This window comes from Euprymna scolopes, chromosome 46, assembly GCF_053919585.1.
Source record: "Euprymna scolopes isolate OS-2025 chromosome 46, ASM5391958v1, whole genome shotgun sequence".
Classification (NCBI taxonomy): domain Eukaryota; kingdom Metazoa; phylum Mollusca; class Cephalopoda; order Sepiida; family Sepiolidae; genus Euprymna; species Euprymna scolopes.
Window position 1 is genome coordinate 211,215,984 of NC_136527.1, and position 72,089 is coordinate 211,288,072.

The window sequence follows — 72,089 nt, forward strand, 5'->3', positions numbered from 1 at the left end:
TGTTATCAAACGTTATGAAATTACTTTAATTTATATTAACTTGTTTGGTGTTTCGTCCTCATCTGAGAGACATCCCTGGCCAAAATGCTTGGCCAGCTGGGTGACTGATGTTGTTCTGCTGGCTCATGTCTCTTGATGTTCATATACTATTGAGAGGGTGTCATTCTGGGAGCTTCTCAGATACTGACCGGTGCTCACAATAGTTGCCCTATGTTGATGATTGATCTCTGAGAGTCTCAAACCTCCTTCTCCTCTGGGCAAATACAGCCTTGGTAGACACTGACTTCTATATATTATTTTATGAAGCGTTAGTAGTTTCTGTGTCTTTACTTTATTTTTATTGGTGAGCTGGGTTTTGCATATTTTCCTCACCCGGCGTACATATTCTTTACTAATCTTCTCCCTCATTTTGGCATGTTGTATGTTCTCATTTTCCTCAATGCCAAGGTACTTGTAAGGCTCGTGCTCTTCTAGATCCCTGATGTCGATGTTTTCATGAAGCTGCATATTTTCTGTGTGGGTCTTCTTTCCAGCTCTGAGTGTACATTTGGCACATTTATCCAGGCCAAACTTCATTCCGATGTAAATGGAGAATGTGTGTACTACCTGCAGAAGGTGGTGCAGATCGGTGTCAGAGCTAGCATACAGCTTAAGATCATCCATGAAGAGCAGAAGAGTAAGGGAGATAAGCTATCACCTTGGAATATTCCCCTTTTGATTTTTACTACGTTTTGTCCCCACATCCTTTACCTTATGGTAGTCTTCTTCTGCGGTCTTCAGAGCCTCATGTTTAATGATATTTACTTCTGCTTGTGGGATATATCTCCCCATCTCTGAGATGAGGCATCGCAGGTTGTGTAACGATGTGTCCTTTTTTTCTGCTGGGAGATCCGAGGCTTTTACTCTCTTGGTGAGTATCTCTCCTGCACTGCGTCCCCATTTCTCCAACCTTCAGTAGTGGTAGCAGTGCAGAAGGACCTTCTGTTCAACAGACCATGACTGGGTTTTTATCCCCCTTCTGTTTCTTTTGGGGTCTGTCAAGCGAGATGTAGGAAGGACGCTTGGTCCATCTTTGTCATGGACTGGTTGATGTCATTGTGTAACCTCTGAGATGATTGGTGTACCACTTTTTGGGGCAAGAAGGTTCACACCATTTCCTTCCTCTTCCTTCCTGGTGAGGAGCCCTTTTTATCCTGGGCGTTCAGTTTGAATTCCATTTATTTGACATTTTTCATAGTTGTTCCTCATTGTCTATGGCTTCTTATTTCTTATTCAAAGCTTCTCTCTACCTAATTTACATAAGCTGAGGGGGTGCCTGCATCCACAACCACGGGGACGCACTGGATGGTCGGAGGAAGGCGGCACACCAGTGTGAGTTCTCATATGTCTGACTAAGTCTGATTTTCGACAAAAAGAAGCTCCACACACTTTGCAAGTATGTAGCTTTTTCCTTTTTTTTTACTTTTGTTAGTTTGGAGAGATCAAGGGGCTCCTTCCTGGGGCTAACACTTGATTCTATTATAATTTAAATTTATATCCGAGGGCTCTTTTAAGAATAGACACTGTTCCCTTTATGGCTGCAATCTGTATTTCCTTGTAGTTTCTCCAGTGTGAGTTATCTTATGGCTGACTAAGACATATTTTGAGTAAAGGTAGATCTACACACTTCACAAGTATGGGGCTCTTCCCCAGGGTGAGTTCTTAAATGTGATACTAAATCTAGTTTTTCAATACTAGAATATCCACAGTCTTTGCAAGTATGTAGCTTCTCCATTTCTTTTTTTTTATTTTACTTCAGTAATATATCAAGGGGCTTCCTCCTGGAGCTAACACTTGATTCTCTTATGATTTAAATTTATATCCGAGGGCTCTTTTAAGTATAGATGCTGTTCCCTTTATGGCTGCTTTTTGTATCTCGTTACAGCTTGGTCTTCCAGGGATTGCTTCTAAGTATTTGTGAAGGTTATTTTGTATTAAACCAGTTGCTCCTATCACAACCAGTATAATGTTTATTTCTTTCAGAGGCCATGTGGTTTTTAGATCATTTTTTAGGTCCTGATATTTTGTTATCTTTTCCCATTCAGCCCTATTAAGGCCAAAATCATTTGGGACTGTGATAATGAGCGCAGTTCTTTCGGGCTTGTCCTATATTACAATATCTGGTTTGATAGGTTTGTCTTTTATCTAGCTGCCTGTATGTCTTTGTCATAGAACACAATCACTTTTCCGTTTGATGTTATCGGTGGTGGTTCATGTTCCCAGATGTTCCTTGCTCTGTCAAGTTACATCTCTCCACAGATCTTACAATGGAGGTTCTTACATACTATATGGTGACGGACAGTGTAAAGGCCATCTGCCAATAAGATTGGGCATGTGGAAATTAGATGGTTTGGGCTCTCAATTGCTGAGTGGCAAAACCGGCATTGGCCATTTGCTTGTAGGCCCGCTAGTGTGAGTTCTAACATGTCTGACTAACCCTGATTTTTTTAGAAAAAGAAGATTCACACGCTTCAGAAGTATGTGGTTCTTCATTTTTTGTTTTATTTTACTTCAGTCGAAGTAAATCAAGGGGCCCACAACTTGGGGCTAACACTTGAAGTCTATATGAGATACATAGATATTCGAATGTTCCCTTTAAGTCTTAATCTCTCAAACACTGAGTCAGTAAAGACGTTGAGAACATAATTTTCCTCTCCCCAATTAACCAGTGTGAATTCTCATATGTCTGAATATTTCTGATTTTCTAGAAGAAGAATATCCACACACTTCACAAATATGTGGCTTTTCCCCAATGTGAGTTGCCTCATGTCTCACTAAATTTGATTTTTTAGAAAAAGAAAATTTGCACACTTTACAAGCATGTGGCTTTTCCCTTTTTTTTCATTTTTCTTAAACTTTTTCTTCTAGGAGATGGGACATCCAACCAGATGTCTGACATTTACCTCTATTTTAGTGAATCCAACCAAGCGATCTTTTCAGAATTCTAGCCGTCCCTTTCAGTGCAATCGTTTGTATTTCACTTGCACTTGGTTCACCGGGTATGCTTGCTATGTACTTTTTAAAGTAATTTTTCAAAAGCCCAGTTGCTCCTATGATGACTGGTATAATTGAAACGTCTTTTAATTTCCAATTTCGTTTCATATCATACATACGTCCTTGATTCTTTGTTATCTTTTCCCTCTCAACTCTGTTAAGCCCTGTATCATTGGGTACACTGACCTCTACTACGGTCGCTTTTTTGCTTGCTCTGTCCCAAATCACTATATTTGGTTTGAGTTCTCATATGTGTCACTAATGTTTATTTGTGAAAAAACTATATCCGCACACTTCACAAGAATGTGGCTTTTCCCCAATATGAGTTCTCATATGTATTACTAACTTTGATTTTTCAGAAAAAGAATACCCGCACACTTGCCAAGAATGTTGCTTTTCCCAAGTGTGTGTTCTCATATGTGTCACTAAATGTAAGTTTTGAGAAAAAGAATATTCACAGACTTCACAAGAATGTGACTTTTCCCCAGTATGAGTTCCTGTATGTCTCCTTAATTGTGATTTTTTAGAACAAGCATACACACACACTTCACACTTTTCCCTTTTGTTTAATTTTACTTCAGTCGAAGTTCTCAAAAATCAAGGAGCGCACGACCTGGGGCTAACACTTGAAGTCTATATGAGATACATAGATATTCGAATGTTCCATCGAATGCTCTTTATCTCTCAAGCACTGAGTTAGTAAAGAAATGTAGAACATAATTTTCCTCTCCCAATTAACCATTTTCATACGTTGTAGTATATCTTTCATTTTGGTCTCTTGGTCTTACTGGATTCGAGTGTGAGTCCTCATATGTCTCACTAAATTTGATTTATTAGTAAAAGAATATCCACATACTTCACAAGAATGTGGCTTTTCCCCAGTGTGAGTTCTCATATGTATTACTGAATTTGATTTTTGAGAACAAGAATATCCACACACTTCACAAGAATGTGGCTTTTCCCCACTGTGAGTTCTCATATGTATTACTAAACTTGATTTTTGAGAACAAGAAAATCCACACACTTCACAAGAATGTGGCTTTTCCCCAGTGTGAGTTCTCATATGTCTTACTAATGTTGACTTTTGAGAACAAGAATACCCGCACACTTTACAAGAATGTGACTTTTCCCCACTGTGAGTTCTCATATGTATTACTAAACTTGATTTTTTAGAACAAGAATATCCACACACTTCACAAGAATGTGGCTTTTCCCCAGTGTGAGTTCTCATATGTGTAACTAATGTGTATTTTGCAGAACAACAATATCCAAACACTTCACAAGAATGTTGCTTTTCCCCAGTGTGAGTTCTCATATGTATTACTAACTTTTATTTTTGAGAACAAGAATATCGACACACTTCACAAAAATGTGGCTTTTCCCTTTTTGTTTTATTTTACTTCAGTCGAAGTTCTCAGAAATCAAGGGGCCCACAACCTGGGGCTAACACTTGAACTCTATATGAGATACATAGATATTCGAATGTTCCATTTAAGTTCTTTATCTCTCAAGCAGAGTGTGAGTTCTCATATGCTTTAGTAAATATGATTTTTTACGACAAGAATATCCACACACTTCGCAATAATATGGCTTTTTCCTTTATGTATATATTCCTAACTAAATTAAATGCTCAGTGACCAAGATGCTCACTACCAAGTTATAAACAATATGTCATTTTATCCAGACTTTTCAATTTTAATCTGGAGTTTTTTTATGCAAGTCAGATTTTATGCGAAATAAATTTCAATTGTGTTTAACCTTTCATATATTTGATAAAAGATATTTTGTAGTGTAAAAGTTAAAATATTCTCTTTTCTAAATATGCAGATTTGTATGAAATGTTAAATTCGATATCTCATTATTTATAAAAACATTAAACAAAAATTCACAAATTTAAATATGATGTTCGCATCACTATTTGCTAAACAATCCAGATAAAATAACCCTTCTCACATGTATGTATAATAATGTTGTGTTCAGTTTTTTTTGTCTGCCACGTAAGGAAATAATTGTATATAGAATAATAATAATACTAATAATTATGTATAGAATATTGTTTAAAGATAACGATGGTCACTTAATATTCATTAAAAACATTCAAGCAGGAACATCTGAAAATAAAAATAAATGAAATTTAATATTTATATATCATTTTTTATTTTAATCGTGCCAACAAAACAAGAAACATAACTTTTTAAAACAGTTAAAAATTACAGAAATAAACACTTAATTCACATTCATATTGTTTTAATGTTTAATACTATTCATAGTATTTTGTAATAGATAAATGAATTATGCAATTAATAAAGTAAAATAAACAATAATAGATTAATAATTTTAGGTATAATAAGCATACAACTACCATCGTTGCTACTGAACAAAAGACGTCAAATAACAGATCTTCACATGCGGACTGTTTCCAGGAGATTTAGTGTAACACCTGGGTCGGTCACACGCCAGCTGATCGTGTTATAATATTGTTTAAATGTTAATATGTAAGGAATTATTCAATAAATCGAAATAAATAATAATATAGTAAGAATTTGTAGGAACAATAATACTATTGTTAATAATAAACTAATATATTGCTAATAATATACATGCAACTACCATAGTTGCTACTGAAATTTATAAAAAATATATTGCTAACCATAGAAATATATTAAACAATAATACAATAAAAGTGAATTTAAATACTCAGTAAATTAAAGTTAATAATACAAATCAATATATAATCTAGTTACTTAGCAATGGATATGGTCTTTTAAGATAGTTTTCGTTTTAAATAAAATGTATGTAAATATAGCCGCTTATTTGTAAAGTGTTTGATATTAAACTGGATATTTTCCTACATCACATATTTGGTAATACTGATAATATCGAATTTAATACAACAGAGTTTTTTTTCATTCATAACGAACAGAGAATTAATAAAGATCAACAAGTCAAACAAGTTAATATTTGTTTCTGAATCTTGCCGATATTTAAGGTGTTTTGTGTAGACAGAGTGGCGACTGTAGTGAATTTTAACTACTTTAAGCATTTCTCTTTTTACCATTGAATGTTTTCAGGGTTGTTACACCTAATGTTTTATCGGCTGCAATCAATTTTTAATGGCGTTTATATAGTGCTGATATGTTAATCTTTGTTTCTGTATCTTGTCGATATTTAATGTGCATTAACTGTCAGCCGGGTTTTGTGTAGACAGAGCGGCAAGCACTGCTGATTGTAGTGAATTCGTCCTTATAACCATATTGTTAACGAGTTTAAAGTATTTCTCCCTTTACCGTGGAAGGTTTTAAGGATTGTTACACCTAATGTCTTATCCGCTGCAATCAATTTTGAATGTCGTTTATATAGTGCTGAGATGATATTAAGTAATAAAATTAACAGTGGATAGGTAAATGCCATATTGAAAACTATGCTAATTCAATTAACCCTGTGTATTCCTATTGCACTTAATTATACTTTACTGTTTCTATGCAAATTTTACTCAGCCATTAAATTGAGGTTATAAATAAAGGTTGTAAATAAGATGTGTTTAAATTGAATCACAAATTTTGATTATTTTTAAAACTTATGTTTTACAGAAAAATGGCACAGAAGTTTTAAACTGATATTTTGTTTCATATTATGGACCATACGTCGGTTGCAATAGAATTAGCTATTGTGCAGATTGGTGAAACTTTGTTTTAATTTTTAAGCTACCACTATCCATTTTGTTTGTAGTTTATGATGGTCAGGCTATAAACGTCCATTTTGTATATTGTTTATGATGTTCACACTAGATGGTATCACGTCATAAAATTGGTTATGGTGTAAGAGTTGTTTATAAAATAGACCAACAGTATCTTGGACAATATGTATTATGCGTAAGGAGTGTGTAACAACTCATCTGCTTAAAATATTTAGGCGTTATATCAATATATATATATATATATATATATATATATATATATATATATATATATATATATGAACAAATGATTAATAAAACATGTTAAAAGACATCTTGAAAAAGAGTTAAAACATATAATTTTAAAAAAGGAACCACAAGATAAGTGGATAGTCCTTAATCCGCGGAGTTTCGAAGAAATACTCTCCTTCTCATCAGAGGGCAGGAAATTAGCAAAATGCAGGATCGGATTTTGCATATAAAAGTATTTAATGAAACTACAAGTAAATCAAAGATCTTACTTGGTTAAAAAGGGTGAGGTAAAGGGAACAGGAGGCAAAAGAAAAATAATAAAAGGATTTCACATGAATGGATAGTCCGGTGAAGGGTGAAAATCCAAAAATGGTAAAATCCAAAACGGTCGAATTTAAAATTTCAAATGGAAAAAAGCGCAAATAGAATGAATTCCAAATCATTATAAGAAAAGCACTAGAGATAATATTTAAAACACGCCTGTCAAGGCTGGATGAATAAAAAAAATAAAGGCTTAAAAAAAACAAAAAAAAACGAAAAGCGGCGACAGTTTGAATTTGAAAAGCAAGGTCAAACTGACCCAGACAAAAAGCGCGAAAGTTACCGTTAATAATTAGGTCAGCTTAGATATGCACGTGAAAGTCCCAGAATTAAATTAAGGCAACTGATCAGAAGAACAAATAAAGGGCCAAGCTTAAGAAATGGGGTGTTATATATATATATATATATATATATATATATATATATATATATATATATATATATATAAAGTGAAAGTAAATAAATAAAAAAATAAATAAAAAATAGAAAATTATATATATACAGTCACATACATATATATATATATACCTACACATACATACATACAGACACACAAATGCACACATACATGTATATACATACACACACGCATATAAATATATATACATATATGAATACATATACAATAATACACACACATATATATACATATATATATACAAACACACGCATGCATAAAATATACACATATCCAAAAACATATACAAGTTAAACAAAAACATACATACTTACATACAGAATAAGGGGAGGGAAAGGCCGGTATCTACAAACTCCGGAATAAGGCAAATAAATGTGTATGTAAATGCATATAGTGAAATATAAGTAAACAAATACATAGAATAAAAATGAGTAGGTTGATGTATATATTTAATTAATAGGTATACTTATACCATAAAACGGAGACAGCAGATGGGAAACCGGCCAAAGAAATAAAGAAAAACAAATAAAATTAAAAATATAAAAAGCTTAGAAGGTAAGATTATAAAAAAAAATATGGGAAAATAAATATATTTGAAGGGTTAAATTAATAGCTATGTGCTTTCAAATTTACCATATTTAAACTTGGACATATGTTTGCAATAGGAGATCAGTTCGTTTTTAAAGTTTATTATATTACTACTTTGAGGGGAGGTTATAATAGTTATAGCTTCAGATGTACAGAGGTGACAAGACTTAGATCCTGGGGTGTAAGACTTAACTTTTTTTTTAGGATGGTCCATTTAATTGAAAAGTTGGTATTGGCAGAGTTAAGCTTTTTAACCAGTGTAGTTAGAGAAGTTCCCTGGTTATTATTTGAATTTTGGTTATTGAAAGAATAAGTGTGGTTTGAAATTCTTTTCTTTATTAAAGTTGAAGTAGCAACTATATATGTATATGTTTTATTAATAGCTCAGGGTCGAGAATTTATATTAATTTGTTGATTTATACTGGGAAGAGAATTAAAATTTTGTTCATTTTGATGAAGAGAGGGTAGGAGAGTAATTGTATCAGGATTGGTTTGGAGGGGATAATTAGTGTTATCAGTGTTAGGATGGCTGCTATGAAAAATATTATTATTATTATTATAGCTGGTAGTATGATTGAAAATAGAAGGGCTGGTTGATTCGTTTGTTGGATTAATAATTATATCAGAGGGACTGTCGGAGGAAGGATAATTTGGTGGCAAAATGTTATTGTCTATTATGGGAGAATTGCGTGGAAGCTCTGTAATTGTGCATGAATATATTACATCTTTATGGATGCAATCATTATTGAGTGGGCAAAGATGTTTGTTAATACAGTTGCAGTTTCTTTTTGGTTGGATTGGGAAAGGGATTTTTTTTGGCTGATTTAATTTTATTGTTATTAGATGCTAAGATTCCTGGTGCTAAATTAGGCATAGTAGAATAAGAAATTCTTATTGAGTTTTTATTAAAAATTGAACTATATCTGTGTGGGAATTTGAAAGAGTTTTCCACAATATTGAAGAATTCTTTAGGTATATTAGTTTTAATATTTAATATTTATGCTAAATGGAGGATTAAACCAAATATTTTTCTTTCTCCTAGTGCGACAGGGTGGGTTAGAAGTATTACAATTAGCATGTTGGTTCGGATTATATTTGTGGAGTGGACCATTGCTATTGATAGCAGCAGATCTTGTTATTTGAACTGATTTCTTGCGAGTCATATTGTGTGTGATTACAGATTTAAGACGGCATACAGGTGGAGCATAATGGTTATATTGAATCTTATCCTGAATTTCGTAAGGCATTATTGAAGAAAGTAGCATTTTGATTAAAGGTTTTTTATCGGCTGAGAGCGTAGAAATTCTTCTAGAGACGGATGGTACTATAGATTTTATAATTGAATTGGGGTGGTTAGAAGATTTATGGACGTATAAAAGCGTAAGGTTTGGTTTATGATAGGGGCTGTAAGTTTCAGTATTAAGATTAAGTGTAATGTCTAGAAAATCTTAAGTTTTTTATTTGGTTCAATAATTATAGAAAGGCCAACATTATTTAAAATGTTATGTAATTTTTAATTGTATTATTATACTCTCTTGGCCTTTTTTTTAACCAAGTAAGATCTTTGACTTACTTGTACTTTCATTAAATACTTTTATATGCAAAATCCGATCCTGCATTTTGCTAATTTCCTGCCCTCTGATGAGAAAGAGAGTATTTCTTCGAAACTCCGCGGATTAAGGACTATCCGCTTATCTTGTGCTTCCTTTTTTAAAATTAAATATGTTTTTAACTCTTTTTCAAGATGTCTTTTAACATGTTTTATTAATCATTTGTTCATATTATAAGCTCTATTTCCTTTTCGGTTTTATTGAGCTTTTTGCATCTGGCTGAGTTTATTTTACTTGTAAATATTAACTCTTTAATATTTATAATATATTTTAAGTTTACCATTTTGATTACCTTGGTAAACTTATTGTAACTTTTATATATATATATATATATGAGCATTGCATTAGATAGGCTTACCTAACATTTCTGAGGTCCTGGATATGACCCTAAACTATATCCGATGGTGAGGCCCCAGCTTGTAGGCTTTAGGGAGTGTGGAGCCACCCTTTAATTGCCATTGCTCCCAGGTCCACTCTTACCCGGAGTAGTAGTACCTGTTAGGGTTAAAATTTGTAGGGGGTGTATCAATACAAAATCATCTTCACATAATAATCAGACAATATATATATATATATTGTGTGGCTGTACTTCATTGTTTGGTGAGCATTGGATTAGATAGGCTTACCTAACATTTCTGAGCTGGCACTATACATTTTGTGTGTAGTTTATTAAGTGCAAACTTAAGAAGTATAAAGTCATTTAATTAAAACTAGAGCACAAATTGTTTACAGGAGAGACTTTATAGAATTTTATGATCTCCACAAAATATGTTCTTACAAAGTGCTGAAACATGTTGGATTTAAATTTACGACCCCAGTTTTTAAGAGTGTGTAGCAGTTACTATTTTTTTAAGTTGCTTTTACACAATAATTAATATATTTTTTCAAGTTTAAGAAAACTTTTGAATTATTATATTTTACGTTTGAAATTTTATATACCCACGTTTCACTAATGTTTTTTTAACAAAGAAATTGCCATTTATCAAGGCGCGGATGCCACTCGAGGATAAGGGTCGATAAGCATATAGTGGTCAATGAAACACTGTCGTCATAATTGGTAGTGAAAATTTGGTAAATTGGATTACTTAAGGGAAACGGCTCATTAAGAACACGCTTAGGTTGGACTTGAAAATGACGATATTATACTCAGCTGGAAAGCAGGCAAATCTAAGAAAGAAACTTTGTTCATGGAATCTATGTTTATGTTTAGGCACAGATAAAGAGTGGAGGAAATTATTGATAATTTTTTTCAGCTAGACGAGTGTTTCTCATGAAAGTTTGGCGAGAGGGACTATAAACTGGAGCTCAGACGAGCACTTGCCATGAAAATAATGATAAAGCAGAGACAGGCTGTGAGAAAGAATTTGCAGGGGAGAGAAAATGGCATCACCCACTAGACTATGAAGTCTACTTTTAATTTGGTTAAGGCAGGGAACATGTGTTGGAATAGATACATCGAGATCATTGCCAAGACTGCTGCGAAGAAGGTGGGCTCTCTCTACCCTGCTAGAAAGTTATCTACACTTGAAAATATTCTATACCTCTACAAAGCACACATTCGCCAATGTATGGAGTACTGATGTGACATTTGGGTTGGTGCATCTGCTACTAGTCTATCGCTCCTGGGCAGGGTTCAAAAGAGAGTGGTCAAACTGATTGATCCTGAACTTTCATCTAAGCTTCAGCTGCTGTCTCATCGACAAAATATTGTATCCCTCTGCTTGTTTTACAAGTATTTTAATGGTGGATGATCTGACGAACTACAAGCTATTGTACCCCTTAATGAAAATCCCCTGACAAACCCAACAAGCAGCAAAGTCCCACCCCTACACAGTAGAGATCCTTAGATGTATGAAAGCCTTCTACTCTAATTGTTTCTTTCCCAGAACTGATAGACTTAAAAATTATCTTCTGGCTTCCTGCTTCCCCAACTGTACTGACATGCAGAAGTTCAAGTGTAATGTGAACTGACATCTTGTTGCCCCACTCCCCATGTAGTACCCCTGTGGCTTATGTCCCTGATAGTAGCTCCCTACATCAAAGTGGCAATGTGTCGTTTGGGGTGAAAATGTAATATTTTTTTTTAATGGTAAACGCATAGTTTTCCACTCAAAATGGCTGCCGACTGTGAAGTCCACTTGCACATTCTTTATTTTAAATCGGGTACTTATGCAGAGAGTGATCCACACACACAAAAACACACACACACACACAAACCCACACACACACACACACATATATATATATATATATATATATATATATATATATATATATATATATATATATATATATATTAAATAGGTGGTGCTAGTGCACTTACTGAGCTGCGCTATTTTTAAATCGTATTGTTAAAAATGCACATATTTTACTAAAACGTGTGTTATTTCTGGGGGAAATGCTTATATCTAACATAAATACTATAATTTAATTTAAAACTTTTTTCGGTATTTAATTGTTTTAACAGGTAAATTAAAAAAATCTTAGTGCTAGTGTACTTACTGATCCGTGCTATTTTTTAAATCGTATTTCCAAGTTTAATTAAAGTTTTATGATATGTTTTTTTTTTATTCAATTGTAAGGTTAAAGTATAGAATAGGTACAAAACACGCTCACCTCTTCATGTTAAGGATAGCTTTTAAAATAATAACGTTATTATTTCAGCACGGATCAATAAGTGCACTAGTACCAAATAAAACAATTAAATACCGAAAAAAAGCAGTTTTTTGTGTTCAGTTGTTTAACAATTAAACCAACTTCAAATCAAATTATTTTGTTTATGGTAAACATAAGATTTTCGCAGAAATCACATACATTTTACTTAAATAAAGACATTTTGGTGCTAATGCAGAGAGTGATCCGCGCTATTTTTAAATCGTATTTCCAACTTTAATTAAAGTTTTATGATATGTTTGTTATTCAATTGTAAGGTTAAAGTACAGGATATCCCCCCTCCACATGTTAAGAATAGTTTTTTTAAATAATGGCTTATTTATTTCAGCACGGATCACTCCCTGCCTGAGTACCCACACTTTTATTGACGAAATCAATATTTTTATTGGATTGCAATAAAATTAAACCTTTTTATGTTTAATATTATTTTAAAAATCAATATTTTTGGAGGAGATTGCAAAAAAAAAAAAAAACTGTTTCAGATTATTTAAAAAGTTATTGAATGAGATTTTTTTTTAAAACGTAAAAAAAATAACTTACCTTTCAGATTGTAAACTTATTTTAATATTTAAATTTTACTTAAATAAACACATTTCGGTCAATGTCAAGTTTCTTTCCAACTCCTTAAAAAAATTTAAAATGACGACTTGAATAGGTTTTTCGGTGATGCTGAAAACGAATATCACATTTAAATTTGGGGCAGATAAGTAGTTTTCATGATATGAAGAAATTACTTTTTCAGTAAGTTGGGGATCACTTTCCTATATGAAATAACGTAAAACGAGAACCCACTTTTTGGTCACTTAGTAATTTCTTCATAACATAAAGCAATTTTTAAGTGATATTTGTTTTCAGCACCCCCCAAAACCGGCGCTGTTTTTTTACTAAGCGATTCGTTCATTTTTTTTTTCATGGGTGCTTTTTTACGCTAAATTTATACAAGACAGTGATCCAACACTTTTTAAAAAAGTAATTTCTTCATATCATGAAAACTACTTATCTGCCACAAATTTAAATGTGATATTCATTTTCAGCATCATTGAAAACCTAGAAAAGTCGTCATTTTAAAGTTTTTGGAGGAGTTGGAAAGAAACTTGACATTGAGTTGACCCACATGGTCACATTTCGTATTTTATTCACGAAACTAATATTTTTATTGGATTGCAATAAAAAATAAACTTATTTTAATATTTAAGATTATTTTAAAGTTGTTGAATAATATTTTTGTAAAGAGAAAAAATAAAAACTTACCTTCTATGCCAGGAATTTAATACGAAAAAAAAAACGTTTTTCTTTTGTGTCCAACGCAGAAAATTTGTTCGTTTGTTAGGATTTCTTAATATAATCTTTAGTAAATTGATACAAAATTCGTTTTGTGTGTTCAATTCATTAAGCAATTAAATATATGAAAATATAAAAGAATCCAAATTAAAAGACAAAAAACACGATGTAAACGTGAAATTATTATAAGAAGAAAAAATCAACTGCTTCAGAACAAAGAACTTATGTTCATCGTAAAACGGTGTAATCATTATTTTGTTCCTCGTGTAAAAGAGTGAACATTTCATTATGATTTGGATTAGTCGAACTACTGGTTACATCCAAGATGAGAACAGTAATCCAAATAATCCAAATATAAAAAAATAAATAGTATATATATATATATATATATATATATATATATATATATATATATATATATATATATATATATATATATATATATATATATATATATATATATATATGAACTATGTGTGGCGTACAGGAAAATATTTTTTCTAAAGAAAAAAGTGAATAAAATTTGCTTTTACAAAAATCTGTATACATGATTCTAGTGTATAAAATAATTACACATAAAAAAATTTATTTTTTTAATTTGTTTTTGAAAGTAAATTAGAATAATAAAAAGTTTGGTGTTTTTTTTTTATTTTTTTCGTAATTACATTTAAAAGTGTAGTAGCTGTTCTTCAGATGCTGCACTTCATTTTCTTGTTCTCTTACGGTGGAGGAGAAATCCTTCACGACTGAGACAATTTTAATTTTTGTACCTTTTCTCCACGTTAAAAAACGACCCTGGTGTCTAACTCTGTCCCGTGGGGAGGCATAGTAAATAGGTACATTTAAAATTGATAAACTAAACCTTTTTTTTTTCTGTCGTCACAAATATAACTTTTAAAAGTATATTTTATATCATTTACATTAATTATTTATATTTACATATATTATTGCTATATTATCGATTACCTCGACGACGACGACGACGACGACGACGACGACGACGACGACGACGACGACGCAAATTATACTATGAGATTAATATATTGAAAAAAATATATATATATATAGTATCTATTGGCATTTTTTAAATTACTGCTCCTGTACGGGAAAATAACTCTTTAGATCGTAATTTTTAATTTATTTTTGTTTCATTCGTCCTTTGAAATGATTAATGGGTGCTTGTACAGTTTAATCAAGAAATCAAAAAATAAAAATATTGAAAAAAATATATTGTATGTACTTGTTATGGATTAAAGTTTTCAGGAAAAAAGAAATCGGTCGACCTAGACAAGAGTACCCAAAATGGCCGACCAGGACTGAGATATGACACTTGACCGGATGTAATGGAAGAAATATCTCATGTATTTAATTTAAGCCGTCGTTTCGTATCTTACAACATCGTATCTTACAACATATACAACAAATACTTTATTGTAACTTTTTCTTTAATCTTTAATAATTTATAAATATTTATATAAAATTATCAGAAAAAAGCCAAATTTGAAGCCAAAATTGAAAAAGAAACCAAGCTGTCAGGCACTTGAATTTACTTTGGCAACACTGCTCTTCTCTCTACCGTATCGCTTGTAAAAAATGGCTACTTCTCCAAGAATGGAAATTCTCCTTAATTTTACCCAGGAGAAAGGATTACAGTATGCCCAAAGTAAACAGCTCGTGTCCACCCAGAAAATATGTGATTGTGGACATTCAATGTGTATCAGGCCATCTGCAGCGTTTAAACTAGACACAGTTTGTTGGAGATGCACTATGTGTGGTACAAGGATGTCGGTGCGGAAGGGCACCTTTTTCGAGAAGTCAAAGCTCCATATTCACACTATACTGCAAATTATGTTCGATTTTGTTTCACAGACACCTGTGACTACTTCCGCAAATTTCAGTGGGGTTTCTACGGGTGTCGCCATTCAATGGTTTGAGTATTGCAGAGATATATGCACGAGCAAGTTATTAAAAGATAAAAAAAAGTTGGGCGGAACGGGACACATAGTTGAAGTTGACGAAAGTTTACTTTTCAAACGCAAAAATAACGTTGGCAGAGTTAGTAGGCAAGAATGGGTAATAGGGTTTTATGACAGAACAGCGAAACTCGGTTTTTTGCGTCAAATACCCGACCGGACGGCCATCACCCTAAAAGCGGCTATTTTAGAAAATGTGGAAGAAATTTTAATCTGTTCTTAACGCACGTAATAGAAAAATACCCTGTCTAAAAATATGAACAAAAACCTTCATTCGTGATGTTTTTTTTTCCTTTTCTAAATACCCTGTCTAAAAATATGGACAAAAACCTTTTTTTTTTCCTTTTCTAAATAAATACCCTGTCTAAAAAAATATGAACAAAAACCTTCATTCGTTATGTTTTTTTCCCCTTCATCTAGAGCCGAAGATACGAAACGACGGCTTAAATTAAATACATGAGATATTTCTTCCATTACATCCGGTCACGTGTCATATCTCAGTCCTGGTCGGCCATTTTGGGTACTCTCGTCTAGGTCGACCAAGAAATCAATTGATTTGATCCAGCAGTTATTATTATTATTATTATTATTATTATTATTATTATTATTATTATTATTATTATTATTATTATTATTATTAATATTATTATTATTATTATTTATTTATTTATTTATTTTTTTTTTTTTTATCAAGAAAAATCAAATTTTAATGAGATCGATCGGGTAACGGCCACCTTTTTGTTTTTTCGCTTAGGAGAAGGGAACGCCAGGAGAAGATAACTCCAATCACCGTTTAAAGTTTTTCAAATTTTGACGAGATTATTTTGTTTTGAAACATGAGCAGAAAAAAATACTTATATAAATATTTTTCACTTATTTTAAAGAATTTCTTTGTCCTTTTTAAATCTTTTTTTCATTTTGTCCTTTGTATAAGCCACCCTTCCTCGTGTCCCTAAATAGCCAAAATGGCGATGATAGATCGATTACTATAAAATTTGTTTTCCTCTATAAGAAAAAGTACTTGATCAAATTAAGTTACTTTTTTTTCGGAGAACTTCATTCCATAACGCGTATGTACAATATAACTCTTTTTTCCATTTTTATGTCTCGATTAAACTGTACAAGTTCCAATTAATGAAATGCAAAACTGATTTAATTACATTAATATGTTTTTGGTTTAGTGCTTTGGTTTGAATTCTAAAAGTTTTCATTCGTTTGTATTTGTTCTCATTGAAAAGATTATGATTTTATGTTGTTCACATGTAAACGACCTTGATATTGAATATTACAGTTGTTATGTCCCTTGGATCGGTGGGAGTTGTCCCCCCCCTTTGTTCAATGTTTATAATATAAACTCTCGGACATAAACGTTAATAAACGAGACTTGGTCAGTCGGCCATGTTTGTCTGAACGGTCACATATTCTTGTCCTGTTATTATTAATAGAAACCTGACATAACATGGTGTCAGAACAAGGGATTTACTAACAAATGTGAGCAAAATACGGGGAAAGAGTTATACGAAATATCGAGCCTAAGAGCCGTTAAAAAAAAAAAAAAGAAATACGTGAAATTACATAATAACCCCCCAGTATGAATAGCCACGTGAGTCTACCAGAGCCCCTTCCATTCGACCAACCCGAGTCATGGGAAAAATGGATACGACGGTTCAACCATTACCGGACAGTGTCCAGCCTTGACGAAAAACCAAATGCTTGTCAAGTGGACACCCTAATATATTGTATGGGTGATAAAGCCGAAGACATTTTCGCCACATTCAAACTTGCACCCGAGGAAGCCCAGAACTTCAATATAGTGGTACGGGTGATACGAACGTAATTTATGAACGGACCAGATTCAAACGAAGGTGTCAAGAGGAAGGTGAGTCCATTGATTCATTCATCACTAACCTTCACACACCAGCTAAAAACTGCAATTTTCGAGACCTGCACGAGGAATTAATTTGTGATAGAATTGTAGTTAGGTACACAGATCCTAAGCTATCATTAAGTCTGCAAATGATTCCGGACCTCACCTTGGGTGGGGCCATCAGATGCACACGACAGAGTGAAACAATAAAATCACAACAGCATCTCCTGCGGTCCCCAGAACATGTCGTTGGTGAACATCCAGCTGACAATAATATTGCAGTCCACTACGTTAGTGACAACCGAATTCGCAGACAAGGTCAGGGTAAACACATGACAAGACCCGGACGAGAACTGTACTATGAAAATCGACAAACAAATGAGCGCACACAGCAGTATAGACCAGAGGCTGAGTGCCACCGCTGTGGTAACAAAACCCAACACCAGAGACGCACGTGTCCTGCCATCTCAGCCACCTGCACAATTGTGGTAGGGTTAGCCACTATGCTCAGTGCTGTCGCACACGAAGGCTGCATGAAATTAAACCTAGCTCAGATGACTGTAAAAGCGATCAGAATGCGTACCTTGGTGTTCTGACGATATCAGATATCAGCATAAGTAAGCCTTGGCGAACCAATATCGCCATCAATGGAGTGCCACTGAAATTCAAGCTGGACTCTGGGGCGGATGTGACCGCGATTCCAGAGCACATATATAAGTTACAGAGAGACCTACCAGACCGCTCAGATACCCACAAAATTCTTCATGGTCCAAGACGTAATCCACTCAAAGTGACTGGAGTGGTCACTGCAACTGTCTCGCATGAAGATCTTTAAGCAGAACAGAGAATATTTATTATCCCCAATCTCGAGGAGCCACTGTTCGGAAGGCCAGCCATCGAAGCACTTAAGCTCGTAACTGTCCACCCAGACTTACATACCATCATAAGCCAGAAACGCCCATTCGACCCAAAAATAGAAATTCCAGACTTATTCACAGGCCTAGGCACATTTGGAGAAGAATGTACCATACTCTTACATCCGGATGCGAGTCCATACTCAGTACCCACACAACGACGCGTACCACTACCCTTGATGGAGAAAACACGGGCTGAGCTCCAGAGAATGGAGAAACTGGGGGTCATAAGCAAGGTTGACACACCCACCGAATGGTGTTCCCCCATGGTTGTAGTACCAAAAGCAAATGGAACGATTAGGATATGCGTAGATCTCACAAATCTCAATAAGTGCATAAAACGTGAATTCCACATGCTCCCCACGGTCGACCACCTTTTGGCTAAGTTAGGGGAAGTAAAAATCATGAGCAAGTTGGATGCCAACAGCGGGTATTGGCAGATTCCACTTTCATCAGAATCTCGTTCGCTGACGACCTTCATAACTCCATTCGGACGATACCAATTCAACCGCCTCCCGTTTGGTATTTCATCAGCGAGTGAGATCTACCAGAGACGCATGTCACAAGTACTAGAGACCGAAATTGGAGCCATATGCATGCAAGATGATGTTTTAGTATATGGAAAAAACCAACAAGAACATGATGCCCGGCTGAAGAGCACACTGAAAAAAATTCAGGCTGCTGGTATTACGCTCAATCCGGGAAAATGCGAAATATCCAAGTCGTCAGTAAAATTTCTTGGACATATACTCAGTGCTGACGGCCTGCGACCTGATCCGGAAAGGCTTACTGGTATCTCGAAATTCCAAACACCAACGAACATGCCACAGCAAAATGTCTGAAAGAGCTGGAGGAAGCCACTAAAACTGATGAAATCAGGAACTGCATATTACAATATGTAACAAATGGCTGGCCATCAAAGGAGCATGTCCCAGCATCAATTAAACCCTATTGGGCCTACCGTGGCAGCATCATGTGTGAGAATGGATTACTGATGTATGGTATACGGATCATAATCCCGTCGCTACTGAGACCGACTATTATTGCCAAAATCCACTGGTCATCAGGGAATTACCAGGTGCAGACAAAGAGCTCACCAGTCCGTATGGTGGCCAGGACTATCTGAACAAATCAAAAGAACTGTAGAAAACTGTCCAAGATGCGCCGAGCTAAGCGACCAACCGCCTGAACCCCTCATGACAACTGAGCTTCCAACAAGACCGTGGCACACTGTAGCCTCTGATCTGTTTGAGTTGAAAGGCAGCAGCTGTCATACTTGTCGACTACTTCTCTCGATATGCAGAAATCGCCATGCTTACCTCAATGACTTCCAGTGCAATCATACAGAGTTTTAAAGCTATTTTTGCCAGATATGGGGTACGTGTCATCCTAAGAACAGGCCCAGGAAGCCAGTATACTTCGAAGGACTTTGCCAAGTTCGCAAATGACTGGGGTTTTCAGCACGTTACAAACAGTCCCCGCTATTCCCAAAGCAACGGAGCTGTAGAAGCCTGTGTGAAAACAATGAACAGAATTTTAAAGAAGGCAAAAGACCCCTATCTTTCTTTGCTTGTACACAGAGCGACACCAATGGACTGTGGGTTTAGCCCCAGCGAACTCTTAATGGGCTGACGTCTGAGGACAAATGTCCCTACTCACCCGGATCTACTTAACCCCAGTTGGCCCGATCTTGAGAATGTTTTTTTACACAGTGATCACCACTTATCAAGGCCCGGAAGCCACTCAGGGATAAGGGTTATTGCAAGTACATTACGTTAGTGTGGAGATTTGATGAAGTGTTTACTTAAGGAGGCGGTTCATTAGGAATCCGTTAACGTTGGACTTGAACACATCCAAGTTGTAGTCAGGTGGGAAGCAGGCAGACGGAACAGAGTTGCACAGGCGTGCAGTTCTAAGAAAGAAGCTTTGTTCATGGAATCCGCGTTTTGATTTAGGCATAGATATAGAGTGGGGGAAATTTTTCACAGTGGATTCAGCTAGACGGGTGTTTTTCGTGAAAGATTGGCGAGGGGGGACCAGGGATTGGAGTTGAGACGAGCACTTGCCATGAAAATAATTATAAAACAAGGATAGGCTCGCAACGTCTTTTCTGTGGGAGAGGGGTTGTGATATACTGATATTGGTGAGAATTATGTGGAGTTATTTTAGCTTTTTTATTGGTGTTTGAGAAAATATATTTTTATATTGGTCAGAATAATAACTGTTTGAGAAAATATATTTTTATATTGGTCAGAATAATAAGAGTTTGAGAAAATATATTTTTTATATTGGTCAGAATAATAAGTGTTTGAGAAAATATATTTTTATATTGGTAAGAATAATAAGTGTTTGAGAAAATATATTTTTATATTGGTCAGAATTTGTTAGTATAGAAGTGTGATATAAAAACAGTGGTGGGCACATAAAACAATATACTTACCTTACGTGGGGGTAACGGTGGTCATTAAGGTCGTTCCCCCAGAGCGAGGCCCATCCATTGCACTGCGGTTGGGTTGACCTTTGCGATCGTCCCAAATGTGGACGACTCGGACGTGCTATTTCTAAGTGTGGGGTCTGCGTACGCGCTCACCCTGATAATACAATCAAAATCAGAAATCCTTCCCTACTTCTTCCAAGTACCTCTCACTCGTAGGTCTGTAATCCCTCCGCTTAATCACCCTTAATCTCTGTAATACCAAGAAATACGCCATTTCTCTCGACCAGTTTATTATCCACTTCAATTCCAACGTTCTGATTGTATCTAATTTGCATGTAAATGTAATCAACGTTTAATCGTGAGGAATTCGTCTAGCTGTCGCCTACAGCTACTGAAAGTGTCTTCTTTCGATATACAGTGTGGACATAAGCCCTGTTACAAAATTTCTGAACTATTTCTTATGATAATATTAAAATAAATTTAATATTTAATTGTTATTATATGATAATGTAATGTATGATTTCTAATTTTTTTTAGAAACAAAAGATGTTAATTTTTACGTGTACAAGAAATATTCAAGTTGGGAAAAAATCAAAATCAACAAAATGTTTATAAAAATGGACGATTACTATTTACCTGTCGAAGTGACTTATTAATGTCACCTTATAAGCTCCAAAAGCGACAGTTCTCTCTGCACCCACAATTGCAAAGAAACTCATGAGAAATCGACTCTTGTTAAACCTTACTATCAGACAAGGCACGCTCAATAACATCATCTTCACAGATGAAAAGTTATTCTCACTTCAACATCCCACAAGCATCAAAATGAAAAAGTCCTTGTGAGAATACCTGATAATACAGAAAAGATTTTCAAAATGAAGAAATCATCATCAGTGATGGTCTGAGCAGCCATTTCTGAAAGAGGGAAATCTCCATCATTTTTTTAAAAAATGCCAATAGACTATTTTTCTTGTTCTTAACACAGAACGTTACATTGAGGACATTTTTAAATGTGAACTAACCCCATGGTATAATTCTGTATTTGTTGATTGCAAGATGGTGCAAAAAGCCAAACCGCTCAAGTAACACAGACAACTTTAGTCCTGGATCAGCAAACAAGAATGGCCTCATCACGTGATCTTAACGTTCTTGATTATTCTTTGTGGTCAATCATGGAGAGTGAATCCTTCTTTATTTCTTGTCAAAACAAATACATAACAAATAAATATTATCAAAAGCAAGATAAGTTACTTTTCTACCAAACTGGATATTTTTTTGTGTTTTTATTCAATGTAACATTTTTATTCAGCTCGAAAAACATGCAGTGTTTACCGATGTGTTGGAAAATTCAAAATGGCACCCGACTGTCACTTTAACACGGTAAGTTTAGCAAAAGATGTTATAAATAATAAACTAGACAAAATACTATTAAAAAACCACCGAATATATGTCAACTTATGTCACGGTATATTGAGCGAATTTCTAAAAGTATTTTGTCTAGTTTATTATTTATAATACCTTTTCCCAAACTTACCCTCTCCGAGAGAGTCGGCCGCCATTTTGAAGTTTCCAATACATCGGTAAACACTGTCAGCTTTTCGAGCTGAATAAACATATTACCTTAAATAAAAACACGAAAAATATGTCCACTTTGGTAGAAAAATAACTTATCTTACCTTTGATAACATTTATTTGTTATATATTTGTTTTATGACAACTTTTTCGAATCTATGTGTACAGTAATACAAACCCTAAAGTTCTTAAAATAAAATTGAACAAATGCCGAGATAAAATGACATTAGATGTTATGTGTGCTGCTATAGATAATTTCACCTAAAAGATTTTTCCCCTATTTTTCTCAATATCTCTTTTCCTACTACCCCACCGTGTGTATATATATATATATATATATATATATATATATATATATATATATATATATATATATATATATGAATATGTCCCATATTAATATTGCTCTGTCTAAACATTGAGCACTCTTTGGTTGACACATCGTGCTTATGTTTACACGATACTACCAATAATATATATATATATATATATATATATATATATATATATATATATATATATATATCAGTATGTATGTATATATATATATATATATATATATATATATATATATATATATATATATATATATATATATATATAAATCATTACTCTCTACCGCGCTTAATCTGTTGCTTTCTTTCTTTCGAAATCTCTGTCTGCCTCTGTTGTTTCACCTCTTCTTCTGTTTCTCCTTGCTCTCTCTCTCTCTCTCTCTCTCTCTCTCTCTCTCTCTCATTGACCTAATATATCTTTTTTCATTCTATCTGTATCCCTCTCTCTTTTCTAATTCTGCCTCTCTCCTAATCGAATTCTCTCTTCCTCGAAACTACTCTTCTTTCCACTCACTCCCAAATCCCTCATTTATTCTAATTCTCTGAGAACTATTCTCCATTCCACCCATTTCTCAACCCATCGTTTTTTTATTGTTCGATTTTTTCCTCCGCATCTGTTTATTTCTTCCTTTGTCATCCACCTCTCATCATGTGGTAATCACAAAGTGGGTGCTCATTTTACGTTACATTATTATAGAAAAGTGATCCCCCACTTTTTTAAAACTAACATTTCTTCATATCTTTGAAACGACTCATTTGCCGTAATTTCAAACGTTATTTTCGTTTTCAGCCCCCGAAAACCTTATTAATTGGTAATTTTAAAGGAATTTTCAAGGGTGATTATTCATATTTACCCTAGTTTTCTTTGCTCATTTAAACTTTTTTTTTAATCATCTGCCCCAGAATACATAGTTTTCCCTTATTTTCAACGCCGATGCCCGGCTTTTTTTTACATGGGTGTCACCACTTATCAAGGCCCAGAGGCCACTCGAGGATAAGGGTTAATAGGTATACATTAGTCATTGTGATTTTAGCATAGTAAACAGTGGGAATTTTGTAACTTGGATTACTTAGGGGGACGATTCAATTAGAACGTGTTCACATTGGACTTTTTTCTTTTTTTTCATAGGTATCAACACATTATCAAGGCCAAGAGGCCACTCAAGGATAAGGGTTAAAGACTGTACAGTAGAAATTGGACAATATAATAATCATTAGTAATGAAAATTTGTTAAATTTCATAACTTATATGGAACGGCTCATCAAGAACTTATTTACGTTAGACTTGAAGACAACCATATTGTAGTCAGCCGGAAAGCAGGAAAACGGAAGACAATTCCACAGGCGTGCAGTTCTAATAAAAAAGCTTTGTTCATGGAATCTACGTTTAGGTTTAGGCACAGATAAAGAGTGGGGGGGGAATTATTGATAGTGTTTACAGCTAGACGAGTGTTTCTTGTGAAAGTTTGGCGAGGGGGGCATAGATTGAAGCTCAGTCGAACACTTTCCATGAAAATAACGATACATCAGAGTCAAACTCGCAACATCTCTTCTGTGAGATAGAGGATAGAGGTTGCAAGAAAGAGAAAAATACATCTCCTACGAGGCTACGAAGTCTGTTTTGAACTCTATCAAGGCAGGCCAAGTCCTTTCTAGCAGCTCCTGCCCAGATGTGGCAACAGTATTCCATCCTTGGACGTACCTGGCTCTTATATAGATAGAGAATTGCATCAGCAGTGAGATATCTACTGGATCGATAGAAAGATCCCACCATTTTTCCAGCGGCCTTGGCAACAGATTTGATGTACGTGTTCCATTTAAGATCAGGAGTAATGGTCAAGCCCAGAAGCTTGTCAAAACTTGAGGCCTCCTGAAGACGAGAGCCATTCATTTCAATTGATGCCAGATGGGGATCAGAATGTTGATGATGTAAAGAGAGAAGCTTGGTTTTAGATGCATTAAAAGTAACCAGCCACTCCTTTCCCCATTATACTACATGCTCAAGATCAGAGGAGAGAGAATTGGAGAGAACTTGGTCGTTTACTGTCTTTGATGTGCTACTATAAATGGTAGTGTCGTCAGCATAAATGTCTACAAATGATGTAAGGATGTGATTTGGAAGATCATTAATGCAGATCAGGAAAAGAGTTTGGCCCAGGATGGACCCCTGAAGGACACCGGCATTAATACTGTGGGCTTCTGATTTTTGCCCCTCAACTACTACTCTTATGAACCTATCAGAAAGAAATGATTTAATAATTGAGAAGACATTTCCAGCTATACCATAGCTAGAGATCTTATGAAGTAAACCTTTATGCCATACCCTTTCAAAGGCCTTACATATGTCAAGAGCAATTGCCCTAGAGAGGTTGCCTCCGTCGAGAGATTTGCTAATCCTATGAGATATGACTGTAAGCACATCTGCTGTAGATCTAGCAGAACGGAAACCATATTGAGTGTCACTAAGAAGGTTATTTTTGTTGAGATGGTTGATTACTTCTGTATTTAACACAGATTCCAGCAACTTACTCATGACGCACAGGAGACTTAATGGCATGTATTGACAGGGGGATGAGCGATCACCTGAATTCTTAAATACAGGGCATACTGATGAAATTTCCCAGGGAGATGGGAAACTATTCTCCTTAAGACAACGTTTAAATAGTTTTGTAAGGATGGGCGCTAGTTCAGGTTGAAGCTTTTTGAGTACTATAATTGGAATACCGTCAGGGCCAGTTGCTTTACTGGAATCAAAGTTTTTGATTAGCTTGGCAACATCACGTACAGATATACGTATATCACATAGTGTGTTTTCAAATACAGGAGGAAATGTTGGGGGTTGGCGGCCTTGATCGCAAAAGGTAGAATTAGCTGCAAAGTTCTTGACAAAGAGTCTGGCTTTGTCTGATGCTGACGAGATTACCTTCTCCATAGTTCGTCTAGTTAACACAAATCTGACGTCACGGAAACATACGTTCATTTTTACACAATTCTTCACATTCGTTTAGCAGTCCCTCTGGCGCTACTTGTGTTTTAAACTAAAAAAAAAAGGTGGCTTGTATTACTGTACACATAGACTCGAAAAAGTTGTCAAAAAAACAAATATATAACAAATAAATGTTATCAAAGGGCAGATAAGTTACTTTTCTACCAAACTGGATATAATTTTCGTGATTTTATTCCATTTAACATGTTTATTCAGCTCGAAAAGCATACAGTGTTTAGCGATGTATTGGAAAATTCAAGATGGCGGCCGATTCTCTCTTTAACACGGTAAGTTCGGGAAAAGGTGTTATAAATAATAAACTAGACAAAATACTATTAAAAAAACACTGAATATATGTCAAGTTATGTCACGGTAACATATATTGAGCGAATTTCTAACAGTATTTTGTCTAGTGACGCTAAACACTGTATGCTTTTCGAGCTGAATAAACATGTTAAATTGAATAAAAACACGAAAATTATATCCAGTTTGGTAGAAAAGTAACTTATCTTGCCTTTGGTACCATTTATTTGTTATATATTTGTTTTTTGACAACTTTTTTGACTCTATGTGTACAGTAAAACAAACCCAAAAAAAGAAAAAAAAGGGAAAATAAAAAAGCGATTTAAAATAGTAAAAACTAAAATTTTCTGTTTGTTGACTTTTTGAGGCGCCCCTATTATCCCAAAGAACCAGCTATGTAAACACTTTGCAATATTTTCCAATAATTATTTGCAAAAAAAAAAAAATGCTTTATGTTTACAATCAATTTTTATTTAAAATTGAGAAATTATTTTCTAAAATATTTTGTTTATATATATATTTACATTTTGTTTTTAAGAAAAATTTAAAAAATATATATTTTTTTAATATTGTTTATAGCCATCTTCATTCGAAAGGGTTACTTTTTGTTAACCTAAATTTGATTTGTTTATGTGAAATGTTTTATGAGAATTATTTGGATTATTCAGACGGATGTTAACAGCAGTTCGACTAGTCCAAATAATTAAATGCCCAGTCTTAATCTTACAGCAAGCCTAAGCGTTGACAGGAAAACAATTCGGCACGATTAACTAATGGACAAAGATTTTTACACGAGGAACGAAATAATGATTACACCGTATTGCGGTGACCCATATTCTTTGTTCGTTAACAGTTGATTTTCTATTTAAATAATTTCATATTTTATTAATGTTTTTCATCTTTTAATTTTGATTCTTTTATATTTTCACATATTTTATTTCTTCATGAATTGGACACACAAAACAAAAAATTGTATCAACTGTCTAAAGAAATCCTAACAAACAAAACAATGTTTGTATTTTGAAGACAAAAGAAAAACGAAATTATCCCGATGTTTTTTTCGTAATTGAATTCCAGTAAAAATAAAGGTAAGTTATTATTTTTTTTCTTTCTTTATACACTTAAATTGTAAATATAAATGCTTTATACACTTTAAAAAATTTAAATCCAATAAGTTTTAAATTAATTAGAAACATTAAAATAAGCTTGTTTATTTTATTGCAATCTAATAAAAATATTGATTTCGCCAAAAGACGTGAATAAAAAAAAATGTGTGAAGCTCTTCCATTTCAAAATAATCTCTTAAAAATATGTTTTTCAATCAAACATATAGAATTTGGTACAATTTTGTGCAAAATTCTATACGTAAACGCCTTTCAATAATTCCATGGCATGCTCCAAACAAGAGCAACCTTCGATAACGTCAGCAGCAGAGGGCCCCTCTGTTGCTGACGTTATCGAAGGTTGCTCTTGTTTGAAACATGCCGTGGAATTATTGAATTTTAAAAATATGTTTAAATAGAGAACATAAAAAATAGACATAAAAAATCTGTGAAGCTTCTATTTCAAAATAATCTCTTAAAATATATTTTTTTAAATCTAACATATAGAATTTTGTACAAAATGTGTTTATTTAAGTAAACATTATAACATAAAAAATAATAATAATTACCATATACACAATAATTTAATTCAAAATAATAATAATAATTACAATATACACAATAATTTAACTAAAATATTAATAATTACCATCTACACATTAATTTAATTCAAAATAATAATAATTACCATACACACAATAATTTAATTCAAAATAATAATAATTATCATATACACAATAATTTAACTCAAAATGATAATAATTACCGTATATATAATAATTTCATTCACAATAATAATAATTACCATATACACAATAATTTAATTCGAAGTAATAATAATTACCATATACACAATAATTTAATTCAAAATAATGATAATTACCATATACACAATAATTTGATTCAAAATAATAATGATTACCATATACAAAATAATTTTATTCAAAATAATAATAATTACCATATACACAATAATTTAATTCGAAATAATAATAATTACCATATACACAACAACTTAATTCAAAATAATAATAATTACAATATACACAATAATTTAATTCAAAATAATAATAATTACCATATACACAATAATTTAACGCGAAATAATACTAATTACCATATACACATTAATTCAACTCAAAATAATAATTTATATATACACAATAATTTAATTCAAAATAATAATAATTACCATATACACAATAATTTAATTTGAAATAATAATAATTACCATATACACAACAATTTAACTCAAAATAATAATAATTACAATATACACAATAATTTAATTCAAAATAATAATAATTACCATATACACAATAATTTAATTTTAAATAATAATAATTACAATATACACAATAATTCAACTCCAAATAATAATAATTACCATATACACAATAATTTAACTCAAAATAATAATAATTACAATATACACAATAATTTAACTCAAAATAATAATAATTACAGTATACACAATAATTTAATTCATAATAATAATAATTACCATATGCACAATAATTTTACTCGAAATAATAATAATAATTACCATATGCACAATAATTTAACTCGAAATGATAATAATTACCATATACATAATAATTTAACTCGAAATAATACTAATTACCATATACGCAATAATTTAACTTGAAATAATAATAATTACGTTATACATAATAATTTAACTAAAAATAATAATGAAAATAATAATAATTACCATATACACAATAATTTAACTCGAAATAATAATAATAATAATAATAATTATAATAATAATAATTATAATAATAATAATAATAACCATATACGCAATAATTTAATTCGAAATAATAATAATAAACATAATAATAATTACCATATACACAATAATTTAATTCGAAATAATAATAATAATGATAATTATAATAATAATAATAATAAAAATAATATTTACCATATACACAATAATTTAACTCCAAATAATAATAATAATAATAATATTAATTACCATATACACAATAATTCAACTCGAAATAACAATAATAATAATAATAATAATTACCATATAGACAATAATTTTGCTCGAAAAAAAGAATAATAATAAACATACACACAATAATTTAACTAGAAATAATAATGATTATTACAATATACACAATAATTTAAGTCGAAATAATAATAATAATAATAATAATAATAATAATAATAACTATATACACAATAATTTAACTCGAAATAATAATAATAATAATAATAATAACTACCGTATAAACAATGATTTAATTCGAAATAATAATAATAATAATAATAATAATAATAATAATAATTACCATATAAACAATAATTTAACTCGAATTGTCAACAACTGAGCAGAAAATTTTATTTTTATGTTTAATCAAAAAATTTTTTATTTTATATTATAGATCACTTTCTTATTTATTAACTTTATATTATATATGTGCCTGTTTATCTGCCATCACTAATGGAAGCCAATGTCGAAAATAAATATTGATAAATGTTTATAATTTAAACTAGCATAGTTTACAATAGAAAAAAAAAGTGAAAATGATCATAGCTATTTTTCTTTTACTAACTTAAACTCATCAGTATTTTTTCTAAATAAATAAACGCTTTAAAATAAGTATAAAACAAAAAAAAACTTATCCAGGTACGTAGAAAAGTATATGTTGCCTTTAGTAACATTTACACATAATATATTCGTTTTTTTTAAATTTATTTTACTACTGTTGGGGGGTGGGTCAAAACTATAAAATGATCGTTTTGATTATTAAATTGTTAGGTGAAAGTACGAATTGGTCTGCAAGGATATCCTTCCTAATGCGAGGACTTGTTTTCCAAATAGTAAATAGATTCATATTTGCTCTCTATCGCCCCCACAACAGCGGGGTTATTGTCCTTAAGAGTATATCTGAGAAAATTGACCTCATCCTCTCTGCTCATCCTTCGGCTACCATTCACATTTGCGGTGACTTCAATGTCCATAATGTGGAATGGCTGACCCACTCAAATAAGACAGATGATGAGGGGAGGTTCTGTCATGATTTTGCCATTGCCTATGACCTCACTCAGATTGTTCATGAACCTACCCGTGTGCCCGATACTACTAGTCAGTATGCAAGCCTTCTAGACCTTTTTCTCACAACTTTCCCTGAGCTATGTTCATGTTCCATTCTATCTCCCCTGGCATCCTCCGATCACACAGTTGTATCAGTTAAGATAAAAATGAAATTCAATAAGTCTTCAGATGTACCTCTCCACCGTACTGTATATCGATACTCTATGGCTGACAGGGATAGCTTCCGTAAATTCATATCTGATCTGCTTCTGCATTCCATGTTTAAAAAGGATGTATCCTCTATAGTATCAGACCTTACCGAATGGTAAATTGTAGGCATAGACCGATTCATACCATCCAAAAAATTCCAACAAAAACCTAACAGCCAGCCATGGTTCTCCCCAGAATGTGCCGCTGCCATTGCGCACAGAAATCACTTTTTCCATAGCTACCAACGTAATAGATATGCTGAGACTAAAGCTGTTTCAGGACTGCCAGTAACCACTGTAAAAGAGTAATAATAAATGCAAGAGAGCTACATGCTCAGTCCATTAAATCCAAAGTAGCTGAGCAGCGGCTTGGTTCCCACCAGTTTTGGCAAATAGCAAACAGGATCCTGAACAGAAGCGTGCGTTCCATGCCAACCATCATCATGCAACAAGGCCAAACTATTCACCAAGAACTTTGCAGCAAACTCTACCCTCTGCAAGGAAGGTCATCAACTCCCCGTATTTCCTCCTACAACAGACAACACCTTATCCAACATACAAATATCTGTGCACGAGGTCGCAAACTAATCAAGAACCTTGATTCCAGTAAAGCAACTGACCCGACGACATTCCAATTATAGTGTTGAAAAAGCTTCGACCAGAACTTGCCCCCATACTTACAAAACTGTTTAAGCGTTGCCTTAAGGAGAAGTGCTTTCCAACACCCTGGAAAACCTCATCAGTATGCCCTGTATTTAAGAACTCTGGCGATAAATCATCCCCCTCTTAGTACAGACGAATAAGTCTCTTGTGTGTTATGAGTAAGTTACTGGAATCTATATTAAATAAAGAAGTAGTCAACCACCTCAGCAGAAATAACCTCCTTAGTGACATGCAATATGGTTTCCGTTCTGCTAGATCTACAGCTGATGTGCTAACAGTTATATCCCATAGGATTAGTGAATCTCTCGAAAAGGCTTCCTTTCTAGGGCAATTGCTCTTGACATATCAAAGGCCTTCAATAAGGTTTGGCATAAGGGCCTACTTCACAAGATATCCAGCTACAGTATAACTGGAAATGTTTTCTTAATAATTAAATCATTTCTCTCTGACAGGTTCATAAAAATAGTGGTTGATGGGCAGAAATCAGAGGCGCACAGTATTAATGCTGAAGTCCCCCAGGTGTCCATCCTGGGCCCAACACTCTTCCTGATCTGCGTCAATGATCTCCCAAAGCACATACTTAATTCCTTCGTTGACATCTATGCTGATGACACGGCCATCTATGGCAACACATTAAAGGTCGTAAATGACAAAGCTCTCTGATTCTCTCTCCTCTAATCTTGATTTTTTTAAATGTTAATATCAAAACAGGGTTATTCAAGCTATCTTTCACGTGTTTCTCAACTGTTTTCATCGTTCGTTTGCCTTATGTTTGTTTTTTTTTGTGTTTTTTCGATGTTTTGATTACCCTCCTCCTCCGCTTAAGTTTTAATGTTGTTTTCTAATTTTACTTCGCTTATAACAAACAAACCTGGTCATTGATGCCGTCGTCGTCGTCGCCGGCATAACGCTCAATGACTTCCGCGCGCGTACCTGTCAATTTGGTTCTTATTTAAATAAATTCAAACATCTTTCAGTAACTCATTCTGGCTGGCCGATTTTATTTTCAAACTTCTCCTCAGGGCTTCGGGTTCGATTCTACCCTCCCTTCCCAGTTTTTTTTTATTTAACACCACACACACCTCCAAACACTCGGGCAACGCCGGTTACCTCCCGCTAATATATCTATAAAAATGAAAGTGTCTGTGTGTCTGTCTGTTTGTGTCTGTCTGTCTGTGTACATTTCCCTACACAATAACTCTGTCAATTTTCTGTTTACAGACTCGAAACCTGATATGCAGGGTATTGAGATTTGGGAAAAGTTTTGTAACCGGTTTTCGGCCAGAAATTTGGCTGTCAAGGGATGAAACTTCAACGATTTGACTTTTAAGAACTCTAACTAACTCCTTCTCCAATTTTGGGTATAAACAATTGAAATTTTAGATATAGGTTCCTTGACATGGAGCTAACTTAATAACTTGATGTAAGCCCAAAACAACAAATATTAAGGGGTCATATTAGGGGTCCAAGTTTTAAAAAAATTTACCTCTGCGGTCTCTACCAAATTACTCGGACAATTTTTGGTCTAAATATTTGAAATTTTACATAAAGGGTATTCAAAGATAGGGCACGCTTTTTAATCGGTTTGGGTCGAATATTAGAGCTATCAATATATAACTCTATGTATGTATGTTTGCATGTCTGCCTAAAACTTTCGACAGAGCCGACAGATTTTCACAAGGTCAGTATCGTTTTGGAGTTCGACCCTTCAGACGACAAATACGGAAAAATTAGCTAAAAACATTAATTTCTTCATCCTCAACTGGGCACTTTTCTACATGGAGTGTTTCCTTTTTCACCGATATTTTCAAAAGTCATCCCCTCTTTTCGATTTACTAGCCTTAATTTAAAACCTATGTCACTTCCGGTTTGGCGGTGGTCGTAACTGCAAAGACGTCACATATTTTATCTCATTCTTTTCCTCCTTCAAGGTACGGGTTCGAGCCTGCCTTCCTACTACCATTTTTTTTTTACAGAAAATAACATAGATTAAAGTGTAAAATTGCGAATAGCAAATGTAAACCAAATAGCTTAAACATCTTTAAATTGGTATTGCAATTTGAATTCCAACATATTCCGTCACTTCCTTATATATGAGTTGCATAACCTCAATTAAAATGCTGTAAAAATTCTTGACACTCTATACAATGATAATGTCGCTGAAGCCATCTTGCAATATCAAATATATATATAAGTTGCATAACCTCAATTAAAATGCTGTAAAAATAACAAAGAGAATAATTCTTAACATTCTATGCAATATCAAAAACACTAGTTTCTTCCCTGAACAACTTTTGCTAAATTAATGCATTCATTCATCTCAAGCAAAATAGAAGTGTGAAGGAAGCAAATAATCACCGTACACAACCGCAATTTTTTTGAATTTTTAGGTTTATTCGATTTGGCAATTGTTACACATTAAGAATATAAGAGTCTTTTCTTTAAATAACTTGTACTTCACTGATATTATAACGTCATTATAATAGTCTTTTCTTTAAACAGCTTATACTTCACTGATATTATAACTTCATTATAATAGTCTTTTCTTTAAACAGCTATATGCTTTATAAACATTGGTGTCACATCCCAGCCTACACTTCATAAACAACATGCAAAATGGTTAAGGGCAGCTGAAAAAGATAATTAGGCTTTGTCAACATCTAAACGAACGTTTATTTAAAACCTCCGTTCAATTTGCAAAAACGTTTATTCTATGAAAATAAAACACTTAAAGTCTCTTTCAAAATGGTGGTCCAATTTTAACTTCAACATGATTGCAGAGTTCATTAACACATGGTTTACGAAGCACAGGCAGACGTTATTTGCATTACTTCAGTTTAAAGACCATTTAAAGATTTTACCAGACAAACAGTAAAGAGGATAATTAATGACAATATTGGTATTCAGGACTCATTTATTAATTACAGCCACCTGGCAATATGGCAACACCCTTATGAAAGGCATTGGTCAATACCGATATTTAAAGATAAAACATTTAAACACTGATAAGTTAAAGGCATATGTTGTTACAAATAATTTCAATGTTCAGCTGAATCAGAGGTGCACCAATATTACTCATCAAATAATTATTAGCTTGGAATAATAGATTGACAATTGAGAAATATATGAGAAGAAATAATAAATTTTGTTGTTTCAAACAAAGATGCTGGTATCAAAGTTTATTTAAAACGTAAATGATAGGATTCGGGTAATTGTATTTTATCTGTTTATAGCAATTTAAATTGTGATTAGAAAGTGGTACAACATACCGTCTGTTTCAGGAAAGAAAGAAAGGAAAAATTCCGCTCTTCCATTTATGGACTGGTGGTCACCTGAGGTAACTAGATTTGGGCAAATATGCAAATGAGATACAGTCGGTTTTTCAAATAAAAAAAAAACTGTGTCAGAGAGAGAGAGAGAGAGAGAGAGAGGTGGGGTATATGCGAAAGGAAAAAAGAAAAGGTGCCGTTTAAGGCTGGGTTATGGTTAGAAACAAGAGAAATAAGTAATATACGATGGACCGGGCGTATCCGCATCGCTCTTTGGGAAAGAAGAAGGAAAGGATGGCTCGCTCATTTATATACTCGAAGAGCATCTTGAGAAGGCAGTGCATGATGGGAGAAGCTTTTTTTTTATTGTCTCTTCCTTTTTTTTTTTTGATAGGAGGATATAAAATCTTGGAAAAATTCCCTGCAAGGAACACAAAAAGAAAAGAGTCTTGAACATCTCTTGAAAAGTCTGGTGTTAAGCGAGTGACTCACTCTTTCCCGTAACGTCACAAGAAGTTAAATTTTGCTGATCATCACTTTGGTCATGATGCATGTATATTTAAAACTCTTTTTGAGCCTTAACACAAACATAGTTGTTGAAGTTTTATCAGCACATATGCGGTAACAATACAAAATGTATATTGTGATATTTGTAGACATCTAGGATACCTGATTGTCTAAGTAATTGGAAGGGTTGGGAAAAATCACCTTCTTTGAATCAGCTTTTGTAATATCTTTAAAGTGTTTGTTAATGTATAGTTAAAGATATAGATGAACACACTGATGAAAACGCTTGCAGTTTCAAATAATATACAAGACAAAATATAAAAAACTATATCAATTTTTCTGTAGCTTTTCAAATGAATATAATGATGAACAAATTAAGAAAGTTTAAAATATCAAAATAATACATAATCCACACCCAAACTTACTACACATATTAAACTATTCTATCCTTATCTAATCAGGGTAAAAAGTATTAAGATATTATTAATAAAAATGTGCAAACCGTAGACCATAACAAAATATAAAATTAATCATTTACTATAATAAATTTAAAACATCTAACCTGATTATATATCAAGTTTGTGTAAAAATAATGTCTTTTTTGACGTTCAATTTCAAGTAAAAAACCGGCATTATTTTTGCACCAATCTAATATATAATAACGAATGAGTTGCTTGATAGAATAACAATTTATGAATTCAATATATATATATATATATATATATATATATATATATATTGCAATTGTATCGATATAAGTATTTCTCTTCTGACCAGGATCTAAATCATAGAAACAGGGTTGGATATAATTTCAACAAGAAGCAAGCAAAACCATTATTGCCTGATTCTGTGTCAAACTAGAAATTATCCGATCATTTTTTAATGTTACGTCAATGAATATCTTAGATTAATTAATCTACAGGTTGTGAGTTCAATCCAATAATATTGACAACACAAACAAGAATAATACTGTTATGTGAATGCAAATATAAAAAAAATATTGAATTTCATTATTTTTTACAGATGTTCCTGATGGAATTGTAATGGAGTAACATTATCTTTAAACATTATTCTATAAACACTTGTTATGTTAATTGGAAGAGTGCAGCGATATCTCTGAGACGATTTCTATACTGGACTCAACTATTGAACGAACTTTGAAACAGTGATAAACGTCATAAAAGATCGCATCACAAATTAAAGAAAAAATTATGTGGCTTTAAAAAAGAAAAATATTTAATACAATTCTATAAAAACATCTTATATGTTTAACATTTGATATAAAGCCTCATCCTCAGCTTGTACAAATTAATGATAAAATTTAAAAAAGAGAGAAAGGCATTGTTTTTGTAATGTGGTGACATTCTGAATCATTTTAAAAAAGATATCTCAGTTGGAATATATATGAATATATGTTCAACAGTTGATATAGAATCCAGTCGTCAGCTCGTACAAATAAGATAATTTGTAAAGTGTGTGGATACTCTTGATCTGGAAATTAAGACTTGCGTTCATTATTGATATCACCTTCCCAAATGACTATGGCATTGATGAATTTGAATGCATAAAATAACAACATATCAGAATCTGAAAACGATTTAAAAACAACAAAAAATTTAAAAAAATTAAAAAAAACATCAATTTAATCATAAAAATCCAAATCTTTACGAAATAATTGTTAGCTGATTTTTTTAATAAACTAAAGTAATTAAAAATAGAAAAATGCTACATTCTTGTAAAGAGTGTGGATATTTTTCTTCTGAAAAGTCAAATTTAGTAAGACATATGAGAACTCATACTGGGGAAAAGCCACATATTTGTGAAGTGTGTGGATATTCTTGTTCTCAAAAATCATCGTTAGTAAGACATATAAGAATTCACACTGGGGAAAAGCCATACTCTTGTGAAGTGTGTGGATATTCTTGTTCTTTAAAATCAGATTTAGTGAAACATATGAGAATTCACACTGGAGAAAGGCCACATTCTTGTGAAGTGTGTGGATATTCTACTTCTCAGAAATCAATGTTAGTGAGACATATAAGAACTCACACTGGGGAAAAGACACATTTTTGTGAAGTTTGTGAATATTCTACTTCTCAAAAATCATCGTTAGTAAGACATATGAGAATTCACACCGGGGAAAAGCCACATACTTGTGAAGTTTGTGGATATTCTTGTTCTCAAAAATCAACGTTGGTCAAACATATGAAAACTCACACGAGTGAAAATTCATAATTTTGCAGAATATGAAAATAGTCTTTCTTTTCAATAATGTTTAGTGCAACATAAAAAGACAATTCGTAAAAACTTTCAAAATATGTTTATAGTATTAATATACGAATTCACATTTATTCATATGAAACCGTTAAGCTAGACAGTATTACATAAAACACATTTGCTAGGATTGTGTCATTTGATTCTGCTGTAACAGTTTATACTTAAAAATACTGCTGTTCAATTTTAATCGTAATGAAATGAAATATTAGCTCTTATTAGGGAAGCACTGGATTTGATGAAATAAAAAGCTGAAAATCTGTATTCTTTTTCACTATTTTAATATTTCTATTTTTTTAAACAAAATTAAAAAAATAACTAACAATTTTAAAAATCCATATTTGGTTAACGCATGTGCGTAACACAAAAAGAAGGAAGTCTAGTCCACACGGGAATAAACCAGGCATATCGGCCAACTTAGTAATCAAGGGTAAGTATTTCAAAAGTTTAACAGATATGAAATGATAAGGGGCCATAGTAATCAAGGGTAAGTGCTTCAAAAGTTTAACAGATATTAAAATGAAATGATGAGATAGTAATCAAGGGTAAGTACTTCAAAAGTTAAAGAGATGAATAGATGGAAATGATGAGAGACCATATTAAGCAAGAGGAAGTACTTCAAAAGTTTAACAGATATTAAAATGAAATGATGAGATAGTAATCAAGGGTAAGTACTTTAAAAGTTAAAGAAATGAATAGATGGAAATGATGATAGACCATATTAAGCAAGAGAAAGTACTTCAAAAGTTTAACAGATATTAAAATGGACATGATGAGGGGCCATAGTAATCAAGGGAAGTACTCCCAAAGTTTAACATATATGAAAATGTGGTTTACTCATACAAAATTCACTCAGCAGAAAGTGTTCGAGTGTTATTGATGAATGATAATTGCTGCAGATATGATGAATCAGCAACAAAAAATACAAGAAGAAAACGAAAGAAATAGAAATTGATAACAAGATAACAAGAGAAGCAAATGGATTCTTCAATCCAAGAGTGCAAGAGTGGGAGACTTTCATTTTAGCTAGTCAATATCAAGGCATACTCACAAATGTTTTTTTTTAAGCTGGCCTACAAGGAACTGTTTCACACAGTGATTTAGTGCCCGAGGGACCTAATATCTCAATGTTCAATTTTAGTGGCGTATGGTCTTTGCACTGTGTGTTAAAACACATTGGATGATGTGTGGAGAGATGAAACTTGACAGATCGTCGAACATCAGAGAACATAAAACAAAACCGTAACATGAAATGTGAGATATTAAGTCTAATAAACAACATGAAAATGATCGTTCCAAATATGGTTAAATTAATATAATCTAAGTAGCATAGGAAAAAAATAAAATATTAGAATCTAAATAATGCTTTTTAAATGGCATGGTCTCTGAAATAAGTAAAGAGTATCCCGTTTGGGTGAGAGTAACTTCGAAATAAATGCAAACCGTTAGATCCAGAAAGAAACTTCTTGATCTTTAAAATCTTATTGAAGTAAATAAAAAAAATAAAAAAATCGAAAACTATCTGACAAATATATCTAATAAAGCAAATCCCATATATATTAAAACACGCTTCAAGGGAATGTTGTCGCTTGGGTGACACTGCTGTCCGAACTTTCACCTTCCCGTTCCCGCTTGACGCGTCTTCTCTCCACTCCAAAACGCACTTTTGCAACTTTAGCTTTTCTCTTCTCCAAATACTCTGCTCGCAATCAAACTTCAGCGTCCCCTCCTTCCCCAAATCACTCCTCTTTTATTTCCAATCAGGAGCATCTCATTTGCATACCTCGTGGTCACCCTGTAGGCATATAAAGAAACAGGGCATCCATTTTTGTTTCTTTCTTCTTCATTATGAACACGAGGTAAGCCACACAAAAACGCGGTCGGTCGTTCTTGTTTCTCTTCATTTACACCACAGAGATGTGAAGGATAACGAAAATAAGCACAGAGTTAAGGTAGATATTGAATATATCTTACACCGAAAACAAATAATGTGAGCCAGGAATAATACTTAGATTACTGAAGATATCGTTTGTTCAATTTCCGGTATGAAAAAATCACTGCACAGAATAGCAACGAAATTTCTCGTTGAAGAAGTTAAGAGTTTTTTTTTCATCAATTTGTTGATTGGTAAGCAGTTGCACATGCTTGGGTCCTGTCGTCAGGTGGGTGGGTGCCTATGTGATACATGCCTATACAGTCCGATTCTATGGCGGAAGAGCCGCAGACAGTGCTCACAGGGGAGGGGAAGGAGATGGGTTTGCTCTCGCTCCCTTCTTCTTCTCCCAGTCTATTCCCTTCTCCTTCCCTCCTCAAAGTAACCACTGCCACGGTGTACAGCATTCCTCCATGCCATCCTGTCCCTGGCAGCCTCTTCTCACGAGGAGTAGTCGATATCAGTTGCTGCCAGAGCACGCTTCAGCTGGTCTTTGTAGCGCATTTTTGGTGCGCCTCGTGATCTGCTTTCTTTTACCAGTTCTCCATACGTCATTCTCTTGGGGAGCTTTGAAATTTGCATTCTATGGACGTGGCCTGTCCAGCGGAGGCGCTGACGGATAATAGTGGCCTCAACACTTGTCATTTTGGCACGTCCCAATAATAAGCACAGAGGTAAGGTAGATATTGAATATATCTTAATATACACCGAAAACAAATAATGTCAGTCAGGAATAACACTTAGATTACTGATGGTATCGTTTGTTCAATTTCCGGTATGAAAAAATCACTGCACAGAATAGCAAGGGAATTTCTCGTTGAAGAAGTTAGCAGTTTTTTTTTTTCATCAATTTGTTAATTGGTAAGCAACTACACACGCTTGGCTAATAAAAGGCAACGTCGTCGTCGGCTCCTAATCGTATCCGAGCATTAGGTCCTGTCGTCAGGCGGGTGGGTGCCCAGGTTATACATGGTTATACAGTCCGATTCTATGGTGGAAGAGCCGCGGACAGTGCTCACAGAGGAGAAGAGGGCGAGGGGTTTGATTTCGCTCCCTTCTCTTTTCCTTCTCAAAGTAAGCACTGCTACTGTGTACAGCAGTCGTCCACGCCTTCCTGTCCCTGACAGCCTCTTCCCACGAGGAGTGGTCGATGTCAGTTGCTGCCAGAGTACGCTTCAGCTGGTTTTTTTAGCGCATTTTTGGTGCGCCTCGTGGACTGCTTTCTTTTGCCAGTTCTTCGTACATCATTCTCTTGGGAAGCTTTGAAATTTGCATTCTGTGGACGTGGCCTGTCTAGCGGAGATAATAGTGGCCTCAACACTTGTCATTTTGGCACGTTCCAGTACCTCAGAGTTGGAGGTATGGCTCTGCCAGGGTATTCTCATAATGTGCCTTAATTTTGTTTGTTGGAAGCGTTCCAGATGTTTTATTCCACTTCTGCATAGTGTCCACGTTTCACAGGCGTACAGGAACGTGGAGAGGACAACTGCCTGAAACAACATTATCTTTGTGGTCATCATACGCGTGTGGTTGTCAAATACGCGGACGTTGATTCGTCCAAAGGTGAAATGAGATGCTTTATTCTGTTCTCCACGTCCTTCTTGCATGTAGGAGTAGATGTTAAAATGCTTCCAAGATAAGAGAATTGATCCACCTCCTCTAGTGGTTGGTTGTTAATCGTGATATTAAGAGCTGGGAGCGTCTGTCCTGGCAGATGTTTGACGAGGGTCTTTGTCTTGTCCATTTTGACCTGCATCCCAAACCTTTCAGATGCAGAGTTATATGCGTCTGCTAACGACTGCAGGTCATCTGCCGTCTGACCTGGAGTGGCGTTGTTATCAGCATATTGTAGTTCTCACACTTCGCATAAGGTGGTTTTGGTTTTGGCACGGAATCATATGTGGTTAAAAATTCCTCCATCCAAGTGAAATTGCAGGCCCATTGAGCGTGTGTCTGGTGGAATCTTGCTGAGCATTGCTGCGATGTACAGCAAGAAACACATTGGAGCCCAAACACACCCCTGCTTCAGACCACCGTTGATGGGGAATGGGTCTGAAAGAGAGTTCTGATGACAAACTCTTCCAATCATTCCATCATGGAGGGCATGCACCAGTTCAACGAAGTCAGGTGGACAACTATATCTCGCGAAGACAGGCCACATGACAGGTCGTGGGACTTTATCAAAAGCTTTTTTAAGGTCCCAAAAGACGAACATCATTGCTGTTCCTGTTTAAGGCTTTTTCCTGCAGTTGCCTTACATGGAAAAGCATGTCCATTGTCCCCCAGGAAGGTCGAAACCCGCACTGGGTCTCTGGCAGGATGTCCTTTGCGAGGATGAGCTGGCGGTCAAAGAGAATCCATGCATATATATTTAAGATTTACGAGGGGAGCATCACTTTCTTATATAAATGATATGTAAAATGAACACTTTGTTCTGTACAGTCATTTAAAAATTTAATAAACAATATATGCTGTAAATGTCACCGTGACATTTTTGTTTAATTTTCGATTTTTGAACGATTGTCAGACTATTTTCTCGCTTTCAGTAACATTTATTTGGAATATAATAGTTTTTTCTTTGTACTATTTTTTGAAATTTTTTTTTTTGTCTAAACTAAAAACATTTGTTTATCGTATTGTCAGGTGGAAGTAAATGATAGGGTTCGGGTAATTGTATTTTATCTGTTCATAGCAATTTAAATTGTGATTAGAAATTGGTACAACATACCGTCTGTTTCCAGAAAGGAAGAAAGGAAAAATTCTGCTCTTCCATCTATGGACTGGTGGTCACCTGAGGTTACTAGATCTGGGCAAATATGCAAATGAGATACAGTTGGTTTTTCAAATTAAAAAGACTGTGTGTCAGGGAGAGAGAGAGAGAGAGAGAGAGAGAGAGAAAGGTGGGGCATATGCGAAAGGAAAAAAGAAACGGTTCCATTTAAGGCTGGGTTATGGTTAGAAACAAGAGAAATAAGTAATATACGACGTACCGAGCGTATCTGCATTGCTCTTTGGGAAAGAAGAAGGACAGTGCATGATAGGAGAAGCTATTTTTTTATTGTCTCTTCCTTTTATTTTTTTTGATAGGAGGATATAAAAGCCAGGAAAAAATCGATGGTCGATTTGAAAAGAAGAGGTCTGAAACGTGCTGGTGTCAAACGAGTCACTCACTCCTTCTGAAGCCCAGAACCGAATCCTGATCGTAACGTCACCAGAAGTAAGTAAAAATTTTGCTCATCATCACGTTGGTCGTGATGCATATATGTGAAGTTTATCAAATAGCATTCCACTAAAGTACTTGCTATATTTAAAACCCTTTTTGAGCCTTAACACAAACATAGTTGTATCAGCACATATGCATAACAAATGTATATTGTGATATTTGTAGACATCTACGATACCTAATTGTCTAAGTAATTGGGAGGGTTGGGAAAAATCACCTTCTTTGAATCAGCTTTTGTAATATCTTTAAAGTGTTTGTTAATATATAGTTAAAGATATAGATGAACACTGATAAAAACTTTCAAATAATATACAAGACAAAATATAAAAAACTATATCGATTTTTCTGTAGCTTTTCAAATGAATATAATGATGAACCAATTAGGAAAGTTTAAAATGTTAATCAAAATAATACATAATCCACACCCAAACCTACTACACATATTAAACTATTCTATCCTTCTCAAATCACGGGGAAAAGTATTAAAATATTATTAATAAAAACGTGCAAACCGTAGACCATAAAAAATATAAAATTAATCATTTACTATAATAAATTTAAAACATCTAACCTTATTATATATTAAGTTTGTGTAAAAATAATGTCTTTTTTGACGTTCAACTTCAAGTAAAAAACCCGGCATTCTTTTTGCACCAATCTAATATATAATCACGAATGAGTTGCTTGATAGAATAACAATTTATGAATTATATATATATATATATATATATATATATATATATATATATATATATATATTGTATCGATATAAGTATTTCTCTTCTGACTAGGATCTAAATCATAAAAACAGGGTTGGATATAATTTGAACAAGATTACATCTTACGCAAAACCATTATTGCCAGACTCTGTGTAAAGCTAGAAAATATCCAATCATGTTTGCAATGTTACGTCAATGAATATCTTAGATTAAGTAAATCTAGAAGTTATGAGTTCAATTCAATAATATTGAAAACAACAAACAAACTACGATTATGTGAATGCAAATAAAAAAATATTGAATTTCATTATTTTTTACAGATGTTCCTGATTGAATTTTAATGGAGTATCATTATCTTCTAAAATTATTCTATAAACACTTGTTATCTTAATTGGCCGAGTACAGCAATATCTCAGAGACGATTTCTATACTGGACTCAACTATTAAACGAACTTTGAAACAGTGATAAAAACATAACACATCTTAAAGGTAATACCATTTTTGTTAAATATGTGTTAACATAAATCAAAACGTCAGAAAAGATTGAATCACAAATTACAGAAAACATTATGTGGCTTTAAAAAAGAAAAATATTTAATACAATTCCATAAAAACATGTTATATGTTTAACATTTGATATAAAGCCTCATCCTCAGCTTGTACAAATTAATGAGAAAATTTAAAAAAGAGAAAAAGGCAATGTTTTTGTAATGTGTTGACATTCCGAAGCATTTTAAAAAAAGATATCTCGGTTGGAATATATATGAATATATGTTTAGCAGTTGATATAGAGTCCAGTCGTCAATAATTTAAAATAGAAAAATGCTACATTCTTGTGAAGAGTGTGAATATTCTTCATTTCAAAAGTCAAATTTAGTAAGGCATATGAGAACTCACACTGGGGAAAGACCACATTCTTGTGAAGTTTGTGGATATTCTTGTTCTCGAAAATCAGACTTAGTAAAACATATGACAACTCACACTGGGGAAAAGTCACATTCTTGTGAAGTATGTGGATATTCTTGTTCTCGAAAATCAGACTTAGTGATGCATATTAGAATTCACACTGGGGAAAAGCCACATTCTTGTGAAGTGTGTGGATATTCATCTTCTCAGAAATCAATGTTAGTGAGACATATAAGAACTCACACTGGGGAAAAGACACATTTTTGTGAAGTTTGTGAATATTCTTGTTCTGGAAAATCATCTTTAATGACACATATGAGAAATCACATTGGGGAAATGCCACATTCTTGTGAAGTGTGTGGATATTCTTGTCATCAAAAATCAACGTTAGTGAGACATATGAGAACTCACACTGGAGAAAAGCCACATTCTTGTGAAGTTTGTGGATATTCTTGTTCTCAAAAATCATCGTTAGTAAGACATATGAGAATTCACACTGGGGAAAAGCCACATACTTGTGAAGTTTGTGGATACTCTTTTTCTCACAAATCAAGGTTAGTGACACATATGAGAACTCACACTGGACCATAATCCCTAGCCACCTACCTTAAAAATACTGCTGTAAAACCTGGTGAAAAGGCGCATTCAAACATATGAAAACTCACACGAGTGAAAATTCATAATTTTCCAGAATATGAAAATAGTCTTTCTTTTCAATCATGTTTTGTGCAACATAAAAAAGACAATTAGTAAAAACTTGGAAAAATATGTTTATAGTATTGTTTATTCATATGAGACCGTTAAGCTAGACAGTATTACATAAAACACATTTGCTAGGATTGTGTCATTTGATTCTGCTGTAACAGTTTATACTTAAAAATACTGCTGTTCAATTTTAATCGTAATGAAATAAAATATTAGTTCTAATTAAGGAACCACTTGATTTCATAAAATAAAAAAGCCGAAAATCTGTATTCTTTTGCACTATTTTAATATTTCTATTTTTATAAACAAAATTTAAAAAATAACTAACAATTGAAAAAAGCCATATTCGGTTAACGCATGCGCGTAACAAAAAAAGAAGGAAGTCTGTGCCACATTGGAATAAACCATATCGGGCCAACTTAGTAATCAAGGGTAAGTATTTCAAAAGTTTAACAGATATTAAAATGAAATGATGAGATAGTAATAAATATATAGATGAATAGATGGAAATGATGACCATATTAAGCAAGAGAAAGAACTTCAAAAGTTTAACATATATGAAAATGGACATGATAAGGGGCCATAGTAATCAAGGGAATTACTTCCAAAGTTTAACATATATGAAAATGTGGTTTACTCATACAAAATTCACTCAGTAGAAAGTGTTCGAGTGTTATTGATGAATGATAAATGCTGCAAATATGATGAATCAGCAACAAAAATTGCAAGAAGAAACCGAAAGAAATAGAAATTGATAACAACACAACAAGAGAACTGTTTCACAGTGATTTAGCGCCCGAGGGACCTAATATCTTAATGCTCAATTTTAGTGGCGTATGGTCTTTGCACTGTGTGTTAAAACACATTGGATGATGTGTGGAGAGATGAAACTTGACAGATCGTCGAACATCAGGGAACATAAAACAAAACCGTAACATGAAATGTGAGATATTAAGGCTCATAAACAACATAAAAAAAGATCGTTCCAAATTAATATGGTCTAAGTAGCATAGGAACAAAATAAAATATTAGAATCTAAATAATGCTTTTTAAATGGCATGGTCTCTGAAGTAAGTAAAGATGATCCTGTTTGGGTGAGAGTAACTTCGAAATAAATGCAAATCGCAATATGTACAGAATATTAAACACAAGATTATGTAATCAAACGTGGTAAACTTTTCACAATGGTTCAAGACAGGTTGCGGAAGTTGAATGCATTCGTAGTTCTGTCCGTGTTAAAGATCCGACCGTAAATCCCAATTACGATTTAAGTTAGACTTCTACACGGTTATATATAAAGGAGTGAAAATAAGCCGCCAACTTGGATAAAATTCAGCGTTCAATACTTTTTCATACACTTTTTTTTTCGCTTCTCGTGTAAGTATAAATTATTACCCATAATTTCGAGAATGATTTGATCAGCTTTATAGTTTTTGCTAAATCCAATATTATGCGCATTCAGCAGTATTATCTATTTTGTCTTCTTCAGAGTGATCACTACATGCAAATCGAAATGAATTCAAATGTTAGATCCAGAAAGAAACTCCTTGATGTTTAAAATCTTATTGAAGTAAATTAAAAAAGAAAAAATCGAAAACTATCTGACAAATATATCTAATAAAGCAAATTCCATATATATTCAAACACGCTTCAAGGGAATGTCGGTTGGCTAATAAAAGGTAACGTCGTCGTCGGCTCCTAATCGTATCCGAGCATTGGGTCCTGTCGTTATGTTCATTCCTGTACGTAACAGTCAGCGGCAAGTCGATTTAAAATCTGAAGATATTGGTCGACAGATATGTTTTCTTGCTGCAGACGCGTAGAAATCAGATGTCTAACATGAATAACGTTTGAAGACTTGTTGTAAACACCTTTCAGTAATGCAATAACGTGTTTAATTCCAAACAACCCTCGATAACGTCAGCAACGGTGTGTTAGCTTTTATGATTTTTTTATTAATGAAAACATCATAAAACCTTATAAAATGCAAATAAAGACGAATTACGTTATTTTTATAATGTCATGAACATTCTCTTTCTCTATCTCTGTGAAAGCCAAGTACGTCCAAAGACGGAGTACAGCTGCCACATCTAGGCTGGAGCTTCAAAAAAAGCAGCCTATCCTGCATTGACAAAGTGCAAAATAGACTTCGGGGCTTAGTGGGGGATGCTCTCTTCTCTTCCCTGCAACCTCTCTCCCACAGAAGAGACGTTGCGAGCCTGACTTTGTTGTGTCGTTTTTTCCATGTTTAAATAAAGAATTTCAAGTTTATCTGGGTTTACCAAAGCAATAGTTGATAAATAGTAATTAAAGTTACGATACCACAATCTTCAAAGCTTGCTAGCCTGAGGGTCTGCCGAGGATACGTCAAATTTGTCCAGACGAAGTCTTTTCGATGAGGGAAATAAATTTTGTTCAATAATTTGTACTGTTGTAAATAAATGAAGACGTAAAACAAACATTTCTTTCTAATGTTTTAGTGAACAAAATTCACAGTTACTAAAGTGTGATGGTCACGAGTAAAGGGAGATAACACTAAGAGTTATCTACCTTTAGGTATGCGCGCTCTCTATAAAGAAGGCTCGGTTTTATTCAACAAAATTCACAGCTACTAAAGTCTGATGGCCACGAGTAAAGGGAGATAACACTAAGAGTTATCTACCTTTAGGTATGCGCGCTCTCTATAAAGAAGGCTCGGTTTTATTCAACAAAATTCACAGCTACTAAAGTCTGATGGCCACGAGTAAAGGGAGATAACACTAAGAGTTATCTACCTTTAGGTATGCGCGCTCTCTATAAAGAAGGCTCGGTTTTATTCAACAAAATTCACAGCTACTAAAGTCTGATGGCCACGAGTAAAGGGAGATAACACTAAGAGTTATCTACCTTTAGGTATGCGCGCTCTCTAATAAAGAAGGATCGGTTTTATTGAACAAAATTCACAGCTACTAAAGTCTGATGGCCACGAGTAAAGGGAGATAACACTAAGAGTTATCTACCTTTAGGTATGCGCGCTCTCTAATAAAGAAGGCTCGGTTTTATTGAACAATTCACAGCTACTAAAGTGTGATGGCCACGAGTAAAGGGAGATAACACTAAGAGTTATCTACCTTTAGGTATGCGCGCTCTCTAATAAAGAAGGCTCGGTTTTATTTAACAAAATTCACAGTTACTAAAGTGTGATGGCCACGAGTAAAGGGAGATAACACTAAGAGTTATCTACCTTTAGGTATGCGCGCTCTCTATAAAGAAGGCTCGGTTTTATTCAACAAAATTCACAGCTACTAAAGTCTGATGGCCACGAGTAAAGGGAGATAACACTAAGAGTTATCTACCTTTAGGTATGCGCGCTCTCTATAAAGAAGGCTCGGTTTTATTCAACAAAATTCACAGCTACTAAAGTCTGATGGCCACGAGTAAAGGGAGATAACACTAAGAGTTATCTACCTTTAGGTATGCGCGCTCTCTAATAAAGAAGGATCGGTTTTATTGAACAAAATTCACAGCTACTAAAGTCTGATGGCCACGAGTAAAGGGAGATAACACTAAGAGTTATCTACCTTTAGGTATGCGCGCTCTCTAATAAAGAAGGCTCGGTTTTATTGAACAATTCACAGCTACTAAAGTGTGATGGCCACGAGTAAAGGGAGATAACACTAAGAGTTATCTACCTTTAGGTATGCGCGCTCTCTAATAAAGAAGGCTCGGTTTTATTTAACAAAATTCACAGTTACTAAAGTGTGATGGCCACGAGTAAAGGGAGATAACACTAAGAGTTATCTACCTTTAGGTATGCGCGCTCTCTATAAAGAAGGCTCGGTTTTATTGAACAAAATTCACAGCTACCAAAGTGTGATGGCCACGAGTAAAGGGAGATAACACTAAGAGTTATCTACCTTTAGGTATGCGCGCTCTCTAATAAAGAAGGCTCGGTTTTATTTAACAAAATTCACAGTTACTAAAGTGTGATGGCCACGAGTAAAGGGAGATAACACTAAGAGTTATCTACCTTTAGGTATGCGCGCTCTCTATAAAGAAGGCTCGGTTTTATTGAACAAAATTCACAGCTACCAAAGTGTGATGGCCACGAGTAAAGGGAGATAACCCTAAGAGTTATCTACCTTTAGGTATGCGCGCTCTCTAATAAAGAAGGCTCGGTTTTATTTAACAAAATTCACAGTTACTAAAGTGTGATGGCCACGAGTAAAGGGAGATAACACTAAGAGTTATCTACCTTTAGGTATGCGCGCTCTCTATTAAAGAAGGCTCGGTTTTATTGAACAAAATTCACAGCTACTAAAGTGTGATGGCCACGAGTAAAGGGAGATAACACTAAGAGTTATCTACCTTTAGGTATGCGCGCTCTCTATTAAAGAAGGCTCGGTTTTATTTAACAAAATTCACAGTTACTAAAGTGTGATGGCCACGAGTAAAGGGAGATAACACTAAGAGTTATCTACCTTTAGGTATGCGCGCTCTCTATAAAGAAGGCTCGGTTTTATTGAACAAAATTCACAGCTACCAAAGTGTGATGGCCACGAGTAAAGGGAGATAACCCTAAGAGTTATCTACCTTTAGGTATGCGCGCTCTCTAATAAAGAAGGCTCGGTTTTATTTAACAAAATTCACAGTTACTAAAGTGTGATGGCCACGAGTAAAGGGAGATAACACTAAGAGTTATCTACCTTTAGGTATGCGCGCTCTCTATTAAAGAAGGCTCGGTTTTATTGAACAAAATTCACAGCTACTAAAGTGTGATGGCCACGAGTAAAGGGAGATAACCCTAATAGTTATTTACCTTTAGGTATGCGCGCTCTCTAATAAAGAAGGCTCGGTTTTATTGAACAAAATTCACAGCTACTAAAGTGTGATGGCCACGAGTAAAGGGAGATAACACTAAGAGTTATCTACCTTTAGGTATGCGCGCTCTCTAATAAAGAAGGCTCGGTGTTATTGAACAAAATTCACAGCTACTAAAGTGTGATGGCCACAAGTAAATGGAGAGAACCCTAAGAGTTATATACCTTTAGGTATGCGCGCTCTCTAATAAAAAAGGCTCGGTTTTATTGAACAAAATTCACAGCTACTAAAGTGTGATGGCCACAAGTATAGGGACATAACCCTAAGAGTTATCTACCTTTAGGTATAAAGAAAGCTCGGTTTTATTGAATAAAATTCACAGCTATTAAAGCAAGAGAGAAAGAACTCAGTCTTTTAAAGAAAAAGGAACGCGTGCAAAATCATGTGGCAAGAAACTGAATTTGCATATCTAATATTTTTTTAAAACAGTAAGAACAAAACAATTTGCATTAGCGTTTCCTTTAAATGAAATATAACATAATGCCAACGACAGGACTCCAATCAGTAATATAACATTTATTAAACGACACCTCAGCTAAATTTAATTTCAAATAAAGAGTTTTATTTTCGAAATATTCTGTGTTAGTTTTTATGATTTTTTTATAAATGAAAAACATCATAAAACCGTATAAAATGCAAATAAAGACGAATTACGTTATTTTCATATTATTGTCATGAACATATTTGTAGTGAAACAAGATGAGAAAACAAATGTTTGATTATTATTTTACTTGTGAAAGTGTAGTTAGAAGCTAAGAAAAAACTAGTCTTACCATTGGTGCTCAGCGAGTGAGTTCAGGCCGAGAAAAGGAAAAACAGCCAGCATTTTAGTACGTGCGTTCTCTTATAATCTCGTGTGCGCGTGAAGCTGGAAACTACAAAACGAGCTTCATTTCCCGGTGCTAAGGGATTCCAGATCGGGCAGGAGAGTAGGTGCAACACTGCAACAGGAGTGGAGATATTTTCTTAAATTATATTCCTTTTTTGTGTGTTTGAAGTGACCCCCTCCCCCATTACGGAGGCGCAACTATGAGTTTTTATTTTTGAAGTTTTTTTAATGTCCGAACGTCCAACAAGATTTAATTCGTACAATTATGACCGTTTTACGTAGAAAAGCGATTCAGAAGAAACAAGGCGAGATTCCGAAGGAATCGATCAGACCAAGCGAAGCTTAATAACAAAAGCTTGATATGCGGCAAAAGATGTAATTGCGCCACCAGGCGTTTGCGATTGTTATACATACATATATATATATATATATATATATATATATATATATATATATATATATATATATATATATATATATATATATATATATATATAACATATATATATATATATAACATATATATATATATAACATATATATATATAACATATATATATATATATAACATATATATATATAACATATATATATATATAACATATATATATATAACATATATATATATAACATATATATATATAACATATATATATATATATATATAACACATATATATATATAACATATATATATATATATATATATAACATATATATATATATAACATATATATATATATAACATATATATATATATAACATATATATATAACATATATATATATAACATATATATATATAACATATATATATATATAACATATATATATATATAACATATATATATATATATAACATATATATATATATATATATATATTTATATATATATATATATATATATATAAATATATATAACATATATATATATATATATATATATATATATATATATATATATATATATATATAAAGAATCAAGAACATAACTGGACTTTCATTATCAATCAATTGATCATTTACGAACATATGAAACATCCCAGATTGAATTGATATGTGCCCATATTCGTTCAGAAAGCAAATACATGGCCAAAACGTGGTGAGACGACAACAACTACGGATGACAATGATCGCTGAAATGCAGTTAGGAGATTCGAAGTTCCTATCCGTTGCGGTTACCACCTAACGAAGGCCAGAGGAATAGTTGGTCGAAACCGCGTGAAAAATAACAATCAATAAAGATAAAAAACAACAACTAATAAAGATGAGAATAATAGTCCGAAATAAAAATAAATTAATATATATATATATATATATATATATATATATATATATATATATATATATATATATATATATATATATATACTCATCTCAAAAATGAATTCCAATTAATGAATAATATATATTATAATTATAGTTATGAATATTATAATTATAGCTATAAATATATATAATTATACTTATGAATATTATAATTATACTTATGAATATTTTAATTATAGTTATAAATATAATAATCATCTTTATAAATATGTAACCTCTTTTTAATAAAACATCGTCTATTTGCCAGACACAGCACCAATCTTTTCACAATTAAGTTGACAGAATTGAGTCATGTCACTGGTAACCTCCTATAATGTCCGCCTTCCATAAATAATAAAAGACTGTACGGGTCATGAGTTGGGGATTCAACCAATAGACACAAAATCTGTTAGAGATTTTTAGACGTTTTCGTTCATCAATCTATATCAAAAGAAAACAGTTTCAGTAGCTGTAGGTGACAACTTGGCCGATTCCTTACACTAAAGAGATTGAGTTTTTATCATTTATTTTCTGCTAATATAAAATTACAAATGTTCAGTGGTGGCTCGTGCCTGAGATTAGGGGGTTGCTGCTTCAAATATTTTACGTATATTTTTTATATCGTGTAAAAGAGATTCGAATATATAAATAAATATTTAATCAAATAATAAACAAACATTCAAATAAATATTCAAATCTATAACAAAGACAAATAATCAACCAGAAATGGATAATACGCAAAACCTTTTTTATTAAAAAAGATTTTTTAAAATTATGTACACTTTACAGAATAAAAATAATATATATATATTTTTTTCATTTTAAACATTTCAGATTAAATAAAAGTTTGCGTTTTCTTTGTTTTGTTTTTTGCAAACAAACGAAAAACATTTTTTAAAATAACTTATTTTTTATAAAAACAAAAAAGAAAAACTTTGAAATTTACTTGCCTCCCTACGAGGGTTAATTTAGGAGTTTACCATTTGAAAATAGCGTTTTATTTAATAACAGTTTTATTTACAAAATTTATTTTTAAAGATGCATTTATAAAAAAACGTATTTGTAAATAAAATACAAAATAAAAAGTTTACATTTTTATATAGTGAGCAAACAAACAAAAATATTTAAAGATACAAAAATTTTATTTACAAATCTTTTAACAACTTGAATTTTATATAAAAAGAACAAACAAACTTGGCTATTGTCTAACCTTCCCATGCAGGTAAAGATCAACATAAAGTGGAGATGTATTGTAAGAAAATAGGGTGTCATATATAAGCATTATAAAACATCGAATTTTAATGTAACTTTCTCCCCCCACAAAACAAAAAATTAAAATTGTCTCAGTCCAGAAGGATTTCTAATTACTTTTTTAATGCGTGTTATCTGCCCCATCTACTAACAAATTCAATGTAAAGTTTAAAAATGCATAATTATAAAAACTGTGTTTTTTTTTACTTACAAACACATTTTAATAAAAAAAATCTTGTGTAAAAAATCCGTTTTTCAAAGTGTAAAACTTCTAACATTGTCCTTGTCGGAGGCAAATAAATGCTAATTTTTTTATCTAAAACATACAAGTTAAAAATATTTCTAACTAAAATGTATTTTCAACATAAACTGTTTCTTCGCTTGTAGGAAAATGTAAACAGTTTGTTTTTGTAAAGTTTAGTTGTTGCAAAATAAATAGCATTTAAAACTACTTAAAACAAACAAAAAAGCAGGTAGATCGAAAAGTAACATTTATGGTAAGATTTATTTATTGTATATTTGATTTTTACCCTTAGTCGCGTGTTAGTTTCACTGCTAAATCCCCGAATACTTTTAATAATAATAAAAAAGTTTCTGCATATTATATATTTCCGTCTGCTACCGAATCAAATCGCAACGCTAAAAGTGTGCGTATTTAAAAAAAAGAAAAAAAACACAATATTTTATGTACAAGAATACGTTATATGCAGATTTTAATAATATTTTTTTTAAAAATGTAAGTAAACCCCTTTTTTTTTCAATAACAATGTTATCATATCTATACAGGCACACACTCTAAGCAAACAACGAATTTCACGACGCGGGGCTGCGACAAGTGACAGTTCCTCAAGAGGGTTTCATCGGCTGTCTAAAGCGTCTAATCCGCGCATGCGCACAAGAGAATTTCATTAAGAAAGTGTAATTTCACAGCTCCAAGCAATGTTTATTTTGTTTTTATATGACTTTGGACATACCGACATTAAACTTAATGATTTTATAATGTACACATAGAAAAAATAAAATATTAAAAACAAACGTATTATTTTTAATTTTATCATTAATATTGTGTAAAAATAACTGGGAGGGGGGTGCTGCACTGCTGCAGTTCCACAGCTTCATGCACGAGCCGCCACTGCAAATGTTAAACAAAAAATGAATAATTCGGTACAAATCCAACTCACAATTAAGTCGAGAGAATTGAGTCATGTCACGGGTAACCGACGATAATATCCGCCTTCCATAAATAATGAAAGACTGTACGGGTCATGGGTGGGGGGTTCAACCAACAGACGTACGAAATCTGTTTGAGATTGTTAGACGTTTTCGTTCATCAATCTATATTAAAAGAAAACAGTTTCAGTAGCTGTAGGTGACAACTTGACCGATTCCTTACACTAAAGAGATTGAGTTTTTATCATTTATTTTCTGCTAATATAAAATTACAAATGTTAAACAAAAAATGAATAATTAGACACAAATCCCATTCACAAAATGGAGGAGAGGCTGTGTACTTATTTATTTGTTAAAGGCTTATCCATAGCTAAAGTTTTTACTCGCAACAATCACTCCAGAGACTGTCCTATTTACTTAAATTAAATCAATGATTTTTATATAACAAAAGATAATGTTCAATGCAAACGTTACTGATATGGACATGCAGATTAGTTACAATCAGAACGTTGGAATAGAAGTGAATTATAAACTGATCTGGAAAAATCGCTTGTTTTGTGGCGCGTACAGAAATGGGCGATTGGAGAAAAGGGAAACGGAACAGAATTAGGTAGTTTACTTATCAGTAGAAGGATTAGAAATGGATATTTGATATTGATGAATTATCGGGGTGAGCGCGTACGCAGACCCCACACTTAGAAATAATGCACCGAATCGTCCACATTTTGGGACGATCGCAAAGGTCAACCCAACCGTAGTGCAATGGAAGGGTCTCACTCTGGAGGAACGGCCTTATTGATCACCGTACCCTCGATACCAGGTAAGTATTATATTTAGCCCTTCGTCCCCGGCCTTGGCATTATCTACTGCCAAGGCCTCATTTGGGGTACGAAGAAGCTTAGGCACAAAGGCCAGTAAGGGGGAGTGGGGGAAAAAGGGGTCTTTTCTAGTCCTTAGCTAGACTTGCGTAAGATAGCAAGTACTTTATTATAAAACCTATACTAGAGTTTCTATCACGCACTGTTTCGCCTAACATTCTTACCCGGACCTACTTAAAATAACAGCTCCCCAGCTTACGGGATGGCAGGCGACATTCACGCTGTGATAAAAGAAGAACATATAACATTATATACAAGAAATTAAAAGGAAAAATATCTACAAACTAAAGAGTTTTAATTTTTTTTTTTTTTTTTTTTTTTTTGTAATGGGGGTGAGATGATGGGGAGGGGGGCAAACTAGAATACACCCAAAAAGAAAGAAAAAGAAAACAAATTAACAAAATGCCTATGGGGGCGGGTTAGTAAGGGGACCCTCCCTACCTAACGGCTGGTCTGTCATATGAAACGCCCACTGTCTTCCGGTCCTCTTCCCCCGGGGGGAAAGGGTGAAAGCAAGCAGGTCGTTCCCTAAAGGGGAGTGGAGGAACTAGGGACATGTATGGAAAATAAATTAGGGTTGGGGATAATAGGGATGGATGGCGTCTTCCAAGATAATGTACGTAATGGGCAAAATAGGCCTGGGACAAAATAAAACAAGTGGACTATTGGGCATCTTTGGAAGCTCTCCTAGTGCCAATCTATCAAAAAATAAAAAGCTATGGGAACAGGATCCACACGCATACTACCCTAATCTAGGCCCTATAAAAAGCACAAGCTATCCACTCTTGGTGGTTACTGCCTATCTAGCCTTAAAACTACCCAATATTATAAGGTAAACCTTATATTACTTGTCTTGATTGGGCTGGGTTCCGAGAAAAAAGAAACCTCAGCACCCTAGGACCAATACCACTAGGGTGGAAACACGAACTTAAATCTAGCGCCTCGTCGGATGCACAAACTAGTGTTGTGCACCCATCTTCTATCAAAGTCGATGTGGGGCAATCTTTTCCAATCACATCTGATTTTCGTTTTAAGTTGATGCTTAAAACGAACAACCAGATCGTGATCGGAAACAGACTGCCCCCTATAGACAATGTCTAGACGTGAAACCCACGTCACTAACCTAGCCACCGCTAGGATCGCTAGAAACCCCAACCGTTTCTCCCTGTCAAACGGCGGATCCACATTATCGACTACGTACGCTAAATCAAGTGGCACCGACCGCTCGGGGTCGATGCGAGCCGTTACCCCTTCGACATACTCCCAGAGACTCCGCACCCCGCTGCAAAGAAAGAACGCGTGTTCTCTCGTTTCCTCCTCTTCTTCATCATTGCAGCGTGGGCACGGGGGATAGTAATAATCCCTATCATGATCGTCCCTGGCTAGTTTGCCAAAGAGTGGCAGCGCGTCTCGGACTAGCCTCCACGTAATAGAAAATTCAGCGTTGTTGATGTAGCTACTGGCAGGCGCCCAACTCCACAGCGAGAGAACTTCCCCCCTCGACAGATGTAGCCGCTCCACCAGCGGGTCTTTCGCAGTCCCCTCCACTACATCCCTATATAGCAACCACCTAGGCCGTGCAAGGTCACTGGACCCCGGCAATGCCCTAAGGGCGGCTCGGCATTCGGTCAGGAAACACCTTTCCCCCGCCGGTCTTCTGCGACCTTCAGCGGCAGGGTTGGATATGAGCCGTGGGAAAGCTTGCTCCACGACTGGTACCCAGGGCGTTTCCTCCATCAGTGTCCGACTCAGGAATGCCAATCTTTCTGCGTGCTTGTGACTTAGCAGATCAGGCATCCCCAAGCCTCCCTCGCTAAGCTTCTGTGTACAGACCTGTCTACGGACATACAGCTTCCCTCCTACCCAAAGAAGTTTGAATAGGAGTTGCTCTAAAGCCTTACAGCGGTCCGCAGGCAGGGGAAGAACAGATAAACGGTAAAGGATCAGCGGAAACACGTATGTAGCACATGCCTCCGCACGACCCTTCAAGGACAATTTCCTCCGAATCCAAGTCCCTACTGACGACTCGACCTTAGTCTGTACTTCCGACCAATTCTTGTCCAGCTGGAGGTCCGGCCCGAACCACACACCGAGGATCTTTACTGGGCCATCTGTCCAGCCGAACGCACCTGGAAGCGAGTTTACCCCGGTCCAGGCGCCCAACCGCAGGCCAACGGACTTGCTGCGATTGATCACGGCCCCTGTGACAACTTCATACTCAGCGATCGCCTCTACCACCGCTTCAATGTCGGTTCGTCGTGCGACGAACACGGTGACGTCATCGGCGTACGCGGACACCCTGGCAACTTTGCCGCCAGGCAGAGCTATGCCGCGTAGGACTGGTCTCGCCGCCTCGTCCCTTAATTTGCGAAGGAAGGGCTCCAACGCCAGGACATAAAGCAGAGGCGACAGCGGACAACCCTGCCGCACCGACCGGGAGACCCCAAAGGACTCCGACAACCTACCATTAACTTGCACCACTACCGCGGGATCACGATACAGGGCGGAGATCCACTTGCGGAAGTCCGGACCAAAGCCGGCGGTTTCCACAACAGCCCTCAGGAACCCATGGTCCACCCTGTCGAACGCCTTGGACTGATCTAAATTGATCAGCGCGGCTTCTGTGTCGTCTTCTACCCCCTCTAAGATCGTGCGAATCAAGTGCAGATTGTTTTGAATCGATCGATCCTTCACAGCGTAGTTCTGATCCGGTTCGACCAAGTCGCCGATAACAGCCTGCAGTCGATTCGCAAGAACGCGGGACAAAATCTTGAAATCTGCGTTAAGCAGAGTGATGGGCCTATAGTCATCTAGATTCCCCCCTCCATGTTGGTTCCCCTTCTTCAGAAGCGTGACCACTCCTTTGGTTACCTGCCTCGGGATCGAGTCCTGGGCAAACCAGTGGTTAAACACGCCCGTCAGAAGGGGCACAAACATGGGCGACAGCCTCAAGAACAGTTCGTAAGGTAAACCATCGAGCCCCGGAGATTTGTTGCGGCCAACCTGCTTCAACGCAGTAATGACCTCACGCTCCGTAACCATCCCCTCGCAGCTAGCCGCTCGGGCCGCAGTAAGGCGGGGCGAGCCAGCTAAATAGCTGCCAAACTCCTGGCCGCGGAGTCTGGGTAGTTTGGTGAAGCGCTCCTCCAAATGTTGCCGAAACCCATTGCAGATCTCCCGTGTCGACACGAGAGGACGCCCTCCCAGGTTATTCACCTCCCGAATGTACCCGTCCGAGCCACGTCTTAGGGCAGCCTTACGCTCAACAGCGTCAACGTTCACGGCTTCGTTGGAAACTCTTTCTAACCTAGCCCTAATTAACTGACCTTCATATCGCTCGCTAGCCAAGCGATTGAGGTCCCCCTTAACTAGAGCTAGTTCTAGGGAATCCCCCCCTGCCACCGCCCGGGTCAATCTATCCTCTAAGTGCCTTTTGGTCCGAGCCCTAGTTAACGCGAGGCGTTGGCTGTATTGGACACAAAAGCGCCTAATGGTAGCCTTAAGGTTAACCCACCATCTACTCCCGGTAACCGCCCCCACTAACTCCCTCTGAATTAGTAATGTCAGCTGCTCCCGGAAGTCGACCGACTCCAATAAGGAGGCGTTCATCTTCCAGTAGCCTGCCAACCTAGGCCTATTACCTAATTTCAAACGGGCCAAAACAAGTTTGTGGTCCGAATGACCTAACCAGTGGAACGTGGGGCAAGATAGGAAATCTGTGTCGCCCCTTCTAATTAACATCCTGTCCAAGTATGAACTTGTAAAGGCGGCCGAGCTAGATTGCCACGTCCACATCTCCCTCCCGGGGTGATCCAGACGGAACCTATCGACCAGATCGCACGAGGCCATCAGGTCAGACAGGCTGCTTTCACACCCTCCCGACCCTCTAACCCCCCCGACCCTATCTATATTGGGGTCCAGGATGGCATTCCAGTCCCCCATTAAAACTACCCGCTCCGGACCCGAAGAGAGAAACACCTCCACCCGCCGAAAAAAGGAAACCCTCTCGCTGGGGATGTTAGGCGCATAAACTGCCACGATCCGAAACGCGCCGCTTTTAACGGCAACATCGACCACGACCAGCCTCCCATGAGCGTCCGCGTGGACAAGTGTAACCGTCGCAGACAGAGTGCGACTCACTAGTAAAGAGACCCCCCGGCTATAGAGACTGCCATATGCTGAGTAAACATCAAAATCGTTCACCAGCACATCGCAGTCCCCGGCCCCAACAAAGTGGGTCTCTTGCAAGGTGGCTATGTCTACCTCAAGGGCCACGAGATCCCTCAGCACGCGAACAGCCTTGCTTCGGGATCTCATGCCCCTCGCATTTAAACTAGCTAAATTTAGGCTCGTTTCCATGTTTCCACTACCTAGTAGTATTCCTCTACTAGGGGTCTAAAGTCCTCGGGAGAGAGGACGTCGAAGGTCTGGCCCAGACTGCCCTTGAGCAGGTCGGGCGTAAGCCGCCCGTTCCTGGCCAGACCCCCCACGTCCAAGGGGAACGTCAATTTAATTGCCCTATAGAAGGAGGGGTGAACGTAAATAGGGACCCGACCTTCACATTGCTTAGCAATTTTTGTCAGAGATGGGTGCTCCTCGTCCATGAGCCTGAAGCCCGGGAAAGTTGTTTTTCCTGCCTCCAGCATCCTCCATAGTGCCTTTGATCTTCCTCCCCTATTTGGCCGCACGAAGGTGATGAGATTCGGGGCGTCGGCGAAATTTCGTGGGTCCGTGATGTTCTTGCAGTCTACAGTTGTTAACTTTTCTAGCTGCCGGAGATTCTTTTTCTGCGTACCGTTTAGGTCCCCGACAGCTAGTTCTGCGTCGCAAAGGCGCTCCCCAGGCCAAAAAGGATATTTTCTTGTTTTTTCCGTCCTGGAGGGCGCCTTTTCTTCCACTGCTTTCTGCGCCGACGCCGCTTGCTGGTCTTCCGGAGCTGTTCTTTCCGGCTCCGGAGTGTTGAATAGGGGAGGGGTAGGCTGAGCTTCTTTGGTGAGAGATGCTGGAGGCTCAGCTGTTACGTCTTCCATAGACTCAGGGGGAGTCTCATTGGTGTTTTCTTCTAGAGGAAGCTCCTGTTCTGTGTCTTTCGGCAGCTCCTTCCTCTCTCGCTTCTCCTTGTTCTTGAGTTTTGGGGCACGTTCTTCTTCCTCCGACTCTGAGGAGCTTACCGGGAGCTTCCTCTTAGTAGTCGCCGCAACTGCCCTCGGTGTTGTGGGGGCCACCTCCGTCTTCTTGCCTTTTGCGGCGACTTTGCTCCATTCGTTCTCCCCCTTTGTCTTTGCCGGCTTCTGTCCTTCCTTGGGTTGTTCTGTTTGTGGACTCGTAGCGGCTTCCTTTGTTTTCGGAGCGTCATTTCTTGTAGGACAGAAGCGGGCCATGTGTCCGGGCTTCAGGCAAAGCCAGCACAGCGGTCTTCTCCCCTCTACTATTACTGCCATGTTCCAGCCCTCACATGTCAGCTGGGCAGGGATCTGGTGGAAATTTTTTCTGTCTATCCTTATGTAGATCTTGTAGGTCCCCGTGATGATGTTCCGGGGACCCTTGACAGGATGTACACCTTCGACCTGCCCAAACTGCGAGAATGTTGCGCCTAGCAGATCCTCCCCGATAAAACACGGGACTCCCAGCACGGTGACAGTTACTTGCCTCCTTGACAAGTATTCCGGCCTGAGGCGTATGTCTTTCCACGTGAGGTCTCCTTTTGCCCAACTTATCGCCACCTCCTTTGATGGCAAAAGGACATCCAACGTGGAACGGAGTCTCTTTACCAAATACTGGGCCGGAATTTTTAGCTGGCTTATTGTTTCTAGCATTTTCTCCAGGGAAACCCCGGTGAGTCCCTTTCCTCCTGCGTCAAAAGTTATAAAGGACAGCGTTCTTTCTTTTATGTCGTCCCAAGTACCGGGCAGGGTCTTGATGGTATTTCCCTCGATGAGTTCCCGGTACTTGGTCTCCAAGAGGTCCTTGTAAAAATCCGGAGTTTTTGTTTTGCCGCTGTCCTTTTCGGCCCAGGCTCACGACGTCTGGGGTTCCCCTGGCGTGCTGGTCCCGGCTGTCTGGTCCTTTGGTCTTTGGGCTGGCGTTATCGGGGAGTCGTCGCTTGTGAGGGCTGGCCACTCCGCCGTGCTGGCTGGTGTCTTTGGTGTAGTCTTGGACGAGGAGCACTCATCTATCACGATGACCTCGAGGGATTTTGTTTTCCTTAACTCCCCGGTGTCAGCTTTCTGGGGGCTACTTGCTTCTGATTGCGTTTCTCTGGGTTCGTCCGGGACCCACCATTTTTTAACAGGCTTCCTAGCCTTGTAGGCAAGCCTTCCGCAAGGTGGGCCCTGGACAACATTTTTCCAGGAGTCTAGGTTCTCCATTGAACTCTCCATGCTGGAACTGGGGGTAGCGACCCCCGAAACCGACACCGGAGAGTCAGTGGGCGTGGCATTCCCCCTCATTAACGGTACGAGGATATCCCCGAAGGTGATATCCCCGCGTTTCGGCACTGGGGTGTCACCGGGTGTGACACCCCCCCTTCTCGGCACTGGGGTGTCACCGGATGTGACACCCCCCCTTCTCGGCACTGGGGTGTCACCGGATGTGACACCCCCCCTTCTCGGCACTGGGGTGTCACCGGATGTGACACCCCCCCTTCTCGGCACTGGGGTGTCACCGGGTGTGACACCCCCCCTTCTCGGCACTGGGGTGTCACCGGATGTGACACCCCCCTTCTCGTCACTGGAGTGCCACCGGATGTGGCACTCCCCCTCCTCGTCACAACACCAGGGGCGTCCCCCATGGTGTTAGAGGCAGAGGCCTGCCTCTTTTTTTGTTGGCCCAGTGCCCTTCACCGACCCGCCGATTCGGAGCTAGAGGGCCTTCGCCTAATGGCACGTCGGTTACCTCTAGCCCTGCCGGCTGCTTAAGTCGGATCCAGACACTGGACGGACCTGCAAAAAAGAAAGAAAAGCAAACAGTTAGTGAGCCGAAAGGACCACACTCCCAAAGAAGGGGTCGGTCCTTATAGGCTGGACAAAGAAAACCCTTAAGTGGTCAAAAGGCTGACCAAGTGGGCACCTGCTTTCGAGAACTTTGTCTGGTCTAGTGCGTGTCTTGGAACAGATACTACACTTTGATCATGACTACGTTACCCGGGGGCAGGGAAGTATTATATTTAGCCCTTCGTCCCCGGCCTTGGCATTATCTACTGCCAAGGCCTCATTTGGGGTACGAAGAAGCTAAGGCACAAAGGCCAGTAAGGGGGAGTGGGGAAAAAAGGGGTCTTTTCTAGTCCTTAGCTAGACTTGCGTAAGATAGCAAGTACTTTATTATAAAACCTATACTAGAGTTTCTATCACGCACTGTTTCGCCTAACATTCTTACCCGGACCTACTTAAAATAACAGCTCCCCAGCTTACGGGATGGCAGGCGACATTCACGCTGTGATAAAAGAAGAAAATATAACATTATATACAAGAAATTAAAAGGAAAAATATCTACAAACTAAAGAGTTTTAATTTTTTTTTTTTTTTTTTTTTTTTTTTTTTTTTGTAATGGGGGTGAGATGATGGGGAGGGGGGCAAGCTAGAATACACCCAAAAAGAAAGAAAAAGAAAATAAATCAACAAAATGCCTATGGGGGCGGGTTAGTAAGGGGACCCTCCCTACCTAACGGCTGGTCTGTCATATGAAACGCCCACTGTCTTCCGGTCCTCTTCCCCCGGGGGGAAAGGGTGAAAGCAAGCAGGTCGTTCCCTAAAGGGGAGTGGAGGAACTAGGGACATGTATGGAAAATAAATTAGGGTCGGGGATAATAGGGATGGATGGCGTCTTCCAAGATAATGTACGTAATGGGCAAAATAGGCCTGGGACAAAATAAAACAAGTGGACTATTGGGCATCTTTGGAAGCTCTCCTAGTGCCAATCTATCAAAAAATAAAAAGCTATGGGAACAGGATCCACACGCATACTACCCTAATCTAGGCCCTATAAAAAGCACAAGCTATCCACTCTTGGTGGTTACTGCCTATCTAGCCTTAAAAACTACCCAATATTATAAGGTAAACCTTATATTACTTGTCTTGATTGGGCTGGGTTCCGAGAAAAAAGAAACCTCAGCACCCTAGGACCAATACCACTAGGGTGGAAACACGAACTTAAATCTAGCGCCTCGTCGGATGCACAAACTAGTGTTGTGCACCCATCTTCTATCAAAGTCGATGTGGGGCAATCTTTTCCAATCACATCTGATTTTCGTTTAAAGTTGATGCTTAAAACGAACAACCAGATCGTGATCGGAAACGGATTGCCCCCTATAGACAATGTCCAGACGTGAAACCCACGTCACTAACCTAGCCACCGCTAGGATCGCTAGAAACCCCAACCGTTTCTCCCTGTCAAACGGCGGATCCACATTATCGACTACGTACGCTAAATCAAGTGGCACCGACCGCTCGGGGTCGATGCAAGCCGTTACCCCTTCGACATACTCCCAGAGACTCCGCACCCCGCTGCAAAGAAAGAACGCGTGTTCTCTCGTCTCCTCCTCTTCTTCATCATTGCAGCGTGGGCACGGGGGATAGTAATAATCCCTATCATGATCGTCCCTGGCTAGTTTGCCAAAGAGTGGCAGCGCGTCTCGGACTAGCCTCCACGTAATAGAAAATTCAGCGTTGTTGATGTAGCTACTGGCAGGCGCCCAACTCCACAGCGAGAGAACTTCCCCCCTCGACAGATGTAGCCGCTCCACCAGCGGGTCTTTTGCAGTCCCCTCCACTACATCCCTATATAGCAACCACCTAGGCCGTGCAAGGTCACTGGACCCCGGCAATGCCCTAAGGGCGGCTCGGCATTCGGTCAGGAAACACCTTTCCCCCGCCGGTCTTCTGCGACCTTCAGCGGCAGGGTTGGATATGAGCCGTGGGAAAGCTTGCTCCACGACTGGTACCCAGGGCGTTTCCTCCATCAGTGTCCGACTCAGGAATGCCAATCTTTCTGCGTGCTTGTGACTTAGCAGATCAGGCATCCCCAAGCCTCCCTCGCTAAGCTTCTGTGTACAGACCTGTCTACGGACATACAGCTTCCCTCCTACCCAAAGAAGTTTGAATAGGAGTTGCTCTACAGCCTTACAGCGGTCCGCAGGCAGGGGAAGAACAGATAAACGGTAAAGGATCAGCGGAAACACGTATGTAGCACATGCCTCCGCGCGACCCTTCAAGGACAATTTCCTCCGAATCCAAGTCCCTACTGACGACTCGACCTTAGTCTGTACTTCCGACCAATTCTTGTCCAGCTGGAGGTCCGGCCCGAACCACACACCGAGGATCTTTACTGGGCCATCTGTCCAGCCGAACGCACCTGGAAGCGAGTTTACCCCGGTCCAGGCGCCCAACCGCAGGCCAACGGACTTGCTGCGATTGATCACGGCCCCTGTGACAACTTCATACTCAGCGATCGCCTCTACCACCGCTTCAATGTCGGTTCGTCGTGCGACGAACACGGTGACGTCATCGGCGTACGCGGACACCCTGGCAACTTTGCCGCCAGGCAGAGCTATGCCGCGTAGGACTGGTCTCGCCGCCTCGTCCCTTAATTTGCGAAGGAAGGGCTCCAACGCCAGGACATAAAGCAGAGGCGACAGCGGACAACCCTGCCGCACCGACCGGGAGACCCCAAAGGACTCCGACAACCTACCATTAACTTGCACCACTACCGCGGGATCACGATACAGGGCGGAGATCCACTTGCGGAAGTCCGGACCAAAGCCGGCGGTTTCCACAACAGCCCTCAGGAACCCATGGTCCACCCTGTCGAACGCCTTGGACTGATCTAAATTGATCAGCGCGGCTTCTGTGTCGTCTTCTACCCCCTCTAAGATCGTGCGAATCAAGTGCAGATTGTTCTGAATCGATCGATCCTTCACAGCGTAGTTCTGATCCGGTTCGACCAAGTCGCCGATAACAGCCTGCAGTCGATTCGCAAGAACGCGGGACAAAATCTTGAAATCTGCGTTAAGCAGAGTGATGGGCCTATAGTCATCTAGATTCCCCCCTCCATGTTGGTTCCCCTTCTTCAGAAGCGTGACCACTCCTTTGGTTACCTGCCTCGGGATCGAGTCCTGGGCAAACCAGTGGTTAAACACGCCCGTCAGAAGGGGCACAAACATGGGCGACAGCCTCAAGAACAGTTCGTAAGGTAAACCATCGAGCCCCGGAGATTTGTTGCGGCCAACCTGCTTCAACGCAGTAATGACCTCACGCTCCGTAACCATCCCCTCGCAGCTAGCCGCTCGGGCCGCAGTAAGGCGGGGCGAGCCAGCTAAATAGCTGCCAAACTCCTGGCCGCGGAGTCTGGGTAGTTTGGTGAAGCGCTCCTCCAAATGTTGCCGAAACCCATTGCAGATCTCCCGTGTCGACACGAGAGGACGCCCTCCCAGGTTATTCACCTCCCGAATGTACCCGTCCGAGCCACGTCTTAGGGCAGCCTTACGCTCAACAGCGTCAACGTTCACGGCTTCGTTGGAAACTCTTTCTAACCTAGCCCTAATTAACTGACCTTCATATCGCTCGCTAGCCAAGCGATTGAGGTCCCCCTTAACTAGAGCTAGTTCTAGGGAATCCCCCCCTGCCACCGCCCGGGTCAATCTATCCTCTAAGTGCCTTTTGGTCCGAGCCCTAGTTAACGCGAGGCGTTGGCTGTATTGGACACAAAAGCGCCTAATGGTAGCCTTAAGGTTAACCCACCATCTACTCCCGGTAACCGCCCCCACTAACTCCCTCTGAATTAGTAATGTCAGCTGCTCCCGGAAGTCGACCGACTCCAATAAGGAGGCGTTCATCTTCCAGTAGCCTGCCAACCTAGGCCTATTACCTAATTTCAAACGGGCCAAAACAAGTTTGTGGTCCGAATGACCTAACCAGTGGAACGTGGGACAAGATAGGAAATCTGTGTCGCCCCTTCTAATTAACATCCTGTCCAAGTATGAACTTGTAAAGGCGGCCGAGCTAGATTGCCACGTCCACATCTCCCTCCCGGGGTGATCCAGACGGAACCTATCGACCAGATCGCACGAGGCCATCAGGTCAGACAGGCTGCTTTCACACCCTCCCGACCCTCTAACCCCCCCGACCTTATCTATGCTGGGGTCCAGGATGGCATTCCAGTCCCCCATTAAAACTACCCGCTCCGGACCCGAAGAGAGAAACACCTCCACCCGCCGAAAAAAGGAAACCCTCTCGCTGGGGATGTTAAGCGCATAAACTGCCACGATCCGAAACGCGCCGCTTTTAACGGCAACATCGACCACGACCAACCTCCCATGAGCGTCCGCGTGGACAAGTGTAACCGTCGCAGACAGAGTGCGACTCACTAGTACAGAGACCCCCCGGCTATAGAGACTGCCATATGCTGAGTAAACATCAAAATCGTTCACCAGCACATCGCAGTCCCCGGCCCCAACAAAGTGGGTCTCTTGCAAGGTGGTTACATCTACCTCAAGGGCCACGAGATCCCTCAGCACGCGAACAGCCTTGCTTCGGGATCTCATGCCCCTCGCATTTAAACTAGCTATATTCAAGCTCGTTTCCATGTTTCCACTATCTAGTAGTATTCCTCTACTAGGGGTCTAAAGTCCTCGGGGGTCAGGACGTCGAAGGCCTGACCGAGACTGCCCGTGAGCAGTTCGGACGTAAGCCGTCCGTCTCGAGCCAGGCCTCCCACGTCCAGGGGGAACGTCATCTTTAGTGCCCTATAAAAGGAGGGGTGAACATAAATGGGGACCCTCCCTTCGCACTGGTTTGATATCTTACTGAGTGATGGGTGCTCCCCGTCCACTATTTTTAATCCCGCGAATGCGGATTTTCCAGCTTCGATCATGCGCCACAGCGCCTTTGCTCTACCCCCCCTATTCACCCTAACGAAAGTGATCAATGATGGGGCATCGCGAAAATTCCTTGGGTCAGTGACCTCTTTGCCATCGATGGATTTAAGGCCTTCTAACTCCTTCAAATAACTTTTTTGTCTGCCATTGAGGTCACTGACCGCATGGCTCAGGTCGGCATTACAAATCTTTTCCCCGGGTAGGAAGGGGAATTTTTTGGACCTCTCCTCTCTCGGGGCCGCCGCCTTTTCTTGCTCCTCCTGCTTCTCCTGGGTCTTACAGCTTTCCGCTTGGTCGGAATCTATTGGAATTTTTTCCGGGTTTTCTATGGTGTTTTCCACGGTAGTATCTTCCTCAGGAGCTTTCGCTTGCTCCATCGTGGAAATCGGAGTGGGTAATAGGGGAGGGGTAAGCTGAACTTCCTCTTGGGGGGGTTGTGATTCCGGGAGTTCAGGATCCTTTTCTCTCTCTTTCCTCTCTCGTTTACCTTTTTGGCCCTCGTCTCCTCCATCGCTCTCCGAGCCGGATCCACTAACCCTGGCTTTTCTTTTAACGGCTGTGGGCATACTTCTGGTTGCGGCATGTGGAGCCGGCTCAGGCTTCTTTCCTTTTTTTCCTGCAACCGTACTCCATTTAGTGGAGTCTTGTTCTTCCGGTTTCTTTTCGGCCTTCTTGGATCCCACTTCCGTTTCTGGCCTTTTTCCTGCTTCTGCTTCTACCGTGTTCGTCTTCTTCTGAGGGCAGAATCGTGCCACGTGGCCTGTCTTTTGGCACTGCCAGCATTGTGGCCTTCTGCCTTCGACAATTACTATAATGGTCCAGCCCTCACAGGTCAGCTGAGCTGGGATTTCGTGGAACTGCTTCCGGTTGAGGCGCATTTGGAGTTTGTACTCCCCGGTCAATATATTTCGGGGTCCCCTTACTGCCTCTAAGTCTTCCACTTCTCAAAATTGGGACATTATTGCCCCCAGTTGTTCCTCAATTAGGAAGCAGGGGACCCCAGAAATGGTTACTTTTGTTCGCCTTTTGGAGAGGTATTCGGGTCTTATTTTACGTCTCTCCACGTGAGGTCTCCTCTTGCCAGCTTTTCCGCGTCTTCCTTCGTTGGCAAGAGGACCTCCCACATCGCATTATATCTTCTGACCGCATACTGGGCTGGAATTCGGAGCTCTCCAAGCAGCTCCATCATGCGGTCCTTCGGGACGCCTTTTAATCCCTTTCCCTTGGCATCAAGCGTAAGGAGAGAGACCGACCTCTCCCTTATCGTTTCCAGGGTTTGTGGCACGGCTTTGATGTTATTGCCTTCTATGAGTCCCTTGTACTTTGTTTCCAGCAGTTCTTTGTAAAACTCCGGGGACTTGGTCTGTTTTTGTTTTGGTCCCCAGCTCAGCTGTTCTTTTGATGTCTCTCTTGTAGGTGTTGCTGCTACTACCTCCGCTGCCGATGTTGTTGGCGGCGTCCTTTGTTCTTCCGGGATCGGGGAGTCGGACACTGCGAGGGCTGGCCATTCCTCCTTTTTTGCCGGCTCCACATGCTTAGTTCCCCCCACCCCCGGGGAGCACCCATCAACCACAATAACCTCCAGTGACCTGGTCTTCCTGAGGTCGGTTTCGACTTTCTGGGGGCTGCTGGCTTCCGACTGAGATGGCCTAATGGCTGCTTGGTCGTCCAGGGCCCACCATTTCTTTACTGGTCTCCTCTTTTTGCCGGGTGCGCCTTCTCCACCAGGTGTGCCCTGGACGAGTTTCCTCCACGCAGCCAGCTCGTCCTCCCTCGTGGTGTCGACTAATGATGGGGATGATATTTCTGGCCTGTCGAGGTCCACCCAGGCAGCAGCCCCCGAACTAGCTTTAGACCTAACGACCCCTGGTACCGCTCTCGAACTGGGGGTGGCGACCCCCGGGACAGCCCACTGCACTGGAGCACCACCGGGTGTGGTGCCCCCCGTAATCGTCGCTGGGATATCACCAAAGGTGATATCCCCAGGTATCGGCACTGGGGTGTCACCGGGTGTGACACCCCCCCTTCTCGGCACTGGGGTGTCACCGGATGTGACACCCCCCTTTCTCGGTACTGGGGTGTCACCGGATGTGACACCCCCCTTTCTCGGCACTGGGGTGTCACCGGATGTGACACCCCCCCTTCTCGGCACTGGGGTGTCACCGGGTGTGACACCCCCCCTTCTCGGCACTGGGGTGTCACCGGATGTGACACCCCCCCTTCTCGTCACTGGAGCGCCACCGGATGTGGCACTCCCCCTCCTCGTCACAACACCAGGGGCGTCCCCCATGGTGTTAGAGGCAGAGGCCTGCCTCTTTTTTTTGTTGGCCCAGTGCCCTTCACCGACCCGCCGATTCGGAGCTAGAGGGCCTTCGCCTAATGGCACGTCGGTTACCTCTAGTCCTGCCGGCTGCTTAAGTCGGATCCAGACACTGGACGGACCTGCAAAAAAGAAAGAAAAGCAAACAGTTAGTTGGCCGAAAGGACCACTCACCCAAAGAAGGGGTCGGTCCTTTTAGGCCGGACAAAGAAAAAGCCCTTAAGTGGTCAAAAGGCTGACCAAGTGGGCACCTGCTTTCGAGAACTTTGTCTGGTCTAGTGCGTCTCTTGGAACAGATACTACACTTTGATCATGACTACGTTACCCGGGGGCAGGGAAGTATTATATTTAGCCCTTCGTCCCCGGCCTTGGCATTATCTACTGCCAAGGCCTCATTTGGGGTACGAAGAAGCTTAGGCACAAAGGCCAGTAAGGGGGAGTGGGGGAAAAATGGGTCTTTTCTAGTCCTTAGCTAGACTTGCGTAAGATAGCAAGTACTTTATTATAAAACCTATACTAGAGTTTCTATCACGCACTGTTTCGCCTAACATTCTTACCCGGATCTACTTAAAATAACAGCTCCCCAGCTTACGGGATGGCAGGCGACATTCACGCTGTGATAAAAGAAGACCATATAACATTATATACAAGAAATTAAAAGGAAAATATATCTACAAACTAAAGAGTTTTAATTTTTTTTTTTTTTTTTTTTTTTTTTTTTTGTAATGGGGGTGAGATGATGGGGAGGGGGGCAAGCTAGAATACACCCAAAAAGAAATAAAAAGAAAATAAATTAACAAAATGCCTATGGGGGCGGGTTAGTAAGGGGACCCTCCCTACCTAACGACTGGTCTGTCATATGAAACGCCCACTGTCTTCCGGTCCTCTTCCCCCGGGGGGAAAGGGTGAAAGCAAGCAGGTCGTTCCCTAAAGGGGAGTGGAGGAACTAGGGACATGTATGGAAAATAAATTAGGGTCGGGGATAATAGGGATGGATGGCGTCTTCCAAGATAATGTACGTAATGGGCAAAATAGGCCTGGGACAAAATAAAACAAGTGGACTTTTGGGCATCTTTGGAAGCTCTCCTAGTGCCAATCTATCAAAAAATAAAAAGCTATGGGAACAGGATCCACACGCATACTACCCTAATCTAGGCCCTATAAAAAGCACAAGCTATCCACTCTTGGTGGTTACTGCCTATCTAGCCTTAAAACTACCCAATATTATAAGGTAAACCTTATATTACTTGTCTTGATTGGGCTGGGTTCCGAGAAAAAAGAAACCTCAGCACCCTAGGACCAATACCACTAGGGTGGAAACACGAACTTAAATCTAGCGCCTCGTCGGATGCACAAACTAGTGTTGTGCACCCATCTTCTATCAAAGTCGATGTGGGGCAATCTTTTCCAATCACATCTGATTTTCGTTTTAAGTTGATGCTTAAAACGAACAACCAGATCGTGATCGGAAACAGATTGCCCCCTATAGACAATGTCCAGACGTGAAACCCACGTCACTAACCTAGCCACCGCTAGGATCGCTAGAAACCCCAACCGTTTCTCCCTGTCAAACGGCGGATCCACATTATCGACTACGTACGCTAAATCAAGTGGCACCGACCGCTCGGGGTCGATGCGAGCCGTTACCCCTTCGACATACTCCCAGAGACTCCGCACCCCGCTGCAAAGAAAGAACGCGTGTTCTCTCGTCTCCTCCTCTTCCTCATCATTGCAGCGTGGGCACGGGGGATAGTAATAATCCCTATCATGATCGTCCCTGGCTAGTTTGCCAAAGAGTGGCAGCGCGTCTCGGACTAGCCTCCACGTAAGAGAAAATTCAGCGTTGTTGATGTAGCTACTGGCAGGCGCCCAACTCCACAGCGAGAGAACTTCCCCCCTCGACAGATGTAGCCGCTCCACCAGCGGGTCTTTCGCAGTCCCCTCCACTACATCCCTATATAGCAACCACCTAGGCCGTGCAAGGTCACTGGACCCCGGCAATGCTCTAAGGGCGGCTCGGCATTCGGTCAGGAAACACCTTTCCCCCGCCGGTCTTCTGCGACCTTCAGCGGCAGGGTTGGATATGAGCCGTGGGAAAGCTTGCTCCACGACTGGTACCCAGGGCGTTTCCTCCATCAGTGTCCGACTCAGGAATGCCAATTTTTCTGCGTGCTTGTGACTTAGCAGATCAGGCATCCCCAAGCCTCCCTCGCTAAGCTTCTGTGTACAGACCTGTCTACGGACATACGGCTTTCCTCCTACCCAAAGAAGTTTGAATAGGAGTTGCTCTAAAGCCTTACAGCGGTCCGCAGGCAGGGGAAGAACAGATAAACGGTAAAGGATCAGCGGAAACACGTATGTAGCACATGCCTCCGCACGACCCTTCAAGGACAATTTCCTCCGAATCCAAGTCCCTACTGACGACTCGACCTTAGTCTGTACTTCCGACCAATTCTTGTCCAGCTGGAGGTCCGGCCCGAACCACACACCGAGGATCTTTACTGGGCCATCTGTCCAGCCGAACGCACCTGGAAGCGAGTTTACCCCGGTCCAGGCGCCCAACCGCAGGCCAACGGACTTGCTGCGATTGATCACGGCCCCTGTGACAACTTCATACTCAGCGATCGCCTCTATCACCGCTTTAATGTCGGTTCGTCGTGCGACGAACACGGTGACGTCATCGGCGTACGCGGACACCCTGGCAACTTTGCCGCCAGGCAGAGCTATGCCGCGTAGGACTGGTCTCGCCGCCTCGTCCCTTAATTTGCGAAGGAAGGGCTCCAACGCCAGGACATAAAGCAGA

General features: G+C 37.8%; 1 protein-coding gene and 2 non-coding genes across 3 annotated transcripts; 2 read left to right on the forward strand and 1 right to left on the reverse strand.

Moving 5' to 3' along the window:
- Positions 1-19,929: 19,929 nt before the first annotated feature.
- LOC145270351 (uncharacterized) lies at positions 19,930-20,238 on the forward strand. Its single transcript, XM_080126000.1, has one exon. It carries the CDS (start codon positions 19,930-19,932, stop codon positions 20,236-20,238), a length of 309 nt encoding a protein of 102 aa, XP_079982126.1.
- An 800-nt stretch (positions 20,239-21,038) lies between these two features.
- On the forward strand, positions 21,039-21,201 carry LOC145271559 (U1 spliceosomal RNA). The gene has a single exon (XR_013865969.1). It is a non-coding gene; the product is annotated as a U1 spliceosomal RNA (small nuclear RNA).
- Positions 21,202-54,884: 33,683 nt separating this feature from the next.
- LOC145271554 (U1 spliceosomal RNA) lies at positions 54,885-55,047 on the reverse strand. The gene has a single exon (XR_013865964.1). It is a non-coding gene; the product is annotated as a U1 spliceosomal RNA (small nuclear RNA).
- Between the last annotated feature and the right edge of the window lie 17,042 nt (positions 55,048-72,089).

Bases quoted from the DNA above. Each gene is read 5' to 3' on its own strand.
- LOC145270351 (XM_080126000.1), top strand. From the start codon at position 19,930: ATGACTTCCAGTGCAATCATACAGAGTTTTAAAGCTATTTTTGCCAGA.